Raw genomic sequence first — 70,070 nt, 5'->3', positions numbered from 1 at the left:
CACATGAAGAAAGCTAGATGCTTTTCTCTTTTTCCTTGGATATATTTTTCTTCTACAATCTCTTTAATAGATCATCACCACTTCCATGTTGCTGCACCTTCATGCTTTGCTTTCATTTCATCTTTTCTCTATCTTTTCCATATTTTACAAGTGAACTTAGATCTACTTTCATTATTTTTCTTCCACTCATCATTTCACTCTTCTTTTTCTTCCCTATATAAACACCTTCTCCTCTCATTCTAAAAAACACATTCACATTCAACAACAACATCTCTAAGATGATCTAAGTTCTCTCTAGAGCAACCTCTCTAAGAGCAACTCCTCTCCTTCTTTTTCTCTTACCGGTGATCACACTTCTAGTCCTAGTCTTCTCAGAAGCCGACTTTCAGTGCCACCAAACCCTCTGTCAACGTGCTTCGGTCCTAGTCTCCTCGGGAGCCGACGGTAGTGCCGCGACCACAACGGTTACAGAACCAGCCAAGCAAGGGTAACGCCCTAGCAACCCAGCCAAGCTAAAGTCACGCTTTAGCAAGTTCTCCTCACTTCCCAGTGGTTCTCGCTCTGCTCGATCTACAACATCGAGTATCGATTGTGATTTTCAAGAAGCTCAGCAAAAGTCCTCGCCACGAGGCACAAAGAATCCCGCGACGAGGTTGGTGCTCTCCTCGTCTACAATCGCTCAACAGAAGTCAGGTCAAGGGACACCCCCGACGACCGCACCCGAACGGTGCTGGCACGCCCCCGCAAGAAAAGAGACTGTTGACCAGCTGCAGCAAAATTGGAGCCAAACATTTTGGCACGCCCAGTGGGACAACATCAGAGTTTTTTCTCTTGAAGCACATTCAACCACCGGGCTTCAAAACAAACATTTTGGCACGCCCAGTGGGACAAGGTTAGAATTTTTTTTTTCTTGAAGACATTCAACCACCGGGCTTCAAAACAAACATTTTGGCACGAGCCCAGTGGGACAACACCATAGTCTTTTTATGTTCACCATCATTGGGATGCCAGAGGAAAATCTTTACCAAAAGAAATTCCTGAAGTCATGGCTACGATAGAAGGCTATGTGCTCATTCCCATTCCAGAGAATGCGAGCATAGAAGAGCGGCTTGATATCCTTCAAAAGAATTCTACCGCATACCATGAGAATCTGAGAAAAGCCCTCGCAGAGGACCGTCGACGGCTCGATGAGTTCACGATTTCGGTCACAAAGCTCGAGTTGGGGGCACAACAAACACAAGGCGAATTGGAAAGTCAAGAACCTGCTCGCGAAGAGGTCATTTCTGAGACTAACTTGCCTATAGGTGGCAATCAACCTAAGGATCTCACTGGTGAGTCACAGCCTTACACAGAGGCTGTGCATGGAAAAGGTCATCAATAAGATTGTTCTTCTGACAATACAATTGTCTCTGAACAAATATCTGATTTCTCCACTGATCAAGCCAAATATGTGGCTACTGATCAGATGCATGGGGGGCAAGATATGGCCCATGATCATCCCTTTGATCAAAAGAAGCAAGTTCATGATCATTTTAATTGTGACTCTGCTACTGGACGTCATGGGGAAGGTGATCAAAATCAGGACCAACTTAATTATCAATTAAGTTGTGGCCTACAGAAGCCAATCTGTGGCTTTATTAATCAATTCAACTTGAAGTTCTTCATATATTCTTCAAGGCCAAGCGGTGGCTTTGATATATGTGGAGGGCACATCTATAACCCACGTTGCATGAATGGCCAGAACAATTATTCTAGTGGCCAAGTTGTCCTTCGCAACTGTAAATTTGAGTATCATCAATACAAGTTAACTCTTGTTTATAATTATCCAACAAGTGAAGCTCTTGATGTGGAAAATTCAGACCAGCAAGTGGTCGTCTATAATGGCCAATCTGTGGCTAATCCTGAAGACACCATGTTCTATGATATGGTAGTTGGTAACAAAGCCGATCTATACTCATCTTCATCTCCTCAATTGCAATTGAAGATCATGCTTCACCAACCAACAAGGATACTTGGGGGGCAAGATTACCCCTCTCACGAGCCAAATTCCGCCAAATTCTTCAACGAGAAGTATCTTTGTTCTTTTCCTACAAGCTCTCACAGGAGGAATTTTTACCCTACAAATTTTGATACATCGGAGCTTGGAATGAAGTATAGATGGCCTCCCCCGTGGTCTTCTAGAGGTTAGCCAAACATAGTGTTGCTAGCTTCTTTCTTTCTTTGCTTTTAATTTTTTGTTAATTTTTCGTTTCTATTTTTCTTTTCATTAAAAAAAAAAAAAAAAAAAAAAAAGTTGAATTTGGTAAAGGGGTTGTGAATCATAACGGAATAGGTAAAGTCTCTTTTGTTAATATTGGCCTAAACTCCTTATTGGTGCCTAGTTCAGGTCCCTTAAGGTTAATGGCGGCTTTTATTAACACTTGTTGAACTGTCTTCACACTTATGACATTTCTCATCTTAGTAAGTATAGCCTATGTGAAATGGTGTCTAGAAAGGGGACAACGTTCATGACAGGTTCTTGAATCCAGAAGTGCGTGCAAATGGGCCTAAACCACTATGTGGGAGTAGCTCATGCCAAAATGGATTCTGCCTCTCTTGTTCGCCCTCCCCCACCTGGCCATTTCAGTAAGGTTGCCCAAAGGATTTGAAAGAAAATTTGTGTCTAGGCGACTATACTTGGGCCGCATGTCTAAACCTTGATTCACATTGTCTTATTGAATTCAACTACTTATAAAAAAAAAATAATAATAAATAAATAAATTAATTAAAAAAAAAAATTAGTGCAATCCATAATTACTGAGGAGTCAAAACACTGAGGGATTAATTTATTAGCCAGTCTCTTCGCATAAGCCTTCGTGGGAAATTCTAGTGTTCCTACACTCGCGAAGCCCATTCATGAAGGCCTGTTTTTGAGGCCCATAATCATTTCTTCGCTATGCCTAGCAACACTAGGGGGCAACACTATACAATACTAAGCCCATTTAGCCTAACCAAAAAAAAAAAAAAAAAAAAATCATTAATACAACTCTTAAGGGGCAATTCTAAGTGTTCCTACACTCGCAAAGCTACTAAGCCGAGTCAGCGGCTCCAGAAACTTTTTCCAGCTTTGCCCTCGCAGGAAAGGCTGAGCTCAAGGGAAATGTGAGAGCCACCACCGTGACCGCCACCTCCATCGGAAGTAGTCTTCATGTTACCAAAGATGTCCTCACCATGCATGGGGAACAGAGGAAGGGTTTCAATCTCCATGTTCATAGATCCATAACCACCATAGTTCCCCATCTGCCCGTTAAAAGCAATCACACCAGCTGAAGAAACAGAAGCAGATGCAGAAGATTCTAAGTTAATATACTGATCCTCAGGTTTCCAATTGGTACCATTGTCATCACCAACAAGCCCTGATCTTTGCATGGGCACATGAACATCCGAAGTGGACCTCTTCTTCCGCTTCTCCCGAGCCCTTTGGTTCACGAACCAAAAATAGACGTTCTTGAACTCGATCTTGCCGTACCATTTCAGCTGGAGACAGATCCTCTGAATCTGCTCTATAGTTGGGGACCTAACTCCCTTATTGTAGAAAAGCTCCTTGAGGATTCTTATCTGATCTGTAGTGGGATTCCACCTGTTCCGCCTACAAAGCATGTTAGCACTACTCCCGGCTGCTTTGTTGCTTCCTCCATCCTCGGTTGGTTCCTGGGTTTGTGGTTCCATTGGTGATGGATTGAGAGAATGCGAGAATTGAAGAGTGATGATGATGAGTAATTGCTGTTAGAAATATTCGAGTTGATGATATGATTTTGTGATTGGAAATTTGGGTTTATAATGTGGAGGAAGATATAGGCATGCAAATATCCACCCTTGGATGGAAGGTTGAAAAGAAGAGTCAGACTGTTGTTTTTCAACGAGTGATTAGTGCCTTAAATCTCGAAAAAGAAGGAATTATTGGCGCTAAGAGTTTTGAATTGGGAGCCAGCAAGTGGATCCAAAAGATACATATTTTCTCAAAACGTAACCCTCGTCGCAAGGCTCTTTTTGACGCTGAGCATATTTTAAAAGTTCATATTATTTTCGATATACAACTATGGGGGCCTATATTTGGGGCCTTGCGAGACACGTTGACACAGTTTCTCACGGATATTTGAATATCAGGATAAGAAAATATTATTGTATTCATAAAGTGGCTTTGCGGCCAAAAGCAGTACATTCATTACAAAGCCAAAAGTGGCTAGAATACAAAACAGGAATCTTCCGATATCTTCTGAATCTTTTCTCAAGTGGAAGCAGCTATGGAATCCAACGTCGGGTTGAGCCGCGCCATTATCCCAAGGAGGGGCAGACTTCAGGGAAGGAAAAAGAGGAGTAACGGAACCCCCGCGCCCCTTTTACATGGAAGCGGTAGAGGAATACAACATAGGCTTGGCCAACACCATTATTCATGAGAAGGGGAGACTCCAGTGAAAGAAAATGGAGCCTCCAAGCCCCCTCAATTGGAAGCAACTATGGAATCCAACGCCGGGTTGAGCCGCGCCATTATCTCCTGGAGGGGCAGAGAGTGAAGGAACCGAATATCAGCTTGAGTCTCTGCACCCCCTTTAGCCTTGGTAACCACCATTAGCTGGACGTGAAGTACAGGAACAGCCATTATGTAGCTTGAACCCATTCCTTCAAAGAGTCCATCCCTTCTCATCCCTCCAAGATTCTATCAAGAAGAGAAAGGGGGAAAAGGAGGTGAGAACCAAAGCCCCTTCCATCTGGAGGGCACAACACAGGCCGGGTCCAGAAGGAAGGAAACAGAGGAGGAAAGACAAACCTCAATTTGGCTTCCCTCCCTTCCCCGATTTGCTCCAAGTGGGGGATCCTAACAAAAAATGATCTTACATGACCGGAGATCCCACACTCGGAGCCCCCTCGCGTTTCTAAACCAATCTGAAGCCTGGCATTGTTGTTACAGACTCCCAGAAGGACGAAACAAGGGTTTGCCTAAGATTACGCCATGAGGCCTAACCCAGGCTTAAGATTACGCCATAAAGCCTAAAATTTAGAGGCTAAAGGTCATTTCATGAGGGGAAGATTTGTGAAGAAGGAGAAAAAGAAGCAAGGACTGAAAGGCCATTTCTTGAATATTTCAGAAAAATTGTTGTGAGTATTCCCTTCCCGAAATACAACTATTTATAGGGAATTCAGGCAAATCCCCACCCTTGAATGAAGCTCTATTTCAAAACCGATGTCAATAAATCGAGATTAGTGATTCCAAATCTCGAGAAAAAAGGGATTAGCAGCATGTGAGGAGCGGTTTTTGAGGAGTTAGCTATTATTAGAGGATTAATAGCATGTGGGGAAACCGAACGGTTTTCGAGGAGGTAACTGTTCTTTTCACAAGATTATTTTTTCACGACTGTTGTTTTTCAACGAGTGATTAATGCCTTAAATCTCGGAAAAGAAGGGATTAACAGTATGTGAGGAGACCGAACGGTTTTCGAGGGGGCCTACAGAGATTGGCCCGCAAAGCTCAATTTCAAGCAAAGTTCCTCCACACGGAGATTCGCCGCAATAGCACTAGCTTCGGCCTGAGTGGCCCGTTCTCTGAGATGGGCCAGGTTGCGGCCCATTTCTTCAGAAGCAGCCAGAGGTTCATCGAGTTGGGCTTCTTCTGTAGCAATCGCGTTTTCAACAAAGGCTAAACCGGTATGGAGGTCCTCGATCCGAAGTTTGAAGTCGGACCTTAGGATTTGTAGTTCCCGCAGGCGGTTGGTTCGCTCATTTAAAATACCGCGAGAGATGTCCATTTCTCGAGAGAGGCTATTCAAAGCCTCTCGAGTGTCGTGAGCCTGGGCGGTCGCGGCCGGTTGACGTTGGCGGGCCTCACCAAGTTCATTCAACAGATCGTCAATGGCACTAAATTGCTGCAGGGTCAATGCCTTCTCCTGGCAAAGATACCTTAGGGCTTCCAAGACTCGCGAGAAGATGTCAGTCTCCAATACCTGAGGACCAAGATGTTCGTGAAGCACCATCTTAGCCTCATCCACAGCAGAAGGAGGAGTTACCTCTAACACCCTCATCAATCTCTCGAATCTGGTAGGAGGCGGCGGAGGCGCCACAGGATCACGAACCACCAATGCAAAAGGGTGGACAGCTTCCTCAGTTTCTTCATCTTCAATAGGTTGGTCTGTCCCTTCAGCCGCGGGAGAATCTGGAAACTCAACTCGCGGCTCACCATGGGCAAGTGGAGCAGATTCAAGCACAGGGCCCTCGGCTTCGACGGTTGTCTCATTTATTCGCAAGACTTGGGGGGCACCACCACCGTCAGTATCATTTTTCATCTCTTGGGCGACTGTCCGACCGATAGGACCCTCAGCGTTTGTAGCCACCTCCTCGGTACAAACAGAATCCTGGTTAGATTCAGAAATGTCAGAGAGTGGGGTTGGATCAAAAGGGAAATGGAAAGCATTGGCCAACAGTGGCTTACCTCTCGAGTTGTCGGGTCAATATCTGGTACGTGGTCACCAAGAGGAAGAGGCCTCACTTCATTCACCTCTTGGACCTTTAGTGCCGCGAGAATCTCTGTCGTCATCAGTTCCTCATAAGCGGCAGAATCCTCAGAGTGGCTTTCCACACTTTCATGCTCCGAGGAGTCGTCATCGGTGATCGTTATTAGAATGGTAGGACCTTGCAGATGCTCTGTAGATGTGGGAGACGGAAGAGGCGCCACGGGGTTAGTTGATGCTTGAACTAGCGAGAGAGTTGGCTTTTCTGCAGTGGCTGAGGGTCCAGCCTCGCTCAGGCGAGAGGGATTAGTGGTCCTTTGACGGACCTGTCAAAAGATACATAGTGAAGATCCTGCCCAGATTCTAAAATTTAAAAAGGATAAGACAGGGTCGGAGTTTACCAATCGCATTCCCAGAGGTTCGTCATCTTCAAAACTCTCTTCGACGAATTGAGCTCGATCGCGTTTGCAAGCAAAGACAGCAGTGGCCTGTACGAGAAAAGAGTCATAACTCAAAAAGGGGGGAAGCACCAAATATACAAGTTTGGGATCATTCTTAACTAAATTACCTCAGCGGGATCTTCATCATGCAAAGACTCTCCCTTAGAAGTCTCCTCTGCTATTGCCTTTTGTTTCCCCGCCTGAACAGAGGCTATCCTGCTCCAGGTAGTTTGCTGCAAAACACACTCAGGAATAAGAGCGGGAAAATCAACACAAGGAAAAAGAATGGTGAAGAAAGACAAAAACTTACTGTTGCCCTAGGCTCGTGGATTTGTATCCCTGGACGCAATGAGCGAGAAGGTAGAATAGGTCGCGGGGGTTGTGCTGCAGGGTTGGAGAAGCGCTCAAGAATCTTGCGGTCCTCCGGACCAGGACTACTCATGCCACGAAAGATCAGGACGAAGAGTTCGTCATGTGGCAGGTCCCAACAGTTCACAGACACTTCTTTCCACCAATCAGCATAATCATCGTCGACATCGTTGAGGGGGTACAGCGCTCTGACCCAAGGGGGAATCACTATCAAAGTAAACTGACTCTGAAATGGGGCAGACCCAGGTGGGGCTAATCTCCGCCAAGAGGTGTAGTAATTGGCAGAATCAACCAGAGGCCAGGGTACCAACTGGGCCAACCCAAATTGGCGAGCAAAATGGTTAGGGGCATAGAGCTCATAACTTACGCGTTCAGTGGCAAGACGAATATCCAAGCAGGAGATGGCGCGACGAAAGGCCAGGAAGGCTCTTTCGCTATGATCCCGTCCACTGGGCAGAAACCCATCATCAAGGGGAGGAGGGAATCGCCTAGAAAGGACTATTTTTGGGTCCGGCATCTCTCCCAGCAAGTACAAGTAAATAAAACACTCGGAGTAGGGTGGAGCTCGATACCTTACGTTGCGGCAAAGCCAGTTCCCCAAAAGGGAATCAACTGGAGGTTCCTTTGGAATATCACCGCGACGGAAGAGAGGGAAATAAATCTGCAGCCAAAAGGCAAGGATCCAGAAGGGGCCACTAATTTCGGTATCAAATGGGCGCATTACGGCTCTATAAAGGGAGCGATATAACGCACCCAATACAGGTTGCCCAAGGCCAACGCAAATACCATTGTAGAGAGCAGTGGCCAGAGAATTCCAAGGTCCAGTAGGTTTGTTGGAAGAAGTGCAAAAGATAAATTTGCAAAGCCAGAATTCCAGGAATGTGATACCTCCTGTATGGTCACGCCGGGTGCAGTAATATTCGCGCCAGGATGGGTAGGATCTGCTGTGATGCCCTCGACCAGCCATATCCATTCTCAAAGAAAATTGAGTGCCATCAAACTGACCATGCACATAGGGGTCAAAGTCAATGGGCAACCCCGTGATGGTAAGAACATCCAGCAGAGTTATGCTCATCTGCCCAAACCGGAAATCGAATGTATTGCTGGAGGTGTTCCAGAAGCAAAGAGCGGCAGCTAGCGGTGCAGGGCTAGTATTATTGGGAAGACAGAAGCATAGATCGATGGTTTGGTTGATACCCACCGCATCCCATCGGGCCAAATCTCTCGCTCGGACCTCCTGATACCAAATATTTTCCTCGGGAGCGACGGTAGGCCAGTAGCCCACTTTCCTCCTTGGTCCCCAACTGCTAAAATCACCAGGCACCTGCCGAAGAGCCGCTATGGGACGGCGGATGGAAGCCCATAATAGGCCATATATAGCATCATCTGGCAAACGATCGCGAGGTGTGGGACCCAGACTCGCTTGACTATCACCGCCACCAAAGCCCATCAGTCGACTTCTCTCCTCTCCGTTCTGACTTCTACATCGAACACTCATGTTAGTTTGCCAGGCGAATGCGGCTTTCTCAGTGATTTCATCTGCCTGATCGATAACGAATGGTTTCTTGGATGCCATTTCTAGGTCGCAAGGAATACTTCTCCAATACGCTTTGATTTATAGCTCAAATATGTTTGGAGATTAATTTATTAGCTGGGCCAGTGAGTGACCCTAGTTGATAATTAATGAGTCATTATTCCATCTTGAGAATCGCATCTAAGGCGACAGTGAAGATACTTCTCCAATACGCTTTGATTTATAGCTCAAATATGTTTGGAGATTAATTTATTAGCTGGGCCAGTGAGTGGCCCTAGTTGATAATTAATGAGTCATTATTCCATCTTGAGAATCGCATCTAAGGCGACAGTGAAGATATTCCACCTTTTCCTACCACCGCAGGGCCAGCATAGTGGCCTGATGTTTTTTAAATAAAACATGATTAAAACCGATGCGGTTTTAGATGCTAAAGTTGCAGCAAAATATGGTGGTTTCAATTGGTCACACGTCATGATGACGATAGCCATGATCCAATCATCCTCTTTGGCATAAGACTCGCGAAGGATTAAATGAAAGCAAACAGTTTGCTATTTTGCATCTTATTTCGCCAAGTACTATAGGCCTTGATCTAGCCAGGAAAGCGGCTCCAACACCTACATTTGAGAAAATCAACAGAGAGCCAGCAAACAAGGCAGATACTTGTTGCTATACACATGGCGAAGCTACCACCAAGGAAGAGAAGGATCCTCATTCGCGATCAAAAGCAGTCTCCTTCACATGGAGGGCACGCTAAAGTTTTAATTGCCTACAACCTGCCCAAGTTTCGCTAGATGCATGGGGGGCAATAAAGTTGGCAAAGGAAGCGTCAGTTCATGCCAAAGGCAATTCAGTAGTGGCATTCAAGCTTTATGGCCTATTTAGAGGCCTATATGGAAACAGTCAAGCCAATACAAGTGGCTTTGGAACAACGACTTTGAAGCAACGACATTATAAGAGTAGTGTTGATTCAAGACCTCTTTAGTCAAGACGAGGACCTTTGACTTCGAGGTCTGGGGGGCAATGTTTGGACCCAAAATGAACATTTTGGCCTGACAAGGCATGTGTTGGAGAAATTGAGCCAATGTCAGTGGCTCAAGCTATATATTGTCGACAAGCTCGAAATATATATTTAGAGGCTAAATAAAGCCTACTATGAAAGCATGGAAACATGAAAAGTCAACTTTAGCACATTTTCCTACTTCGGCTAGGAGAAACCGAGCTAAACAATGAAGGAGGGGCGGCAGACTAACCAAATGAAATCTAAATGAGCTAAAAATATCCAGATTAATTCTAGAAAGCCCAAGGATCATTTCCTATGAAGAGTGCCAGAGCTTTTTTTGAGTGGAAGGCCTTCAAACAATCAGCCCAATTTTCTACAGAAGCAAAACTGGAAAACTGGACCTGTAAGAGGTCCAGCAGCATTTTCGGCCCAACCACATGGAATAAATATCTGAAAATTTGTCAGGATGATCTACACTCATAGTGGAACATTTCATATGAAGACGTCGAAGGCATATAATGAAGTCTTGTTGGAGAAATAATTGAAGGAATAAAGGGGCAGAAACTGACCTAAAACCAGCTCAATATTCACATGTTCATGTTTCCTACCCACATGAAGAAAGCTAGATGCTTTTCTCTTTTTCCTTGGATATATTTTTCTTCTACAATCTCTTTAATAGATCATCACCACTTCCATGTTGCTGCACCTTCATGCTTTGCTTTCATTTCATCTTTTCTCTATCTTTTCCATATTTTACAAGTGAACTTAGATCTACTTTCATTATTTTTCTTCCACTCATCATTTCACTCTTCTTTTTCTTCCCTATATAAACACCTTCTCCTCTCATTCTAAAAAACACATTCACATTCAACAACAACATCTCTAAGATGATCTAAGTTCTCTCTAGAGCAACCTCTCTAAGAGCAACTCCTCTCCTTCTTTTTCTCTTACCGGTGATCACACTCCTAGTCCTAGTCTTCTCAGAAGCCGACTTTCAGTGCCACCAAACCCTCTGTCAATGTGCTTCGGTCCTAGTCTCCTCGGGAGCCGACGGTAGTGCCGCGACCACAACGGTTACAGAACCAGCCAAGCAAGGGTAACGCCCTAGCAACCCAGCCAAGCTAAAGTCACGCTTTAGCAAGTTCTCCTCACTTCCCAGTGGTTCTCGCTCTGCTCGATCTACAACATCGAGTATCGATTGTGATTTTCAAGAAGCTCAGCAAAAGTCCTCGCCACGAGGCACAAAGAATCCCGCGACGAGGTTGGTGCTCTCCTCGTCTACAATCGCTCAACAGAAGTCAGGTCAAGGGACACCCCCGACGACCGCACCCGAACGGTGCTGGCACGCCCGCGCAAGAAAAGATACTGTTGACCAGCTGCAGCAAAATTGGAGCCAAACAAAAACAAGAAAAAATTGAGGTTTTGGGTAGTGTTGGAAAGAGGTAGAAGGGTAATGTATTGGAAATTTATAGTTTTTAAACTATATTTATAGGTGGTTATTATCAAAGCTTTATTATTTTGGGACCCATCTTTTTTAATTTTATTTTCACAATAATAAATTTTGAAATTGAATATATTTAATTAGTAGTTATTAAAGCATCTGTAGCGGTGATGTCAAATCCACGTGGAGACCTCCAACAACTAGAAAAGACAGATTCACATTTTAAAAATAAAGAAAAGAGCCCAGTATCATTTGGTTTAGTGGCATAGTCTCCACTTCGTAAGTGGAAGGTTGTGAGTTCGACTCACGAAATACTATTTATAGCATTTGAGTTGTTTATCTGATCACAAAAAAAAAAAGATATATACAATCACTTCAAACCATAGGCCTTATATGATGTGTAAATGACATTTTGATTTGGGTTGTCAAATTTGACAAAAGTAAAAGGAATTGTCTTTTATTTTTTATTGTTTTTTCCTCTTTCCTTTTCTTCTCTCTCTTTCTTCCTATTAGAGCAAGTTCACCCGTTGGGTCACCAGGTCACCTACTATTCACTGTTTTTAGTGTTTATTTCCACTCTCTGGGTCACGGGCACAGTTTCCAATAAGACCTGGGTCACCAGGTCAGCTTGTAGAACATGGCGACCCAGGGCATGAAATACACTGTGCCAGTGACCCAGAGAGTGAAAATACACATAAAAAGCAGTGAATAGTAGGTGACCTGATGACCCACGTGTTTGGACCCAAAATGATCATTTTGGCCTGACAAAGCGTGTCTTGGAGAAATTGAGCCAATGTCAGTGGCTCAAGCTATATATTGTCAACAAGTTCGAAATATATATTTAGAGGCTAAATAAAGCCTACTATGGAAGCATGGAAATGAAAAGTCAACTTTAGCACATTTTCCTACTTCGGCTAGGAGAAACCGAGCTAAACAAGGAAGGAGGGGCGGAAGACTAACCAAATGAAATCCAAATGAGCTAAAACTGCCCAGATTAAATCTCGACATCCCAAGGATCATTTCTTATGCAGAGTGCCAGAGCTAGTTTTGAGTGGAAAGCCTTCAAACAATCAGCCCAATTTTCTGCAGAAGCAAAACTGGAAAACTGGACGTGTAAGAGGTCCAGCAGCGTTTCCGGCCCAAGCACTATACCAAAAGCTCTGAAATTTTACCAGGATGATCTACACTCATAGTGGAACATTTGTTATGAAGAAGTCACGGTCAAAATCTGAATTCTTGATGGAGATATAATTGAAGGAATAAAGGAGCCGAAAGTGCTTCCTTATCTCCAAAATTCATCATTCCTTATCTCCAATTATGCTTCCTTATCTCCAAAACTCATCATTCCTTATCTCTACTATCATTTGTTTAAGAATAAACACTTTGGCATGGTAGCCTATAAATAGAGGTTACAATGAAACACTTCACCACACAATTCACAACAACAATCTCTAAGATTATCCAAGCCTCTCTAGAGCAACCCTTTCCTTCTCTTACCGGTAGTCACACTCCAGTCCTAGTCTCCTCAAGAGCCGACTGTTAGTGCCACCAAACCTTCCAGCCAAGCTAAAGTCACGCTTTAGCAAGTTCTCCTCACTTCCTAGTAGTTCTCGCTCTACTCGATCTACAACATCGAGTATCGATTGTGATTTTGAAGAAGCTCAGCAAAAGTCCTCGCCACGAGGCACAAAGAATCCCACGACGAGGTTGGTGCTCTCCTCGTCCACAATCGCTTGAAAAGAAGTCAGGTCAAGGGACACCCCCGACGACCGCACCCGAACGGTGCTGGCACGCCTGCGCAAGAAAAGAGACTGTTGACCAGCTCAAGGAAAACTGGAGCCAAACACCACGGGTGAACTTGCTCTAATAGAAAGAAAGAGAGAGAAGAAAAGGAAAGAGGAAAAAACAATAAAAAAATAAAAGACAATTCCTTTTAGTTTTGTCAAATTTGACAGCCCAAATCAAATTTGCACATCATATAAGGACTATGATTTGAAGTGCTTGTATATATCTTTTTTTTTTTTTTACAATAAATTTCCTTCGTAATACCAATGGAGGATCCCCGCTATCTCTACGTATTTAATTGTATAATGAGTGTGTCTATTTCTATGTACCACGGTATGTACTACCACTATCTTCTTGTCTGTCTATGCTCTTAAATGGCTGCGGAATGGTATATAAAGGCCAATTCTGGCTTGTGATGAATATATATGACAATCATTGATCAATTGATTCAAAAAAAATAAAAATGACAAATATAAACCCATATTTTTTTTTTTTTTGAAAGAAAAGTTCATTGAATTAGCGATTGAAATCGCTTAAGAGGGCATCCCAATGGGGAGCATACAAAGGCCAGAAACGCCTAGGTGTTAGAGCTAAGATGGAACAAACTAGAAGATGTACTACATCAACGGGTTGTTCTTGTACATTAAAACTCTGCTCTGAAACTTTTCTAGAAAAACTAGCAAATTCAGAAGGTACATCCTCATCATCCTCAAGATAATTACCAACAACGGAACCATTGTCATGACCTTGAAAATTGTAGACCCAACAATCAGAATTTGCGATCCGGGCATGCAGAAGATCAGCAGACCAATCAAACCTAAACTCGACCCAGCATAAGGGACATTGCTCGCCAATGCACGCAATTGTGGTACTCACAGCGTGACTATACCAAGATTTTTTTATAGAATCTAGGAAGGCTCGATCCACCTGAAAATAACTGCAGCACACTCAGAGAGATAATCCAACGTAACATAGAGTCAGGCAAAGGGTCACCTGGGTCCCAAATCCAAACCCATGGGAAAGTTTGGCCCAACATATTGGCCTGAGCCCAATACCAGCCTACTAGGAACACCTAGATTACTCTGGGCACCCAACTCAGGGCACCAAGAAGCTCTACCATCTCCGATCCCGGCAGTGATTGCAACCAAATTAAAGCCCAGCCATCACCGTGCAAGGAAGCAGAAGCCAGCCTTGCCCGATGTCGATGTCGCCGCCCGAACCAGATCCAAGTGAAACCCAGCAGCAACAATCCCCATCGTGCCTGCACCCAATCTCTCTTCCACCAATCGCCGACTAGGATTGGCAGTGCACCGATCAGAGTACAGCCGGGATCCCACAGCCTCAGACATCCCCAGACCTGAAGCCATAGCTCAAAGAAAACCCAGCCTATCAGATCTCTCACCGTTGGAAGAAAGTTCCGTCGAAAGATGAACGACTTGCAGCCATAGAGGGGAAGGCTCGTGCGCTTGAGCGGACGTTAGAGAGGAGGCACATGAAGCCTCCAGAAAAACCACCTATCAGCGGCGGCGCTAGGGTTTAGCACGAAAGAGAAGCTCTCGCTCTCTCCCATCTTTTTTTGAAACTATTTTTGATTAACTATTTTTTGAAAATATAAACCCGTATTTTTCATTACATTTCGTTTTAAACACGTACATATCGAATTTTATAATTTTCCATTTCCGTAATTTATGGCCGAATTTTTCAAAGTATTTTTCACTAAAATTTACCGAATTATTCAGCTACGTGGTTTTCACATTTAATTCTCATCCCGAATATTACTAACTATGATGCTAGCCATCTAAACGGGCTAGGCGTGGGCGGAATATTTGTTTTCATATTTTATCATCCAATTTTTGAGGTGGATCGATTTAATAATCTTTGATGTACCAAAAAATTGGATGACAGAATGCGAGCTATCCAATCTATAATGAATGTTATCAGCTATAGATTTCCACCCTGTTTGGCTGAGTAGGCAATACATTTCAACATTTGTTTGATGTACAAGAGTATAGTAAATATACTCGTTGCTTTTCTTCTTTTCGGGGGGGAAAAAAACAGAGTGAACTAATCGCCTCCTAGTATGCTCGGGAAGAATTTTAGCCATTGGTGAAATCCTCATAATTTTATTATATATCATGAAACCCCAATGAGCTATAAACTTCTGAATCACAATCAGTGCCATATGCAACCATTTATAGATTATGCTGCTTCACATTGTAAATGAGGGAAAAAAAGTTGTCCATAAATGGACGAGTGCAAGTAATTTACATACAATAGGTGGAGCATCTAACTACCAACAGAGAATCAAAGGACAAATCAGGTGTCAAAATCAGGCTGAGTTTGCACAAGTCCTGATTCATATCCTTAAGAGACCATCTCCTCTATGGCTCCTTCATAAAAACCTGGCATTAAACCAAAGTAAATTAGTAACATCCACCAAAAGACATGATCAACCAAAGGAAGTAACATAATTGATCATAAAAGTTTACCTAAATATAAGAGATTGCTTACAATGGAAATTTAATGGCATACTAATGTTTTAGTGAAATGGAGACAAAGTAGATGAGAAATAAGATAATGAGTGCAATGGCCACTTCTTTACTTGCTTTGACATGCCAAGGAAGAAAAAAAAAAGCATAATGACATAGTTTAGATCTGGAAACTCACAATGGGAAAGCTCAGTGGGAGCAACAGTGCATGATTAATCATATTCATCTCCGATGCTCCAAAGCAACCTAAATCACATTTACACGAAAGGAACATATAACTCACCACTTCAAAAGAGCCAACAACAATTTAAGGACATCAATGAAAACATTTATTATCACAATACCAGAATAGAGAGAGGATGAACAGGACCAACAGATAGCCAATCTTGAAGAACCGTTGTTTTTTCTCCCAGCTCAGCTGGTTGTAGATCTCAGTCACATCTACCAAGTGCCGCCCCTTCATGTACCTGATCATGGAATCACATACATATTAAATATGCGAGAGGCTCTAATATGGTCCCTAAGGAAGTGTTTTGATTCACATTATTGTTCTAATCATAGAGTAGTATAACCCATTCCTGAACTGTAAGAGCAAAAAGAACGGGTGATCTCTAAAACTCACAATTTAGTGAAGTTCCATGTTTAATTTTACATGTTTTGTTCAAATATAGAAGCACAACTTCGCTCTGCAATCAACATAAGTTGCAAACAAACTACACTTTGACAACCCGCCTTCCGGACACCCAAAAGGTAAGGAAGCTTAGTTAAAACTAGCATCTTGATATGCTGTAAATGGTAGAGGCTCTATTCACTTTATCAGATGCACACCTACGAGGGAGAGAAAGAGTGATTGACAAATAGCAGAGAGGGGATGGACAACATGGTGAGTCTTTTAAAGGTACACTCAGGTGAAACATGAAATCATTAACGCATATGACAAGCTTGCCAAAATGGCACTCGGTCAACTGACAGTGCATGATAAGGATCAATATTATCTTAGAAAAAGAAAATGCAGAAACAACTAAGTTCTCAAAATCCAGATAATTCTGGCATATTGAAACTTACATAGTCCAGAACGTATCAAGAAAGCATTTCAAGTTGATAACTTCTGAACAGAAAAAACCGAATTATAGTGTTGCATACCTTCTAAAATGAAAATTATAGTCTTAGGTATGCATTTCTTATCCCAACTTGTTCATCACATGTGAAGGAGGTTGCAGTGACAAACCAGTAAGCTAAAGTTGTTCAAATTCCCCAACCACTTGATAATTAAACCACACTTAATAATTATAACTTACAAATCATGCAGCATGCCTCACTTGGAAGTTCGAACAAAGGTATTCAAGTTTTCACTTTTGTCAAAATATTTTATGTATCTAGGGATGAACTTTTCTCATAATCTAACTGTGTTTTCAAGATAAAAGAGATCAAATAAAAGATACTTATGGCATAAGAAGCGTATTCACCTCAAAATAAGTTAATACTAGCTCTATTTAATTCTAGACACAACAATATTTGAGTAAGGGAGGGAAAGAAACTCACGAATTGACATTATAATATAGGTGCGGGAGAGCCAATAGAAGCATAAACCAATGTCTCATTATAAGAAGAATGACGCACAAAACTCCTTGAACGATAAACTCTGGCAAAACAGTATTGTTTATCCGAGATGATGAATCATATGGATTGATGTAATCAAATTCGAGGTCCACTAAGCACACAAGCTGCAATCAACATTTGCAATGGTCATATCTCTAAACAGTTCAAGAACTATGCAAAAGCGATCCAGGAAAAAGTCCAGACCATCTCTGTAACTCAGCTAACTATGGCTTGTAGGACAACTCTACCACATAAAATCGACAGAACGTAAAATTTAGAACACAAAATCATATGTAGCATACAAAGAGGTTCACCTTTCACTTGCCTAGAATCTCCCCATTATGTCTATACATTTTCATAAGTCATTATACTTCTTTTACCAACTCAGATTAGTCTGCATAAGAATGTATACTCAGAAATTGACATGCATAGTCTAAATATAAATTCATACACCCAGTTTCAGTTTCTAGAGAATGATATTTTACATATTTATATCCTTACATAGTACTTATCCCTATATAGATTTTTTAACATTTGAGGGGAAAAGATGAAAGACAAAGAAAAACACAGTATTTTCAAAGGAAAATTTCTAAAAATCCCGGAAAACATAAACAAATACATACTTGATTTCATATACCAAAAACAAAAACCCAATTAGATTACAAGCTAGATAGATGACTCAAATGGGTCCTATGCTGTGAATTTCACCACTTCTATATCATCCAAGATATTATTGAAAAAAAAAAAGGGGGGTTGCAAGTTGTGGTAGAAACCAAATACCTGATAACCCAGAAGGCATAAGAGAGTTAAGATGAAGAAGAAACTCAAGAGCCATGTCCATAGCATCTCCATCATAGATCACCTCTTTCTCTCTGTGTCGTCTTTCTCCAGTCGTGTTTATTTTTTTTTGTTTGGTCCTCGTCGTCTGTGTTCGTATTGGTCTGTCTGTGTTTTGGTCTCTCTCGGTAGAAATCGGCTTCTGCTTTTCGTTGGTGCAATCGGAAATCACAATCTCGTTGACGACGGAAATATTTTGTACTTTTCTACTTTTTTTTTTTTTTTTTTTTTTGAAAGGTTTGTACTTTTCTACTTATGCAAGTGGAGATTATATGCTGGGCGATTTGGTTTTTGTATTTATAATTTTGGATTAATAAACGTTATTCATTTAGTTTTATTAAATCTAAAAGTCAAACGTTGAAGTTTGAACTGTTCGAAGCAGTCGTACTTGTAGGCTTCTCTGCAATCATAGGAAGAACATCGGACAGCCCGAAGGTTCGATGATGGAAAAGTGACTTGAACATCCAAATGTACGACATGAATATTCTCATGTTTGCACTCTAACAACAAAAATTACAAATTAAACTAGAAAAATGGAGTGAAATTGATCTTTTATTTCTTTATTTAGTAACTTAAATCTTAAATAACTTTATTCAGCTCCGCTAGAACCACGTCACTTAGCCAGAACCACGTCGTTGCCGATCTTAGATGCCATCAACGGAGAATCTCCAACCATCCATGAGCTCCAAAACTGGAAACCAAGCAAACCCGACAAGAGTTCACCCGAAAAACCATATCGAAACATCCATGAGAAGTCGGCGACACTGCTTGGAAGTAAAGTAGATCGAGATCCAGCCGCCTCCCAATCCCAATTCGTCGCCCACATCACAGAAAATCGAACAATCAGCCACTATGTTTCAAAGAGAATGGCTCAGAAAACCACTGAACCGTCTGCCAAAGCTTTAGGTAGCCACGGTCCCAAGAAAGCTACCTCGAGCCTTAACATTCCTCATACTACTAGACAGTTTAACCGATTTATTTACTATCAATTTTTTGTATGGAAATTCTCCTTAAAGATTAATTAGTGTCTCAGTGACTATTACAGACAACCAACCAATTGAAATCTGAGAGGGTAACAAAATAAATTATTATAAAAATTATTTTTAATAACAAGGTTTAACTATTTTCTTTACTCTCATAAACGGAAAATAGTTGATGGCGGGTAGGTTGTGCTATGTGACATATCCGAATATCTGACCCATCAATTATTATTATTTTTATTTTTGAAAATAATGATTAGTGCTGCTACCCTTAAGGCTTAATTAATGAAACTGTCGAATACAAGAGAGGACATTGAGCCTAAACCTGTGATGACAATAAGCATCTAGAGATCGTCATGAAATGATATCAGAAGTCTCTATATAATATATGTATTTTAACAGGAACCAACTAGCAAAGAGTGCTTTGTGGCCACTCCATTTACTTTGACATAGTAGTAGTGACATAACATAAAGATAATTCGACTACAACGAAACATAATTACACATATCACAGCTTTCCTACTATGTTACCGCTAGAAAAACAAGTTCAACGACGATGAAACGTTTCATCTTGTCACTAAGAGGTTGCGACCTAAAATTTAACCAGAATGGATCATCGTCTCGCAATGCCAAACAAGACACTGAGAGAGCACACACATAAATTTAACCCGACTAGCCTTACAAATGCAGAGACTTATTACACGCCAAAGGCGCAACAAAACTAAACAACTAAAGTAAATAAAACTAAAAACACAAATAAAACAGGTAGCCCAAGCATGGCCCCAAAAAAGGACCTAAGCCCAAGCCTCAACCCAAGAAATAGAAAGACCAAAAGTTGCCAGCCAAGCTTGGCCTAACCCCACCAAGCTCATCGCCGACCAACCGCTGCCCCCTCCACTGTTGTCAGACCACCACCACAGTCATTCCGCCACCCCTATCTCGCCAAGGATAAGTACCGCATCTTCCAAACAAATTTTTCCCTACTTCTGATCCCTGAAATGCAACCTATATCCAAGCTGCGCCAATCCAATATGCTCCAAGTCGCGCCACCATGGACTTGACACCGCCATGCAGCCTTTGAACCCGCAATGCCAAACAATAAGTAATTTTGAGAATTGCTTTTATCAAATTTAAAAATCGCTTCACAATCTTTCAAATTGTAATTCCAAACATATAATTATTTTAGTGCGAGCACGTTCATCTGGTCAGTAACTGACCAAGAAAAGTATGCTCAATCACCCTTGGATGTAAATTTAATGTTAGAAAAGTTTATTTTTAAGTTGAGTTGTTTTATTTTTTAATTTACATTGAAGGGTGATTGAGCATATTTCTAATCTCTTCTCGGAAAACCAAAACGAACCTTACTTGGAACAAGTGAGGCCCGGCCAGTTACAGAAGCCCAATACAGTTACAGAATCAATCTCCAATACCAAAAACGACACCGTCTCCGCTATTTCTTTCGTGAAGCCAAAGACACCGAGGGATCTGAAACAAACAAATAGCCATCAGAGACTCTTCCCCAAGCTCACACCCTTTCACTTTTCTCCAAAGCCCTAATCTTGCAACAACCCAACTCCACCATGGTGATTTAATTTTAACTGTTGGATTTACATTAAATGGTGATTGAGATTATTTCTAATCTCTTTTGGGAAAACCAATACGAACCTTACTTGGAACATGTGAGGCCCGGCCAGTTACAGAAGCCCAATACAAATCCATATCAAACCAGGCTCCGGAGACCCAAAACGACACCGTCTCCACTATTTCTTTCGTGAAGCCAAAGACACCGAGGGATCTGAAACAAACAAATAAGCCATCAGAGAGTCTTCCCCAAGCTCACACCCTTTCACTTTTCTCCAAAGCCCTAATCTTGCAACAACCCAACTCCACCATGACGAAGCAGCACGCTAACTGGTCCCCCTACGACAACAATGGCGGGTACTCTCCTTTTCCATCTACTCTAAGCTCGTCTGCGCTTTTCAGCGATTAAATTTTTTTTTTTTTTTTTGGTGATTTTTATGGGTTGGGCGATTTTTGCAGATCCGTGGTGGCGATTGCCGGAGCTGATTACTGTGTGATTGCCGCCGATACTCGGATGTCGACCGGTTACAGTATTCTCACCCGCGGCTACTCCAAAATCAGCAAATTGTATGTGCTTCGATTCTTTTCTCTCGTAATTTAAGGAATTTTGATGCATACAGTGTTGAAATTAGAAGGTTCAGTCTTCAATTTACGGGCTTTCGGTATTTGTGTTGCCTGGAAATCTTTACTTTTGGTTTTAGGGTTTTTGTGATTTTTTTGGTCAGTAATTAGGCTAGTTGGGTTTGTGGGTAGGCACAGTTGAGTTAGTTTCTTCTGATGTTAGATTATTTTGTTCGTAAAGCTTGCAGCTTTATTGCTAATTGGTTCACCTACTGCCTAAGTAAGTAATTTGGAATGCTGGAAACTTCCAAAGGGAGTTTAAAGATAGGAACTAGAAGCAATTTGGAATGCTGGATGAATAATACAGCTTGAAGAAATAGTAGCCGGATACTTTCCAAAGGGGGAGCTTAAAGTTGCGAAACTAAGGTAGATTGTGACTTGGAGGGCATAAATAGTCTATTTCAGAGGGTTGTATGTTTAGCATATTGGAGTGAATTTTTGCATGAGCCTCAGCTTAGTTTTGATCAGACTCTTCTTTTAGTTGAAGTGATGGATAACGAATTAATGATCAGTTGCTGGACCAGGGTTTCCTCATAAACTAGTATAGTTTGTTATTGTTTTAGTTAAAGCATATGGACTGATGTGGATTGTTTCAAGTGGTAAGACATATAAGGATTGTTGTCTGCCTCTTTTATTTCTTACACGATACCTGCTCAATACATTTAAGCCTTGCTATGTGATTCAAAGTCCAGTTATTGCTGATAGAGATGCGGTGATAGTAGATGTTCTCACTGAATAACCAGTCATTTTTCTTTTGCTTGATACTTGATAGTGTAAACCAGGACTTAGTACTCATCATCTTCCTGATATAATGCTGATATAATTGGGATTCTTGAGACTCTTTTATGGAGATGAGAGGATGTCCATGTTAATCTATTTTCCCCAGAACTGATGTTGGGATATATGTTTTGTGTTGTCTTTTGAACTTGCAGAGCGGACAAAGCTTTTATGGCCTCTTCTGGTTTTCAAGCTGATGTGAAAGCTTTACAGAAGCATTTGACAGCTAAGCACTTGGTGAGGCTTTAAATTCTTATTCAAAATACTATTTTCTGTTTCATGGACTCTTTATACAGTGGTGGTTGGATGTTGGTGGCCATGAAGTGGCTATTGGTTTTGTTGACACCAAAAAATTGGAGTATGTTATGTTGCTGAATACTGATGATTTATCCTTTTACCATTTTCTCCCCAGATTTATCAGCATCAGCATAACAAACAAATGAGCTGCCCTGCAATGGCTCAACTACTTTCCAATACTCTTTACTACAAACGCTTCTTTCCCTATTACGCCTTTAATGTATTGGGTGGTCTAGACACTGAAGGTAAATATTAGAATTTTGATGCTTTGGTTGCCAGTTGAGACTTTTTCTGCCAACATATTTTAATTTTTCAATCTAAACTGTAGGGAAGGGTTGTGTCTTCACATATGATGCTGTTGGTTCCTATGAGAGGGTTGGATATAGTGCCCAAGGTTCTGGTTCCACACTCATCATGCCTTTCTTGGATAACCAACTGAAGTCTCCCAGTCCTCTCTTGTTGCCTGCCGTGGTATGTTATTATCTCTGATTACTATTTTTCCTAGTTGCTTCATCCTGTTGGCCTTTATATATTATATTTTCTTTTACTTACCTGATACAATTTATGACATGCAGGATGCTGTAACACCACTTTCAGAAGGAGAAGCAATTGATTTGGTCAAAACTGTTTTTGCATCTGCCACTGAGAGGGATATCTACACTGTAAGTTTTTGGTCCTTTCTGAATTTTCCATCTTTCATCCGAGGTTCATTTGCACCTCTTTTTTTTTTAATCCTTTATTGAATGTCTTGCAGGGAGACAGGCTTGAAATTTATGTCCTAAATGCTCGTGGCACTCATCATGAATACATGGAACTGAGGAAAGATTGAGTTCTACCCAGAACCATGCTGCTGGTTTTGACCAAACCAGAAAATTGGAGTTTCAAGCTGTACCCTTTGTTCGTAAATCAAGACAGTTCATTCAGTGATCTCATCACTGTTGCTTGTGGTTTAGCTTTTGATAAATCCTATTTGAAAAACTCCCATCTAGTTAAACGAAACGTTGCAGTTCTGCTGCTTGTATTAAACCTGATAATTTATGCAGCTCACTTTGAGTTATCCATTTGCGTTTGGTATCAGGCAAAACAGATTTCATGTGATTGTTAAATGACATCGATCTCTTTTGTTGGGTTATCTGAGTAAGAGATATTGGATATCTTTGTTATGCATGGTTGGTTCATCATCTTTTATTCTATTTGGTTCATCTTTGTTGTGCACTATACTGACAACAAATTGTCATTTTTTGCAAAATTGTCACTTGTTAGCAAGTTGAGAACTATGATTTTATTGATTGGAACCTTACAATCAATACAGAAACCATTACATGATTACAATTCTGAATTTTGGTAAAATTTGATTTATCTGCGTGAATGCTTGATAAACTTTGAAGGTACAATCCACCATCTTATTGTGTAGCAGCAACAAAGGTTTCTCAAAAGCTGTCCTTGGAAGCCCAACCTTTGTTCTCTAACTCTTGTCGCAATGCCTATCATGAAGTAAGAAATCAGTTAAATTGAATATGGTTATAATGCAAATGCAAAGCTGAGATTGGTTGTAGTGTTCACCTTGATTCTCTTCCTGTTGATGTCAAAATCGAAGTTGCCTAACCGGGATGCTGATCTGTACTCCACTATCGAGTCTCTGCCCGGTGGAAACCAAAACTCAACATCATCCACAAACTGTACAATAAGAGAAAATCCATGAGTAAAACGAGGGTGTATCCTATATTGTGATTACTCCTAGAATTGAGTTGTCCCTTTCTCCTTTTGGTTGTTATGGTTCACTTGACTTACCCCTAAGATTGAGGATTGGTATTCCACTCTCACATAATCATCTTTCTTCTCCATTATCCGCGGTGTGAACTTGTCCGGCTTTGTTGATTTTATCTGCAAAAAGGATGTTTTAGAACTGAGATTCACTCACTGACTCAAATTGTCACAAGGCATTTGATTTTACCACTTGGAGAAGTTCCTCCATAGCCACTTCTCTGCTGACCGGCTTTTTCCTATTACGTCCCCCATTATAGTTCCTGTAACAGGAAAAACACATGCAGCACATTTTACAAATGGGTCGGCGTGTATTGTGAGTGCGATACAAATGGGCAGCAAAGTAAAGTAAGCATATTTAACACAAAAAGTATTCGAACTAGGTCCCCCACATGGCTTCTTCTTCTTCATCTTCTTCATGTACAGCTTCCTTGTTTGACCCCCGATTTGGTCAAAGTTCAACACAGCCATCATCTTCATGGATTTTCAAACTACTCTAATATTCTCTTAGGGAGAAAAAAAAAAAATCCTAGCTCAAGTGGTCAAACAAGACTATGGCATTAAAGCTTGTGATTTCTGAATCCAAGCAGGGGAACCCAGAACTGAATATATCTAACAATCATGAAAAAAATGGAAGGAAAGAGATGAAGCATTGTATGTATATACATACCAGGGAGGGGCATAATGGACAATGTCAGTGACATTCTCCGCGGTTGAAATGCAATTCTTAGTAGCTGGACAAAGAGCCAAAGCCGGTTGGTTTTTCTGCACCCCAAGATAGTCTGGCTTTTTGCCGCTGCACCCATCAATCCACATTAGTTTGGTTCAGTCCAAAATCCAAATTGAAGATGGATGGCTAAGAAGAGTTGAAATGCTTACCTGAAGTTGAAGATGGCTCCCACCACTGCCAATTCGCTGCTCCTCAGTATAATCTCCCTTCATATTTAGAAATTCTGTGTTAGCAATTTTTATTCAAACAGAAAAAAGAAAAACACCATGTGGGTTTGTGTGTGTGTATGAAAGAGAGGAGAGGAGAGGAGAATCAAGCACCTTCGACCGACTGGGTCGGTGGGTTTGTGGTCGTTCTGATGAGGCTGCTGCTGCTGACAGAACGTAATATGTGGAATGGAGGGAATGATGTTGCGTTTGGTGTGATTCTTGTAACAACAGGAGTAGGAGGAGGAGGGGGTGGGGTATGCCATGGAAGCCATGTTTTGGTTTTGTTTTTGTTGCTTACGAGAGAGGGAGAGCTTTAGAAACTTGATTCTTTTGTGCTGTGCTCTCTGTATGTGTGTTGCGCCTGCAGTCTGGAATCGTCTGTTTATGCGTATTTCTCACATTTTTTTTTGTCTACTTTTATTCACACCCCCACGGTCCAACCTATGTGTTCCGTGTGGACCGTGAGATTTGAACTTTTAAAAGACTTTTGACCCCATTTTGTAATAGAAATCCTGAGACAGAGAAATGGTATTTTTTCACCAAATTTGTTAAAGAATTAAATTTAAAAGTAGTTTTTAGGAGCAACTCCAAGTACGCTTAATATCTTTCCTTTTGTAACATTTGAAGAGTGAGCCGTGGCCCGTTGGTTAACTAGTTTAATTAATACAGTAGAAAAAAAAAACATTTGAAGGAAAATTCAAATCTAGCTGAATCCTGATCTAATATTTTAGAGCCACTGTCGTCCAGAAAAAAAAAAAAAACATTTGAAGGAAAATTCATAAGCTAGCTGAATCCTAATCTAATATTTTAGAGCCACTGTCATCCAGAAAAAAAAAAAACATTTGAAGGAAAATTCATAAGGTAGCTGAATCCTAATCTAATATTTTAGAGCCATAAATATTAATTACCCTTAACAACAATATTAATTGATATTTAATACGTTATGAGTCCCTTTTTTTTTTTAACCAGGGAATCAATTCCATTCATCACAAGCCAGAATGGCACGGATACATATCTTCCCTTGCCAACTCTAGGGCAAGTTTAGGACGTGGTATGCTAGCACCACTCATTAGACAATCAGTGCTCACTTATTTTAAAGCGAGCCTAAGAACTATGAAAACAAAACATAGTAAATAGGCTAAGTTCAGAAAGTAAAAAACTAAACTTAAATTTTTCCTCCTTGCCCTAACATTTGGGCTAGGAGGTTTGGAAAGACTGTAAATGTGATTTTCTGAGTCCACCCTCCTAGATTCCAAAGATGAAACTCTGAAGAAACCGAGCCCATTAGTGAAATGACAGAATTCTCCGGAGTGCCAAATACGAAACCCTAAATGACCCAGGCTTATCAATTGGGGCCACACTTGGGTCCAAAACCAAACAACATGCCCAACTACGAAGGAAATAGCAGGCCTGTTTGATTTAGGCCACCCACATGAAATGGGCCACCTAAATGATTTGGACACCCCACCAGAAGTAGGGATCTTCTCACCGACGACCATTATATCCTCCGCCATCAATGACCTCGCCACCTTATGCTCTGATCGGAGAGCAGTGCCTGCTGTCGCCACTCCATGGGACCGGATGCCTTCGATCACAGTGACAGTACGGTGGAAGACTCTAACAGACCCTTTCAAAGCCGGCATTGATTCGCCTAGCCACTGCTGGCCTGCAAACCACTTCAGACCCAGCGCTAAGCAGGCCCTCCATTCTTTATCTCTTGATTCAGCTTGAATCCAAATCAAGCCTAGCCTCTGACCGCCAGACCGCGCACCCAAAAACCATCTAGATCGATCCCAAATCGCCCTCGCAATCATCATGTCAGCCCACACAATTTGATCGAATAATGGTTTGAGTCGTCCCCTCTGTGGTCGAATTCGAAAGCTAGACATCCACACACGCCAATCACCGATCTCAATCCGATCTATCCGGCGATCACTATCATCTTCAATTTTACACCAAGGAGATATGGTGGTGATACCCTGATCGCATCGCGTGGACAATGCTAAGAGGTCATCGGAAAAAGCCTGCATTGGAGAGTGGATACAAAAACCACAGAGTGTGGAGAACAAATCCCCACTTAGGATGGAGACCAGAATCGGTCGCCGGATTAGAGAACCATAGCCCCAGCGGCTAGGTTTTAGAGAGAGCCAGAACCCCATACTTTTGTTTGCTAAAGTTGTTCAGAAGTTTTTCTTGATGAATTTCTTCTTATTAGCATCTCTTAGTGATTTCTCCTTAAATTTTATCTAAAGAACTCAAATATGGAGTCCATCACGGGAGATGATTTAAAACACGAACATGCACTTACACCAATATGAATGGACGGCTGGATTACATTAAATACACTCTTTGGTTATTAAAAAAATTAATTATAAATATCAAGAGTTGAGATCATCTTATAAGTGTTTGATCACTTGCGCCATCGGTGCTTAGAAAAATTTCTAGTCCATTACAGATACTTTTATTACTCAATTAGAACACATTGGAATTGATAGTTCATAGTGTAGCGTTACATACACCTAAAAAAGTAATTAAGGACTTATGAAACTACATGATTAAATTATTTGGGATGTTTGTGCCTATAAGAAATCACGCTTTATTCAACAACAACAAAAATCAAACTTTATAAAAAATTTAAAAGAGTTCAACGTCACTTCAACCAAACCTTTAATTTTCACAGCAACCAAATTAGAGACCCAATCATCAAAACTCTTACTTGCGTCAGAGGATTCCCTCTAGATGTTCTTGATTTATACATTTTTTTTTATACTTTAATTTGGAGCTCGAGTATGAAAATAAGGCAACTATGTGTGTTTCGAGAATGCTGAAAGGTTTACTGCCTACTCGTTCCAATCTTCTTGTGGAGAAGAAGTTGAATCCATTAGCCATCTTTTCAGTGATTGTAGGGTTTCCTATATATTCTCTGTTGGGTCCTATGGTTAATCACCTCAATCTCTCCTTTCTAGCTTGTCGAGAAATTGTTCCGATTTGCTCTCCGAATCAAGTTGGACAGAGCTGTTGGTATTGTTATGGTTCACATGGAAAAGTAGAAATGACAAATTGTGGACTATGAAGGAATGCAAACCACAACAAATCATTCTATGGGATAGCTAACTCTTAACTACAGAGCTTCCGTGCAGCCAATCATACTTCTCCAAAAGCTGGTCGCACTCGAATCTAATGGCAAAAGCCTCTACCAGGTTGGGTAAGTATTTGTCTAGACGGTGCTTTTAATGCCATTACTTTGGAAGATGGTATCGGGGTGATTGCTAGGGATAGTAATGGTTCTAGGTTGAAGGGGGTTAAGTGTTTCTCAAGTTTGTACACCTGTGCATATTGAAGCTCTAGCTGGCTTTGAGGCTGTTTCTTTGGCACGCTCTTTGGATTTTTCATTTGTTCGAACGTTTGAGTCCGATTTTCTTGAATTGGTTCATGCCCTAGCACAACCTCAGGATATTTGACTAAACTTTGAGACTACTCAACAAATACTTAAACCTTGCTCTCCTCCAACTATCTAGTTGCTACTTCAAACATATTATAGAGAGAAGAATGAGATAACTCATCATCTAGCTAGCTGTGCTCTTAAAAATAAACCTTGTTATGATTCTTTCATTTTCCCACCAAGTTTTTTGGTTGATACTTTATTAAACGACTATAATTGAGTCCGAGAATAAAAGTGTTCTCGTTTCTTTCAAACAAACAAAAAAAGCTGTGATTTTGTGGGCAATTTAATAAACATGTCAGATGTTAGTTAAATTTAGTGAGTGAGGACGATGCAGAGTGCAGACAAAAGTTAGTTAGAAAACGGCATCGTAAGTGGTACACTATTTAGCGAGTGGGGCGCTCTTTCTCATTTAAGTTCGTCTTCTTCTTCAGTCTTCCTCTTTTCAATCTCTCTCAGTTCTTTTTTCTTGACGAACGTCTCTGTGATAAAAATCAACAACTGAAATCGAAATGGGTATGAATGCCCATCGATCCTCTCTCTCTCTCTCTCTTTTTCTGTTCGTCTCTACTATTTCGTTTCGTTTCTTGATGGAGCTTCCTGTTATAAATGCTGAAGCTGGAGGAGCACGAAGCAATAACCAGTACAATGCCAGAAGTCCCTTCCCGTTCTCACATCGTCGCACTGAGAGCGTTCTCTATCGACGAAGACCAATAAGAATCAATGACTTTATGATAGCAAGATTGTAGTTTTGATTTGCACACTAGGTGTTTGATGAAATGAGAGAGAGAGAGATAGAGTACAGTCGTTTTTTTTTTATGGAAAGTACCATCGAAACGTTTCTCTCTTTAATAAAAGACGGGTCGGATGACTCAGATCTCCTATTCTCCTTAATCCTCATCTTTTGTCAATGATTGAAATTTTTCCAAAATTTCTGTAATTTTAAAAGGGTGGTTCTATTCATACCTCCTAATTTACTCTTTGAACCTCCCATAATTTTTGTGAAATTTTAATTCCTATCTTACCCTCATAATAAAATTAAAAAGAAAAACAATTAAACCCACTAGATTAAAACCGAATAGGCACCGGCCACCAGATTTGGTTGAGCACTTGGGTGGCAGCTCACCAAGCCAACTGAGATTAAAGTTTCATTGTTGCCTGATTCATAGTGTATATATGGTTTATTGGGTGTGATTCAACCAAATTGAGTGCAAAGAAATTCTAGAATTAGGGACTCGTGGTGCAGCACCTCGCCAAGAATCTACCCAGATTAGAGTTTATTTGCTCCTTAATAATCTGTATTAGATGTTTTATTGAGTGCCATATTAGTATACAACGTCCGAGTTAATTGCAGTATCAAATGACGTGTAGTTATTAAGAATAACCACCGCCATGTACTTGGTAACCAGTTAAACCACAAGACTACATTATTTCTCTAGTATGGCAGTACATGAATCACTAAAGAAGATTATGAATGAAGGTAATCATGTTTATAGCAACGCCCTGAGAGGAAGGAGAAATAACTGTGCTATCTCTTCAATTTTGATCTTCTTCCGTATTTTTGTTCGAAATCTCCCAGAAATTTTGCTCGAAATTTCTGTGAACGGGAACGGGACTCCCCCAACGAAATTCAAAATCACATACACCATAAGGGAGAACGAGAGAATCAGAGAGGGGGAAAGCGAGAGAATTGGAGGGGGGGGGGTTTGTGAAAGGGGGAAAGGGTGAATGTCTCGCTCCAAAAAATGAGGGAATTGGAAAGTGGGAGTGCGCGCGCTTTGTGGTGGGTTTGTGAGAGAGGAAAAACCTAGGCACGGGCCAGTTTTTAGGTATACCCGATCTTGGGCCAGGAAATATGTTTCGGTACGGGCCGGGCCAAAAAATGAGGGAATTGGAAAGTGGGAGAGAGTGCGCGCTTCGTGGTGGGTTTGTGATGAGATCAATCCCATCGATCCTCTCTCTCTGTTTTTCTGTTCGTCTCTATTATTTCATTTTGTTTCTTGATGAAGCTTCCCGTTCTAAATGCTGAAGCTGGAGGAGTAAGAAGCAATAACCAGTACAATGCCAGAAGTCTTTTCATGTTCTCACACCGTCGCACTGAGAGCATTAATCTTTATCGACCAAGACCGATAGGACCCAAGATCTCTGGTAATAAATGACTTTATGATAGCAAGATTGTATTTTTGATTTGCACACTAGGTGTTTGATGAAATGAGAGAGAGAGAGAGAGTATAGTCCTTTTTTTTTTATGGAAAGTACCATCGAAACGTTTCTCTCTTAATAAAAGACGGGTCAGATGACTCGGATCTCCTTAATCCTCATCTTTTGCCAAGGATTGAAATTTCTCCAAAATTTCCGTAATTTTGAAATACTGAAATGATTCATATGCTATATCATTTTCGTCAGGAGTTTCCCGAAGTTTTCCAAAATTTTCCGTTCATTTATGCAAAATTCTTAATTTCCGCAATATCTACACACAAAAAATATATTTAAAAATTCACACCGAAATTTTGTTCAAATTTTCCCCGAAATTTTTGTGAAATTTTGTATGTCACCGACAATGAGTTCTTTTACTTCATACTTTCATAAAGAAAATATTAAATTTTGATTTTATTTGCAATCAAGTACGGGAGATACACAAGGAAGACGAGATAAGCATTTGTCTCTAAATGAGTTTGAATCACTTTCTTCGAGTCTTGACTCAATAGATTTAGGAACTCAATATAATGACTTGTTGGGTTACACTGTAGATAAGGGACCTTTTTTTTTATATAGCTTTTGTTAATTGCATAAATATGCTCTTTGTTATTAACCAAAAAGATGAGGTTACATTGAATTCCTATAATAAAATTAACCTCTGTTCTTTGCAATATGTTATTTGTTATATGTTAATGTAGGTTTATTAGAAGTTACATTGTAAATAGGTTTATCATAACTTACATTAACAAAGGTTCTTTTTAAATGTTCTCCGTTCTTCGAATATGTTCTTTCTTCTTCGAGTCTTGGCTCAACATATCACAATTTTATTATAAACGTACAATTTTAAAAGGGTTACATTGTAAATAGGTTTATTATAGGTTAGTTTTGTCTATGTAAAAATTTCATTCAAAAATATCATTTTATAAATGCAATTAATGTGATTTCTTTATTTTAAACCGAAATTTCCACCAAAATCGAAACTTTCTCCAAAATTTCCTTAAATTTGAAGTACCGAAATCGAAATTTGAATCCTTGTCTTTTGCATAATTAATCAATGGATTTCTATATTTATATGATCTATCGAGCTAAAGTCATTACATCCCGAACTTTAAAGACAAAATCGTTTCTGTTTTCGAATTTTTAATCAAATTAGAGAATACAATGACACATATATATGTGTCATTGTATTCTCTAATTTGATCAATCATAGCTGACTCTCATCTAATCCATTAATTTCTTCACAAAACTGTTGATCGACGTGGTGAGCCTACTCAAACTAACTTTTGGCCGTTTCACCCAAGAACACAACACTTGCATCATCAAGACTAAAATTAGCACATGTGGACTTGCAATATGAATAATTGATGGACATAATTGAAGAATTAGTTTATTGATGGTTATGATTGATCAAATTGAATTATTGAAGTGTATAGGGGTATACGTGATCAAATTAGAACTCTAGGAGTTGAAACAATTTTAGGCGTAAAGTCTTGAAATAAATTTAGCTATTTAAAATTTTTTTTATGTAATATTTCAAACTTGAATGAAGATTACTAAAATTCTAAAAAATTAATTATTAGATAAAAGAAAAAAAAAATAGAAAATTACATAGTAGCACCTGACCAAAGATATAAACACAGAAAACCCACATTCAATTTGTTTTGGGAAAAATTCACCAACGGTGTCTGGACACTTAGGGGACTTTCAGAATGATACCTGAACTTACAAAGTTATCAATGTGATACCTGGACTCATTTTTTCTTATCAACGTCGTACCTATGACCAATTTCCGTAACGGCTCCGTGACGGAAATTAGCCGTAGGTATCACATTGATACGAAAAAATGAGTCCAGGTATCACATTGATAACTTTGTAAGTTCAGGTATCATTTTGAAAGTCCCCTAAGTGTCCAGACACCGTTGGTGAATTTTTCCCAATTTTGCACGTGCGATGCACGTGAGCACTTAATGAAGACAAAAGGACCGATTTACCCTCAAATTCTTTCTTTCTTTTCTTTTCTTTTTTTCTTTATTCTTCTTTCTTTCTTTCTTTCTCGTCCGATTCCCACCGCCGAGCGCCGATCAAACACCGCCGCTGCGTCTGAATCCACCTTCATGCACCACAGATGTTTCTGGTTCCCCCAACTTCAAATCCTATGGCAAATTGAAATTGTGCATTGAGGCTTCACCGCTCACTCCAAGTTCATCCCCGCCGCTGTCGCCAATGACTTGACCACAACAACCTCCACCACCGCACAACAACATCGTCCTCCGCTGCTTTTCGATTGGGTTTGGGGATAAGGATTGCTTCTTCCTCCACCGCTAGCGAAATCGTGGAGGCTCAAGGCCACGTTCTAAGGGCCACCGGCCGGAAGGACCGCCACAACAAGGTTTGCACCACTAAAGGCCCCAGGGACCGCAGCATCAGGCTCGTCACCCACACCGCCATTCAATTCTACGACATGCAGGACCGGCTTGGATACGACCAGCCTAGCAAGGTCGTCGATTGGCTAATCAAGAAAGCCAAGGCCGCAATCAACGAGCTCGACTAGCTGCCACCGTGGAACCCAAACTAAATTTATGTTCATACAACATTTTCTCCGACGATGCCGATATCCGCCGCGCAGGACACGCAGAACGTGAGCCTCAATTTCTCGATGGTAGAGGCTCCGAGTTCTTTGTCTACTAATCGGCGAGGCACAATGGTGGGTAGTAGCGGAGTGGCGAAGTTGGTGAATAAGAACAGCTCAAATTTTCTGCAGGTGAGGATGGTGTGGAGGCCGAAGTTGTTAATCTTTGTCTGCCTAAAATTGCCTCTGATCGAAGTTGGGCTAGAGGCCGAAGTTGTCGGCTAAACCGATGAAGTTGCAGGTGAGGATGGTGTGGAGGTGGTGTTGCATGTCGGGAACGAAGGAGAGGATGGAGGGGTGGGATTGGAGCTGTGATTTGAGAGTGGAGGGCTGGCGGGGTCTGAGTTTCTGATCAATGGTGTATAAAAGGGGGTCGGAGGAGAGAACGAGAGTGGTAGTGGTCAAGTCATTGGCGGCGGCGGCGGGGATGAACTCGGAGTGAGCGGTGAAGCCTCAATGCACAATTTCAATTTGCTATAGGATTTGAAGTTGGGGGAACCAGAAACATCTGTGGTGCATGAAGGTGGATTGAGACGCAGCGACGGTGTTTGATCGGCGATCGGCGGTGGGAATCAGACGAGCAAGATTATTTGAATCTTGATGATTCAAATCAGGGGAAGAAGAAACCAGAAAAGAAGAAGAAGAAAGAAATAAAGAAAGAAAGAAAGAAGAATAAAGAAAAAAAAAAAAAAAAGAAAGAAATAATTTGAGGGTAAATCGGTCCTTTTGTCTTCATTAAGTGACTCACATGCATCGCACGTGCAAAATTGGGAAAAATTCACCAACGGTGTCTGGACACTTGGGGACTTTCAGAATGATACCTGAACTTACAAAGTTATCAATGTGATACCTGGACTCATTTTTTCGTATCAATGTGATACCTACGTCCAATTTCCATCACGGAGCCGTTACAGAAATTGGTCATAGGTACGATGTTGATACGAAAAAATGAGTCCAGGTATCACATTGATAACTTTGTAAGTTCAGGTATCATTCTGAAAGTCCCCTAAGTGTCCAGACACCGTTGGTGAATTTTTCCCATTTGTTTTATACAAATAAGGACACAAGCTCAAGCCCAAAATCAAATTAAACAGGCCTGACTTCTAATTTTGATAGAAAATGACTAAAATGTCCAATTTTCATTACAATTTATGCTCATGCCACTGGGCATAATCCCAAAACGCAAAACGTCGCTGTTCTCGCAGGCGTGTTCTCTCGTCTCGCCGCTGTTCGCCGAGATGGACTACGTAGCAATGGTACGAGCTTTTTATTGTTTTCAGATTTGTGTTTGATCGGAATCGGAAGAAATTGAAGGTGAATTTGATGGACTTGGGGATGATTATATATATAGGTGCATGATCTGGCCGAAGCGTCGAAATCAATCTCGACAACCAACCCAGATTGCACACCAATCACCATGTTTGGCACAGACACGGATTTTTCCTTCATTCTAATCATACTGGGAACCCAAAAGAATGCCCTTCTTTTTCACAAACCAACCCAGATTGCACACCAATCACCACGTTTGGCACAGACATGGATTTTGCCTTCATTCTAATCATATTAGGTTGGTGGACCGGGATATGGAGGCGGGCACTGTGAGAAAGGCGTGGTATCATGCGAGGAATTTGCTGAGAGTGAATCGTGGGATTGATATGGTGAAGGTGCTGTTTGAGCAGATTATAGTCACCAAGTATGTTATAGTGCTTCAACTGGTTCATAAAGTTTAAATCTTTTTTGAATCCTAATAGTTATATTGTAGCTTATAGTTAATTTGGATTGTATGTATGTCAGAAATTGGTTTTGTTTGGTAATGTATTGATTTTGTTGAATTTGGTTTCTCATTGTGGTGGTGTAGATATAGTACTATACTCATACTAGCTTTAGCCATAGGAGATAGGTTTGGAGCTTAGAAGAAGGATACCTTTGTTCAAGCATAATTTTGTTTTGGAATAGAAGTTAAGGATTGCTTTGCATGATTTGGATATTACAAATACAGAATTACGTTGATGAGAGAATGTAACATAAGCAGGGTTGTAGAATATAGTGGAGATATTTGATAAACAGAAGATTAGAATTGCGTGGCTCAAGGATGAGGTCATAAACTGAGAAATGTTTCAAATTTTTTGTCCAAATAGGGTTTTCATTACTTGATTATCCTACTCATAACCCGATATTCAACCGGAGGCTTCAATTTCATTTATGGATTGACATATATAATTGCTACTGCTGTTGCTCTTACTCTTGCTCCTGCTCTTGCTCCTGCTCTTGCTCCTACTACTGCTACTACTATGTAATTTTCTAAAATTATTGTGGCTTGCATTTGATGTTTAAATATGTCATTTTCTGGTGATTCAATTTATTGTGGCTTGCATTTGATGTTTAAATATGTCATTTTCTTTATCCAATATCGGTGTATGCTTTAAATCATCTCTAAACACGAGTACAAGTGCAGTAGCAGAACTGGACGAGTAGGAGTGCAGTAGCAGAACATGAGTACAAGTGCAGTAGCAGAACTGGACGAGTATGAGTACAGTAGCAGGATTGGACGAGTGCAGTAGCAGGATTAGGTAATGACGAGTGCAGTAGTAGAACTGGACGAGTATAAGTGCAGCGAGTGCAGTAGCAGGATTAGACGAGTACAGTAGCAGGATTAGACGAGTGCAGTAGCAGCGAGTGCAGTAGCAGGATTGGACGAGTGCAGTAGCAGGATTAGACGAGTGCAGTAGCAGGATTGGACGAGTACAGTAGCAGAATTGGGCGATGACGAGTACAGTAGCAGAACACTCGTCCAGTTCTGCTACTCATACTCGTCCAGTAGCAGGATTGGGCGATGACGAGTACAGTAGCAGAACACGAGTAGCAGAACTGGACGAGTGTGAATGCAATAACAAGATTGGACGAGTGCAGTAGCAGGATTAGGCGATCACAAGTGCAATAGTAGAACACGAGTACAAGTGCAGTAGCAGAACTGGACGAGTATGAGTGCAGTAGCAGGATTAGGCGATGAGATGAGAGTAGTAGGAGAGTGAGGTTTTGTAAAGTAACGTAAATTCTCAAGAAAAAAAAAAAAGAGTAACATAAATGGATTGTTCTCAAAAAAAGAAAAAAAGTAATAACATAAAGGGATTATTCTAAAAAAAAAAAGTAACATAAACGGATTGTTCTTAGAAGAAAAAAAAAAAGTAACATAAATGAATCACTCTCAGAAAAAAAAAAAAAAAAAAAAAAAAAAAGTAACATAACTTGATTATTCTCAGAAAAAGAAAAAGTTACATAAAGGGATTAAAAGTCAAAAGAAATAGTTAAAAATAAATTAAATCATGACATGTGGCAAGTGGAGAGTAGATTGTCCTTATTTGTAAAATTTAATCATTGTAAAGAGATTAGAAGTCAAAAGAAGTAGTTAAGGGTAAAAAAGTAAATTAACTCATGACATGTGGCAAGTGAAGAGCATATTGTCCTTATTTATAAGATTTAGTCCTTATATGTTTAATTCAATCTTTAATGGATGTATTTGTTAAGTCATCTTTTGTCAATAACTTATATGTAATTTGTTAAAAAAAAAACTCATATTTAGATGGTAATCATAAGGGTTTATGGGTCGCCTCTTATTGGTATAACTCGAATATTGAGAATGCTTAGCCTGACTGAGTGTGGAAGTCTACAAGGGGCAGTTCATAATCATAAGGGTTTATTTATAAAATCATTTTTTTAGAACATTTATATAAATGGTGAACAAGTAGGGTGTAATGAGTAAGTAGGGTGAACAAAGAAAATGATAGGGTGACAATAGCCGCACCCTTATATAAATTATTACTAACTCGACCACGCTTATTTGAAGGGAATTCTAATATAACACTCTAGAGTCATAACTATTATTTACTTCTAACAACAATACTTATTGTTTGGCTCCAAAACCAGTTGGCGTACAAACTATCTATTTTGAGCGTGTGCGCAGGCGTGCCAGCACCGTGGGGTGCAGTCGTCGGGCATCCCTTGACCTGACTTCTTGAATCAAGCGCTATGGACGAGGAGAGCACCAACCTCGTCACAAGGCTCTTTTCTCTGCCTTCCGGAAAAGGACTTCTTGCCTTACGGGTTAGGGCTTTGGTTGTGATCTCTTCGCGTCACCGAATCGATACTCAACGTTGTAGGTTGAGCAGAGCAATCACTGGGAAGTTTGGAGAAAGCACGGGTTTGCTAAAGCGTATCGTTAGCTTCGCTGGGTTGCGAGGGCGTTACCCTTGCTTCGCTGGTAGTATCAATGGCAGTAGCACTAACAGTCGGCTCTTAGGGAGACTAGGACTAAAAGTACGGTCGCTGGGTTTCAACTAGGTTGAAGGTTTGCTCCGGGGAGGCTTGATAATCTGTGCGATTAGTTGATTTGAGAGTTGTGTGTAATTCGTCCTTGAAACTTGGTATTTATACCTAGGGTTTCGACTGTTCATTGCCATAGAAGGATTATTGATTGAAGTTTCGTATTCAATCTCCGCTACTTGACTCCAATAAGGGCTCGTTTTCCTTATGGATAATCTTGGAATGGGTGAAGCTGTAACCCAAACCCAAGTAGGCTTATTTTTGGGCCGCAGGTATTGGCCCGCTACGCTAAATCCACTAAAGGATCTTGCCAAAATTACTTTTGGGCTCAAACACTTATTATGAAAAATTGGATATTTAATGTGTTATGAGCTGTTAGGAGTCACATTCTTTGTCAAACTAACGATTTCTCTACTCTAGGAACATGGTTGGAGCAGTTTTATTTTTCCTAAATTTTAACTAAAGAGCTCAAATAGGAAGTCATTACAGATACTCTTATGAATTAATTTGAAGAGATTAGAGTTGATAACTCATAGTGTAGCGATACTAGAATCTATAATTTTTTTTAAAACTTACGAAACTATCAGATTGAATCAGTTACATCCCGTGCCTATAAGAAATCAAGCTTTACTATAAAAAAAAAAAAAAAAATCTTTCTAAACCTATCGAGAAATAAATTCACAACAAAACCTTTCGAGAAATAAATTCACAAATTCTATAAAGATTGTTGGGTGGGTAAAACACTGCAACTACAGCCAATGCCACTAAAGCAGAAAACCCTAAGCCTTGGCGGCATCTAAAGGCCGACTCTTTTGATTCGGTGAGATTAACCTCGTCCGGTGGTGGCAGCCGTCTGGGCTGGCCTCTGGCTTCTCTGACGTGTGTGGTCGGCTGCCGGACGAGGACTATTTGCTCGGGGACTGTTCTTCTTGGGAGGTTTGGCTCCAAATCTTGGCAAGGTGGTGTGGTGGTGGATTCCTGTGTGTGATCTCTGATACGTTTGCGGTCGGGCTGCCTAGCTTTTTGCTTTCATGAATCCATGGCGGCATGGGTCGGGTCGTGTGATTCTGATGACGACGAAGGTCGTGGCGGTAGGAATCAAGGCGGCACGAGTCGTGGTGCGCGGCATGGAGGCGTGGCAGCGGTTGAGCTGCGGCTTCGTTTCAATTGCAGGGTAGAAGAGATGATGACTGGGCCTGGGTCAAGCCAGTTTTGTTGGGCTTGGAGTTGACCTTCCTTGAGGCTGCCCTCTTGGGCCTCATTTAAGTTTTTAAGTTTTTTTCTTTCTAAATTTTGCCTAATTGCTACAGATTTAGTTTTTTCTAAATAACTCCCTACATTTTGGGGAACCTAGTGGGTTTCGGCCCAATCAGGACACTTCGTGTGTTTCTAGTCTACAAGCTATGGGTTCTTTTTACACCTAGTTAATGAATCTTCCGGAGTACCACAATTGAGTGCATTGACGAAGGGAGATTCACAATAGTTTTCTTTGTGTTGATGGAATTGTCATAGTTTGTAGGCTTTCAAATAAGTGAACTTCATTGTACTAGTGGATGGTACCCGTATTCCTTTACCTGCTTGACCACTGATGTAGGGTACAAGCATATAGGGCTTATTTGTATGTGCCGTTCTGGCTTTGGGATTAAATGAAATCTCTATTACTTTGTCAAAAAAAAAAAAAAAGAGAAATAAATTCACAACAAAAAGAAAAGACTAAAACTCTGAGATTATAAATTGTTGTGGCCTTGTGGGCAGTTTATAACTTTATTAAACGTGCCATACGTCATGAAAAAGAAAAAAAAAAAGGAGGGCCGGAAATACAATTCTTAAAAAGTATAGGGGACGAATTAGGAATACAAGAAATCTGACGGGGCAATATTACATAAATTGCCGATTTCGTAGCCCAAAGCGGGAAGTGACACCACCAAAGAGCAAACCCCAACTTCTCCAACAAGCTTTACTCCAAATCCCTCTACCAATGTCTCGAGGCAAGGTAACCAAATCTCTCCAACCCTTAACTAGTTTCTAATATCTGTGTAAGGGTTTAGGGTTTTAAGCTGATGCTATTGACTTTCCCAGTTTCATGAAAACCCTGTGAGTTTGATTGAATTTGAGTCAGTTCTCTCAATTTTTCATGAAATGTGATTGCTTTGGTGAATATAAAATCTGGGTTCTCTGAAAGTTTGGCACTTGACTCACTTTTCGGGTTTTATTTTGAAGTTGATTTGTTGTTAATTTTTGGTGTATTTTGGGATTAGGATGGTACGGTTTTGTTGATTGATGTTGGCCCGTCGATGCATAAAGCTCTTCCGGAGATAGAGAAGCTTTGCTCTATGCTGGTGGAGAAGAAGGTGAAGCCGTTTTTTTTTTTTTTTTTTTCTCTCCAGTCAATGGTTGGTGGTTCAGAGCAATGCTGGTTTTTTACAATGTTGTCTAATTTGCTTGTTGCTTTTTGTGTTGCAGCTCATTTACAGCAAAAGTGATGAAGTAGGAGTTGTTTTGTTCGGCACAGAAGGTACTGTCTTTGTTTAGCTCTTAGCACAATGACAACATTGTACTTGATTTATCTGTGATATGTTCTTGCTATTTGTCTTTCAGTAATGCTATATGTATGTATGTACTGAATTCACTCCTTAGTAGCTGACTGAAAGACGCTCTGGTGTAACTATTTTGGGTAGCGTTAGTATAATGGTTTGATTTGATCTCAGGCACTGAAAATGAGCTAACAAGGGAAGTCGGTGGATATGATCATACAACGGTTTTACAAAATATCAAAGTTGTTGATGAACATCTTATTCAGGCTGTGGAACAACTCCCACGAGGAACTCATAATGGTGATTGTATCCTTTTATTCTCCAGTGGTTTCCGTGGTTCTACATCTGCGCTTAGCCTAGTGTTCAAAACTTGTAGTGGCAGTTTTTCTTGTACTGCACCTTCTACATGACGCTTTTCCATTCTTACGCCTCTTGACATTCAAAAATTACATTTTGAATGTGGTTCATGATTACTAAAGTTTATGTGCACGAAATTGTTTCTTGAGATGCACTTTGGCAAAATAGTATGAGAAATTGTTTCAGGAAGGAAAGCATCCTGTAAGTACAGATAAACTTACAAAGTTACAAGTGCTAGATTATGTTCTTATTTTCATGTCCTTGGCACCCTTGACTTTCTGGTAGTTCTTGATGCTGTAATTGTTGGGATAGATATGCTGATAAAGAAATATGGAGAAACAAACAAAGGAAAAAAACGTCTTTGTCTATTTACGAATGCACACTTCCCCACTAAAGCTCCACAAGATGGAACTAAAGAAGATCAAGTTATCACCATTGCCAGACATATGAATACACAAGGCATGAGATTGGAAAGTATAGTCATAAGAGGAGGGCTTACTGGGGAAGCAAAGAAAAGTATAATGGATGAGAATGATCATCTATTGGATATATTCTCAAAGAGAACATGTGCAAAGTTGGTACATGTTGAGACTCCAACCTCATTGCTAGGTGCTCTTAAAACTCGAAAAGTTTCTCCTGTTACAATATTCAGGGGTGATCTTGAGCTGAGCCCCAAAATGAAGATTAAGGTGAGATTTTTATTTTTTATTTTGCATAACATTGTTCGTTGCTACTATTAATGTTCTTGATGTCAGTCTTGAATCAATAATGTCTATTAATTGTAATTCTCCTCATCTAATCACTTGATGTTGATTCTTGCATGTCTTAAGTAGTCTATTTTGTTTCTCTTCTGTGCTGGTTTTCTGAATAAAATATTAAAAGTCTGGAAGATAGTGTATCAGAGATTCGAAATATGTTCCAAGTATTATGGTTTAAGAGTTTCTTTTGATGCATCTTCTTTATACCTCTAATGATTATTAGGTATGGGTTTACAAGAAAACATCCGAAGACAAGTTTCCCACTCTGAAGAAATATTCTGATAAAGCCGCTCCAACAGATAAATTTGCGACACATGAAGTCAAGGTGGATTTTGAGTATAAGAGTGCTGAAGATCTGAGTAAAGTTGTACCTCCAGAACAGAGGATTAAAGGTTATCGTTATGGACCTCAAGTAATTCCCATATCATCTGCTGAATGGGATGCTGTCAAGTTCAAACCAGAAAAAAGTGTGAAACTTCTGGGATTTTCTGATGCTCAAAATATAATGCGGTAAAGTTGTCTCCATTTTATTCGTATACATATAGCTAGTTTTTAAAATATCAGTTGAAGTGATAATATTGTGCTTCCTTTTTTTTTTTGGGGGGGATTCTTCCCTGTACATACACATACATCAAAGACACTATTACATGAAAGATGTCAACGTTTTCATTCCTGAACCGGGTAATACAAGGGCCATTCTTGCTGTTTCTGCCTTGGCACGAGCAATGAAAGATAAGAATAAGGTGGCAATTGTGCGCTGTGTTTGGAGACAAGGACAAGCAAGTGTTATTGTGGGGGCCTTGACACCTAATGTGTCTGACAATGATAATATTGTGAGTCTGAAGTTAAAGATGCAGTTTCACAGAATGCTTTCTTGAAGTATCTCTTCTTTCATGGTATCCATATTAATGCTGCATGCTTTGTTGTTATTGGTGGGCAGCCTGATTCGTTTTACTTCAACGTACTCCCTTTTTCTGAAGATGTTCGAGAATTTCAATTCCCATCTTTCAATAATTTCCCAGCAGCATGGCAACCAAGTGAACAGCAGCAAGAGGCTGCTGATGATTTTGTGAGGATGTTTGATCTTGCACCATCTGGGAAACAGGAGGTTCTGCCACCTGACCTAACACCAAATCCTGTTCTTGAGGTATTCAATCATGCAATTTCTGTGCCTTTTTTCTCTATGTCATTTTTAGATTCTAAAGGCCGTAAAGTAGGATGTTTTACAACTGTCTGAAAGGCAGATATGCAAAGCTCCACACACACACACACACACACACACATATATATATATTAATCTTCATGTTCTCTTTTTCCTCAATATTCCTTTATGGGGTTATAGTTGAATTCATAGCAGACTAATAACTTCTTCTTTCCAGCGGTTTTTTCGTCATCTTGAGTTAAAGTCAAGGGACCCAGATGCAGCTGTACCTCCAATTGATGAAACCCTCAGGAAGATTAGTGAACCAGATAAGGAGCTGATTGCTGAAAACAAGTCTGTTATTGATGCATTCCGTAGTCGTTTTGAACTCAAAGAGAACCCAAAGGTCATCACTCATTATCTGGTTTAGCTGTGCCTCTGCAAGCAGTTTATGTTCTTATTATACTTTCTCTTCCATTTTTCTAAATTGGAAGGCTGTGGTTGTTTGAGTTTTTGTGTTTTGACCTAGGGTTATCTCTTTCTTAGGTTAGCCCTGTTGTAGTCTTCTTGGGTTATGTTTGGTCTCCTGTAGCTAGTGTGAATTTCTTGTCCACGGCTTTTGTCTCTTCTCTCTCTCTCTCTCTCTGTTTCTTAATGCTATTTTTTCCTTAGAAGGTTGTTTCTATTCGAAAGATAAATAAATGAATTATGTTCCATATACTTTTTACATTTTTATAGGAACTCAAGTTTTAAATGTGACTCGTTTGCAGCTGAAGAAATCAAGTAGGCGACTGTTGAAAGAAAAACCATCTGTGTCCGATGAAAGAGAGGATCCTATGGACATTTCTGATCAAACCAACTCCAACGAACATACATCTGGAATTAAGGTTACAAAAATTGGGGATTCTGCTCCTGTCCAGGATTTTGAAGCTATGATGTCCCGTAGAGATAGCCCAGAATGGGTTGGGAAAGCCATCAAGGATATGAAGAACAAAATACACGACTTAGTAGAGGACTCTCACGAAGGGGATAATTATCCTAAAGCACTGGAATGTTTAGTTGCCCTCCGCAAGGGTTGTATCCTAGAGCAAGTATGTCTCTCTGTCTCTGTCTCTGTCTGTCTGTCTCTCTCAAAATATCAATTTCTTTTGCTTTTATAATAGCCTTTATATCGCCTTCATACATTAAAAAGTCGATGAAAATGTCCTAGAAATCATTGAATTAGACAATCAAATCAGCGGCTCAGCGCTGTCTATGGCCTGTATCAACCACATTTCTGTTTTCTGAGAATTATTAACATCAGTCTTTTTTTTTTTTTTTTAATCTTATGTTCAGTTTCTTATTGTTATTTATTTTGACTTTCCGACTTAAACTGAGAGTTTCTCCTCCGCAGGAACCAAACCAGTTCAATGATTTTCTGCGGTCTCTATGCAAATTCTGCCAGGAGAAGTACCTGAGCAGTTTCTGTGAATTTCTTGCAACCAAAAAACTCACCTTGATTCCCAAGACAGAAGCTATAGACAGGTTACACATTCTTATGCTCTTCCCTGCCATCAAGTGCTCAGTTTCAAGTCATAAGTCATAGATTAATCTTATATCTCTCATTTCCTTCAGTGGCTGCTAATTGGAATTTTTATTTTTTATGTTTTACCCTAAGCAGTGAAGTAACAGATGCTGAAGCTAGAAGTTTTCTGGTCAAATCAGAGCCAAAGTTGGAATGAATGTTTCAGTGCTGAAAATGGTACGGATCTGCTGGGATGTTGAATGAGAAATCAATCAACCAATGTACAGAACCCAAATTTTGTTATATGCGGCTTGATCTGTGAATATTTTGGAAGTATGTATAGATTTGTGGAAACATGATATGTACTTGTATCTTGTTACTCTATTGCTTTTCTAATCAGAAGCCCCACTCCTCTATCATTAGTAGTTGTGTTAGTCGTGGGCTCATGCCTTTCACAAAATTGCAGTGATATTCTTCCTGTTGATTTCAATTAGTGTCTGAAAATTCTGTAGCTAATGATTCTGTCAGAATGACATTTCATACCTAGTCCTGAGAGGTAAAACCTTTTATTTGCTGTTGCTGATGCTGATGCCTAGGAATTGGGTAGCCCAAAATGAACTGTTTTGGAGGGCTCGTGTATGTTTGATCTTATTATTTGCTAGACCTTTAAAAAACATCAGTAAATGAGAATCTAAATTGATCATTTTCTTCAACCCTCCCAATCCAAGCTGATCATTTTCCGATACATCCAACTTCTGATGGTGGTGATGAAATTAGAGGAACTGAAATAGCCATTGTTCTCAGGTTTATCACCAGTTCTTTGTATTATGATGCTAATCAAAAGAGAAACGACTTTCAGTTGAATTTTTTTTTTTTGCAAGAAAACCTGAAGTATTTCAACAACTAAATTGAAATCAACAAGTTTCCTCTTTCCAATTGAATAATTCTAAATGAGTTGGTTACTGTTCTTTTTTGGTCACAAGGGCTTGCATCCAAACCATACTGCTAACTGGCTGTTTTTTCTATAGCAATGGATCATTACAAATACCAACATTTTGGGAATTTGTTCTGTGGTTCAATGAAAAGACAGAAGGCCAAAAAGCTCTGCTCTGTAAGATCCCATGTCTATTACAAAAGTTGAGGCTGTTGCCACAAACTCTCATTTCAAAACTCTGCCGACTTTGATATCATTTTCTCTCGTATTGATGAGAACGGGGAAAAATCTCAAAACAATTTGCGCATGAAAATGCAAGGCTAGTACACAACAGCAGTGGGATTAATCAATCACTGAACTTTCACCAACTCAACATCGTATACCAGCCATGAGTCTGGTGGTATATCTTTATCATCTCCTTTGCTCCCATAACTGCAAAACATTAATAGCAAAGAAGTGAGATGAGAAAAAATGAAATGGAAGAAGAGTATTAAGCCAAAATTTCAATAACATACGCCATTGAAGGTGGGATAACAAGTCTTCGTTTGCCACCGACTCGCATACCTGATAATCATTAATGTGTATCATTCACAGATAACAAAAAACAGAATAAATACAATCATAAATGTAATAACAGACATCCAATTACAAACTTAAAAGCAAGTTCCATGTCATTACCATCAATACCAGCATCCAAACCCTCCATAACTTTTCCCCGACCTGCAAGAAGCAGTATATGCGTAAATAAAAAGTGGAAACAAAAACCTCAGTAACAGTGCTGTATCTCCATATGGTTATACCTAAGCGGAACTTAGAAGGAGGACCACCATCACAAGAGTCAACTACTTCTCCATTCTTTTTCAACTTGCCAACATAATGAACAGTGATCTGAAACCAAACAGACTAGTTTCATTATCTTTTCTGTAGCAGAAATGTTCTAAGTAAGGTTGACTACAATTCTGCGTTGATATGCTACGGCCACACAAACAACATTAAAAGTTAATGTCAATAAGAACAAATATGGAGCACATGCCTTTTTCCCAGAGGTTGCAACTTTGCCATTTGGTTCTCCTGCTTCTAACTCCTCAATGTGTAATCCACTGGGGACGGTTCTAACTTCAGATGATTTAGCATCGACATAATTGGCCTCATTCTCCACGGGAGATGTGACCTTCTCTTCTACTGACAAGAGAGCTATATCTGTGTTCACGGTTTCTCCATGTGATTGGGTTTTGCTTTTCTTCTTCTTCTTCTTTTTGACTTTCTTTTCATCAGGTTCATCAACAAGTTTATGGGAGTCATGGCCAAAACCCCTGAAAAAATGAACGGCCAAATGTTGTACTTAATCATATAACAAAATTGTTACAAAATCACACATGGGCAAGCAAGCACACATAGATATACAATCTATACTTCTAGCAGAGACAGCAGAGACAATGAAATTGTTTGCAAGAGGGAGATTCTCAACTGCCTATTTTACCCATGTAGGAGATGATATGGACAACAAATATTTGATGAAGACCTTGGTAGTAATTGCATCATTTCGAAAGATGAAATATCTAAGTGTGCATGCACGTGTTTACTATTGAGCGTCAAAGAATGCCCTCAGTGGCTCAGTGCATGTGTGCAGATGCAAATGGGCATAATGGATGTGCATATTACAACTCTTCTCATGCTATTTCCCAGACCATGTGGGGATCAGACTAATATACTTGTGACATTGAGACAAACCTGAAGTAAGAGATTATGTTCCTTGGAATATTTATATAAAAAATGCTTCAAAGAACACAACAGTACTCACTCATCCTTGGCTGACTTCTGATTTTGTTCACTTTTGAGTGGTGGATCCAAGCAGAAGTCACCCTTTGCCTCATCCTCTTTTATATCATTACCAGGGTTAGTACAGATAACCTCAGCTGTTTTCTCCTCCACCCGCTTCTTCCTTTTCTTCTTTGGTTTATCACTATTTCCAAGGCCAACCTCCGCGGAAGGCAAAGATAAGTTATCTGGCATTTCAGCTCCGCTGCTCGAGCACATATAACAAAAATTAAGACCAAAAAACATCATCTTCACTATATTCTTCAACCATAAAGTATAGCATCATGAGTGAGGATATACCAAATTTAAGGCAAAGAAAGGAAAAGGACTCACCTATGGTTTACTGCCATCAGTTGTCCATTCTGGTTCCTATTTTCAGCTTTTGCCTCATTTTTCTGGGCTTCATCCTCTTTATTAAGGACATCAGCTTCAACTGTTTTCTCCTCCTGCAGCCATTCTTTCCTTTTTCTTTTTGGCTTTCCCCCATTTTCAAGGTCTACTTTAGAAGACAGATCAACTGGCAGGTCCAATTGCCTGCAGTTAAAGTTGCCAACACATGGATCAATAATTCAATAGATTAATTGAATTTTATAAGAAGAAACTCCCCTAGGTGATAAGCATTGACATCTTAAAACAGGCTAATAACTTTATAAACTTATCAGCATGTCTTGAGGGAATTGTTTGAGAACCAGTTCCCACAAGTAACATTCCCTTGTGTATCAGTTAAACGGGAGAAATACCTCTTCAACTGACCATCTACAAGTACATCATCAGCATGTCTAATTGATTCAGTAGCAAAATCATCCACTGCCTTCTTGTTGCTGGTATCAACAGTTCCCTTGTCAACTTTTTCTTCCATTTCCTGTATTGCATTCTCAACAGTGGATGATTTTGTCTTAACCAAAGAGGAAATTGGGTGATTGTCGTCATCACCATTTTCACTTTCAACTTCTGAATCACTTATTACGTACGTCTTTCTAAGTTGTCTGTGCCGTGCCTTCTCTTTCTGAGGTTTCTTCTTAGCCAAAAACTCCTCTTCAGAACAAGAATCAGAATCTGCAAATACGAGTAAAGCAAACAGCTTAAAACAATCTTGCAAAGTTCCACCAATGAGGTAACCTCAAGCACACGTTGACTTAACAAAAACAAAGTGCGAGCCAGTGACTTGAAGAAATGTGACGCAGAGAACCCACAAGGCCACAATGGTTATATACATCACTAATTCCACGTTTGTTGAACAAGAACATATTATCTTCAACAGAGATCAGTAGAATGCTGTAGAGCTATTGTTATCAACTATAATTTGAACTCATGTAGTCAAATTTGTATGGAATTCAGGGAAGCACATATTTTATTATTCCTACCTGTAGCATCAGATGCAGGAGTAGATGGGAAGACTTCAAGATCATCATCATCAATAAAACTGTCATCATACTTTTCGTCTTCACTGTTAACAGATCTCTGTGTCTCTGAGTCAGCAATATCTTCTCCAAAGGATTCTCTAGACATCATTGTAAAGGAAAAATAAAGAGTCTCAATTATGATAATAGAAGTGTCCAAAACTAAAAAACCACCTATATGGCTGTAGGTAAACTGAGGATGGGAGGTAATTTTTTTTTTTTTTGCAGCAATGATCTCAAAAATTAAATCCTGACACTATCTACACAAAAGAAGACTACTAGCTCCTTGGGTCTCCATCTATTGGAAAGGAATACAACCAACCAAATCCTTACCAATTGTTCTCTTTAGTAAGCAACTAATTCGTTTTGAAACAGAAACTATGACCAAATGAGAAATGAAATTCAAGCTATAACAATAATTTAACAAAAGGATACGACTCATCTGGATTGTAAGGCCGACGACCACCTAGATAGTAACCAGCAAGGTGAACACTCCGAGGACCAAGAACTGAGAACATGACTTCATCAGCCTCGTCAAATTCCAAATGTAGTTGCAAACACTCGATCTTCTCAGGATACAACGCGCATAGATAAACCGGACTCTTGTTACCTACATTACACTGGAGTATGCTTCTTTTGGTTGCAGCCCCCAACCCCAATGTTGCCTGTGTATATCAGTATACCCATTATTGATCCATACAATAAAAACCAGATTCAGGATACCGCAAACTCGATCCAAATATCAAATAATAGACACAAAATTAGAATAAATGAATCCTAAACATGCAGTTAACTAAAACCCCAAATCACATGGCTCCTATTCCTAATCAGATTTCTCTTAGCTATGAGCTATAGAATTGGCCCAAAACCAATCTATGGATCAATAAAAACTTCAACTTTATATAAAAACAAAGCACAGGGACATCTGAACTAATAGAAACCATTACCATTGAAATGTGAAGCCGTCCATTGGAGTCATCAGGTTTATGAGTAAAAGGCTTTCCGGGTTTCACTTCAATTCCTGAAACAATCAACACCCACACATAAAGATTCAAAACCCATTAAAACCAACATGGTTGTTCAAAATTATGAGCCAAGAAAGACCAGATAGAGACTACTAAAACTTAAAACAGTTCAAGAAAGAACAAAAAAAGATTCAATCTTTTGAAACCTGAAAAACCAATTAGCTCCAATCACTTCAACCCAGTTCATAACTTTCATCTTTTCCTACTTTTCTCCAATCAATTTTACATTTTTAAATTTTTTTTGCTTTAAAAGGTAAACTAACTCACCCCAGAAAGCCATTTTTCGTTCGGCAGAGAAAAGAGATTGAGCTTGATCAGAAGTGGGTTGTGAAAACCCAGAGAGAAACCGATTGGTCTGAAGAATTTGAACCCTGTGGTTTGGAATTTAAACCCTGCAGAGTGGTGGCAGGAGAAACCTCTGTAAAGCCCTAGAGATGTTGCTATTGTCTTAAATAGGAGAAAGGTTGACGGTGATGTATTATTGTACTGTGAGAGACTTGTGGTGACGTGGCGGAGCCTGAGAGGAAAATTGAGTGACGGTCATGTGATGATAGCACAGCCCAGCGCGGGAGAGGTTTAACTTTTTTTATTTAGTTTAGCCTCAAATTAATGGCGAAATTCCTCTACTGTGCTTTGTCAATTTTTTGCTCGTAGAGTTGACAAAAAAAACATAAAAACAAAAAAAATTGCTCGTAGATCATTTTTGGACCATAGAGAACAATTTTTTTTCAAAATCTTCATTGATCGAGAATACGTTTCAATTTTTTTTAAAGAAAAATGCGTCATTGAACGAACTTTTTAAAAAAAAAAAGGGCAAACACAATCGTTTTAACCCGAGCTGTTATACCTTAAGCAAGTATAGTGTAGTGAGAAATAATGCAAGCTTTCTTATTGATAGTAAGTCTACAAACTTAAATACTCTATAAGAACAATATTGCAGCATTTCACTCACTTAACCTAAAATCTCATAATTTTAGTTCAGAGCAATTTAAGCTTGATATAGACGATAGGGTGCTTTGAACCTAAAAAGTATTATTAAACTCAGGACCTCAAAAATTGAAAGGTTCTAATTTTTGAAGTCGTACGAGAGACTAGAGCAAGCTCTTGTTATCGTTCAGTAGCCATCAGGCCGTCGTGGTTTCTACATCCCCTCACTCCACCCCGTCTCCTCTTCTCATCTCTTTCTTCTATTGCCATCACCATTATCGAGTGTTATTACCTCTCGGTCCACCATTCCTGATCGTATTCTCTCCCAATCATCCAAATTATGACTGCTGTAATTTCACTCATAGTGCTCCACGGCGAGGGAGACCTGACAACACCGGAACATGGCCTGTTGGCGGTAGCCTTGTCCCTTCAAGGCCTTCCCTATGGTGGTTTTTTCGGATCTAGATATGTCACATACCTTTTCGTGATTGCTCCTCCGTTTGGCTGATGACCCGAGCATTGGAGTTGTGGTTGACGGTGGAGAGGGAGGCAATTGTGGTGCTGCCAACGGCATGGTTGCTGAGGGTGAAGGGCCTTTAGTTGTTGGCTGCTTGATCCCATGGTAACTAGGATTTTCCATGGGCTATGGGATTTTGTTTTGGGCTATTGGGTTAGCTAGGGAGCCCAGTAGTTAGTTTTTATTTAGTTTGTTTTATTTTTCTAATACGTATACGATTCAATAGCGGGGGTTTCTTTATTTTGAGTATGGCCGTGTCTAACCCTACTTTTGGCTTGTACTCATTGACTCTAGAAGTTGGAGTGTTGGTTACTAGTTAGGACAATTCTTAGGTTCACCCTTTGGGTGAATAAACATATTCACTCCCTCTTTAAATTAACGCATAATAACTTTATAATTTTCTAATCCAACCATTCATGTTGTATAACGTAATACAAAGATTAGGTTTGTAAAAAATCAATCAAATTGAATATCTTTTAGTTATTCATTTCTATGAAATATATTGACGGTTCATCATAAGAGTAGTGAGTATTGTTAGAACCATCCATTTATTTGATTCAATTAGATAATTAAACAATTTCGGATTTGATTGATTTTTTACATAGATGATATTTAAAGGCTAATTTAAGATATGCACCGTTGGATTATAATTTTGTTAAGCAAAAGTATGTTAATCGACAATAGGGATGGATAAGCTCGTTCATCCTAGGGGTGAACCTAAGAATTGTCCCTAGTTAGGGGCTTATTTCCAGATCATGGTTGGCTGCTTCTTGTAACTTGCTTCTGCTTGTACACCTATCTTTGATGAATAAAAGTGTTTACGTTTCTCTTAAAAAAAAAACAAAAAACAAAAAAAACAACTCAAGACCTTAATACTGGTGTTGCTACTTCACTCATCAGAAACCTCCAAGTTCCTTCTTCCTTAAAGTGTGAAAATACTTGGATGAAACGTTTTCCTGGGTTTCGGGGATTGATAGACACGTTGCAATCCTTACTGGGCAGAAATCAAAAATTCACACAGAAAGCACAATTTTGGTTACGCAGTGAAAACCTCAATTTTGAGATTAAAAACACTGCGGGGCTCTTACTCTTGAGAACCCAAATAAAATCAATCAACTTATTGATGAAGGATATGGTTCTTTACAAACATATATAGCTCTCTACGCGGCTACAATCTCTAGACTCACTAGAGAGGTGCTTGTCTTGAATCTTGACCTTATTCTTCACTTGAACGATCTGCAAATATCACTCCACTTGCACCACCAATCTGCTCTACTAATCTCGAGAGAATCAATGCATGTATATGAATGTCATTGTTCACTTAGACACAGAACAAGTGTTTCATGGACTCCTATGGAACTCTTTCTAAGCAAGCAAGACACACAATAATTCTTGCATCAAAATCCCTACACAATCAACGCTACTTTTCTGAATATATTGAGGAGAAAATAAATTCTCAACAATTAAGACTTAACCCTAATTTGACTCCTACTAGGAAATATCTTTTAATAAAAGATATCCAATTAAAATAAACAAATCCTAAATCACCTAGGACTTCAAAAACACGATTTTATCAGTTGAAAAATACATTTGTAAAATAAAATCTAAAAACCAAAAGATACTTTCCAAAATTGGACTCCAAAAAACGTAGGATTGACTAGGACTGACCGGGCAGACTCCGGGATTGCAACACATGTTGCAATCCCGTGATTATGCATGATATGCAATTACCTGAAATTCTTCGAGATAAGTTTTGATGAACTTTGTAGGCTTCTTCAGTGCTTTGTATAGAGATGCCAACACATCAAGTATAAATCTTATACCTACAAAGTGACACCGTCGTGTTGCAATCCCGTGATTATGCATGATATGCAATTACCTGAAATTCTCCGAGATCAGTTTTGATGAACTTTGTAGGCTTCTTCAGTGCTTTGTATAGAGATGCTAACACATCAAGTATAAATCTTATACCTACAAAATGACACCGTCCTTGAAATCTAATTTTGCCCGTCCAACTTTCTTCTCATTCGGTGGCCTGTCATGACACATTTCACTCGAGGAAACATTTTTAGAAGAACTTATGCTGGTGAGTCCAAATGCAGGGTACATACCCTCCTACGGTATGGATTGATAGTGGTAGCTTGATGCTAAATGTACAAGATTCGATATAGATGCCGTGTCAAGGAATCTCACTCTTGTTTGATGATTATAATTGGAATTAAAATTAAAGTTACGTGTGTTGCTAAGCAAGAGAGGTGGTTAGGTTTTTAAGGCAACTCTTACCCAGCAATTGTTATTTAATTTGATATGATGATTGAAATATTAACTCTTGCAAGTTTTGTTCTAGGTCTTGCTTGTTAAAAAGTAAAAACAGTGGTTAGAAGTGTTCCTTTAGTTTTTCTCAACTTATAAGATATGGTGAGGCGGCGAGATCTCTCTTCTCTATTTTATTTTTTATTTTTTATGTTTTGTTTTATTTGTCCGGTATTGTAATTACAATTATATTCATCTACATTACTCAGTTGTACTCAATTACGGTAAGATTTAAATTCTAACGGTGATAAATAAATTCAACCCCCAGGTCTAGCGTTCGAATCCCAGCTCCATCCCGTGGCCAGCAGATTTGAGGGACCCTTTAGGTTCGTGCGTCTGCGGTGCAGTGGATTAGTCTGGCTTTGCCAGGCTTTCGCCGCAATGTCGGTGCAGGTGTCCTGGCGCTGGGATACCACTGCATGGGTGTGTGAGTTACTAACAACTAACCCGATCAAAAAAAAAAAAAAAAAAAAAAAAAACTTAATTATTTGTATTTTTTTTGAGAATAAATGAATAGATGAATAGTTGAATATTATTAGCTGCCGTAAGATTATGTTTCCATCCGTTTATATCTAACAGTGATATTTCGTCGTCTTCCTAGTATCACTGTCATATTGTCAATCAGTTCAGAAACTATTCAACCCTGTACAAGGTGCGACCAAAATCCACGTCGCTGTCTGGAAATAGAAAGAAGAAAAAAATGAAATTCTACCACAATCCCAGCCATCTTCACTCCTTAGTCTCCTCCATCATCAAAAGCTCCAAGAGAACCCAGTTGAACAACTTCACCAGGTGCTTCACTACTCGTGTTGGGTATGAGAGTCCACGCACAAGTCGACCCATGGATTCCAGCAAGCTCCAGGTACCAACATTCCTTCCATTCAATGTCTAGGTTCTCTTTCACTTGAATATGAATCAATTTGTTGGTTTTTATTTTGGTGAAGAAAAATACAGAAGCTTCGTATTCATCTTCTTCAAAGCTGGTGCTCTATTCCTACTGGCAGAGCTCATGCTCTTGGCGAGTTCGCTTCGCTCTAAACCTTAAAGGTTCTCTCCTTTTCATTTCCAATTAATAAAGTTCATTTTTTTCCTTCTCATTTTTTTTTTTGTTATTATCAAGAGTTCAAAATTTATGAACCAGAGCATTGACCAAGTTAGAAAGCTATGATGAATGTCACCGAATTTCAACGTTCTCCCTTTATTTGTTACTGATGTAACAGTGTTGTTTTTTGGAGTGATTCGTAGATAAATTGGTAAATGTTACTGCAGTTCAGGTTGATTTGGATCTTAATTGTGTTTAGTTTTGTTGTTGATTCAAACTGTCAGGGCTTTCGTACGAGTACAAACCGGTGAACCTAGCGAACAGAGAGCAGTTTAATCCAGGTGAACTTGAGGATGTGTTATGTTTTGAATCCGAAGTCAATGAAATTACTCTCTTTGCAGATAGTTTAGCATGCTGTGTTACTATTCGGTGAAGCCTTGAACAGTGCTTCTTATTGTTTCATGATTTATTAAGTGAAACCTTATTTTTATCCTTGGGTTGCAGACTTTGAGCGTCTGAATCCTCTGCATTATGTTCCGGTGTTGGTTGATGGTGACACCGTGATTTCAGACTCCTATGCAATATTTCTGGTTAGTGTAATTTCTCAGGAAGTGAATCATTTTTCTTTTTTCTGTGATATGCAACCAATGAGTCGAGGACCTGAAAGCCTTTATTAGGTTTCATTTTACATTTGGCCAGCAATGTATAATCTCTCATTTGTCCTGTTATGTGTTCTTATGATGTTTGAATAGTATCTGGAGGAGAAGTACCCTCAGAGACCGTTATTACCTGCTGACCCTCGGCTAAAAGCTCTTAACCTCCAGGTAAATTGCTTCTCAATGCCATTGGTGATAATCTTGTTATAAGACTTTTCAGAAAGCTCATTTACTTCAATTTTTTCTCTGCATTTTCTTTCTCCCCTTACTAATTATCTTGTTTCTGTTCACTCTTCAATTAAAGCATGTTGTGGATTGATATGCTATGTCGCTTATCTTATATGATAATGAGAGCAGTGAGTCTCTTTAATTAATATTCATCATAAACTTATTTTTCTATGGCGAGTGTTGACGGCTAATCGGTGAATATTACAACAGGTTGCAAGCATTATCAGCTCTAGTATACAGCCTCTTCACATGCTATCAATGCTGGTATTTTCTGTTTGTTTGTGTATTTGAAAATGATTTTGTATTGATACGTACAAGTGATATTATCATTTGTTTCTGTAGAAGTACATTGAGGAAAAGATTGGTCCTGAAGAGAGCCTGTCATGGGCTCAATTGCATATAGAAAAAGGTTTCTGTGGTGAGTAATTCAGTGCATATTCATGTCCAGGGAGGTATTTTTCTGCATGTCATTCCCATTCACTTGTTTTCGTTAAGAAAATTTTCCTCTCATTATAGTATTACATTTGTAGTAGAAGCTTAAAGAGGAGTTTTCACCAGCCAGGTGGGGTGTGGTTGCAATGACTTAGCCATGCTATTGTAGCATGCTCTTAAATGGTTGTTCTCTAATGGCTTTGCATCAGAAGGCATATAACGTTATATACTTAAAATTCTCTTGCATATGCTTAATAAAAACGAGAAATGATATGGAAGTGAGACAAGAGAAAATCAAATTATCCTTTTTATGGCTTCCATACCATACATGCTTTGAGGTAAAGTCACCTGTCAATGATACTTACCTTAATGATTTCTTGATAATGATTCCCTGAGAATTAGAGTAAGGTAAGGTATATTTGGAAAATATACCAGTGCTCATCTTATATATGTACATATATCAGACCGTGCAGTTTTTAGAGGTAGATAAATGAGAAGTTTTGTTTTAGCAGTCTATACATTCAGTTAATAATGGTTTAGCACAACCTATGAAATGAGCGTCATACAAAGTTGTGTCCTTATGCATCTCTTAAATTCTGTAATTTCTAGGACTGCTATAATAGCAGCTGGTACGAATTACCACTTGCATATTGACAGCTCTCCTAGTAGTCTGTTTTCAATCTCATGTGTGAGCTGCAAATTATTGGCCAAAGAGAGATCAGAGAAAAGGTGTATTATCACAACATTTAAACTACCTAGGGTGCATCCAGGGAGGCAAACATATTAGTTGCTTAGGCGACTGTATCTGTGTGAGAACAGGCCAGGCTGCTATTATGTCTGGTACTGTTCTTTTTCTATTTTAGTTGTGTTAATGATTTTATAGCAAATTACGTAGAAGTACACATACATTAGTTCATGCAAAACTATTATAGGTTGTTGCTCGTTGATGCTTGCATAATTTATTTGTTCATACATTTCTCTTATTTGTAGCACTTGAGAAGTTGCTGAAGGATTTTGCTAGCAGATTTGCCACAGGAAATGAAGTGTATATGGTCTCTCCTGAATTCTCTATTATTTACATCCCTTTAGCTTCACTCGTACCTTAAGTCTTTGATTAAACCAAATATACGAAACTTGTTTTAACCTAAGAAATTGTGAGATGACATCAATTAGTTGCAATAGTTGGATGTCTATGTAGATGAGCCTTTTGAAATTGGTGTTTCTGAAGCAACAGGAGAGACTTGATTGTTGTTTTTTCTTTTTCCCGAACCATTTGAGCTCTTTAAAGCAAACCTGACCAATTAAATGTTTCTAATCGCAGACTGATGTGTTCTTAGCACCACAGATTGCTATAGCTACAGCAAGGTTCAATATAAACATGGTAAACTCTCTTATGACTTTAGAGCACCAATAGCTTCCTCAGTTTCACTTCAATTGTTGGTTGTTAATTTGCTTTCTGACTTTAGAGTACCAATAGTTTCCTCCTGATTGTTTTGTCTTGAGAATTGAAGCTCTGCATTCTCTGTAAATTCTATGAAATAAACTTTAGAGTTAAACTGAACTAGTAAATTTTGGAGAAAATTGTGAGAAGATAACCAAGTGCTAACCAAGCAAAGAAAGGAGTTCATAGGATCACCTTATAGCAGTTGGGGTCCCTTGTAATACACACAAAGCATGCACATAAAATCAGACATAATTGGCTCTAGCGGAAAGTAAATTGCTTTGCTGAATATGTATGTTTTAATGGCTTGTGCAGTCCACATTCCCCAGTTTAAGTAGGGTGAATGAATCATACAAGGGTTTACCAGAATTCCAAGCTTCATCACCGGAAAGGCAACCTGATGCTGTGCATGGGCAGTGATGCCAGAAGGCAAGGAGTCTTACAAGGATCCCGCTGTCTCTGTAGTTGGGTTCTGCTGGAGCATTACAAATTGAACCTTGGACCCGGCTGTGGAGCCCTGTTCTAGAATTAAGCTGTAGATAAGTTGAATTAAACTGTCGATCGCCAGTGAAGAAATCCAGTTATGTAGTTTATTTTTCACTTCAATCTATCAATCATGAAAAGAAAGACAAGTCTTGGAACCTAATATAGGTAGCTATCCTGGGTACTATGTTTACAACTTCACTTCCATAATCTAAACATGTTAAATCCTCCAATGCATCTTATCTTGCTAAGTGGGTTTTGCTTGGCCAAATCCTCCCTTCCAGCTTATTTAAGTCCACACTGCACAAGTGGTTTACCAGTACCCATGCTGTCCACAAAACACGCCACCACAGCGCGGAAAATCCCTGCACTACCAGGTCCTAGCTATCCTTATGTTGCAGCAAGGGGCACCCGGTTCTTGTAGTCCACCCACTAATTGAAATCATCATCAAGAGACGAGTTTGGTTTCCAGTGCCATGGCCGACTGGGCAATCAATTCTTGTTGATGATCACCATAGCATTTTTAACACAGGTTCTTATTTTCCACAGCCAGAAAGTGGAGGATCCATGTTGTTTTGAGGCCACATATAATCTTCTTTCTCGATACTTTCCAGAGCCTATTTGTTACTGAGACTGCATAAAGACCTCAAGATGCCCTCTCAGATGACCTTGTAGTGCATCAAGCACTGAACTCTCTACCCAATAGCTTCAGTCAGTTGAAGACCTAATATCTTACACAGAAGGAATATGTAGTTGAGATGAGGACAGAATGATCAAAGAAAAAATAAGAAAGAGCCTTCTATGAACTAGTTGGCAAGCCAAAATGGATGGCAAACCTAAGAAGACAAATGGTGCTGTTGTTGTCAAACCCTCATTCAACTATAGGAGCAACAAACCCTTGTGGTTAAAGTGCTGTCTCTGCAAGAAGGGAGGGGACACATGAAGAGACACTGCAATAATTACAAGAGCTGAGCAGCCAAGACAGGTAAACTGATCCAGAAACCTAAATCTCTTTTTTTAATTTTTCATTGATTTAATAGGAGGGTGCCAAAAAGTGATGAGGTGCAGCTACTCTCATTCCATTTCCAATACAGATCTGCATCTCACTCATTGAGGCCCTACTCCCTAAAAAAACCCTTGTAAGAATTAGTATTCGTGATATGCAAGTATGATATCGACAAGATTAACTTCTATGGAATAACAAGCTTTATGGATCAGTTCTATGCCACTCTCGTAACTATTACAGTCTCTCATCATATGTCGCAGATATAAGACCTAGAACTTTCGCAGCAATGGCATCAAGAAAGTCTTTCTTTCTGTCCTTCACTAAGGAAAGGATCCTCTCCGTAACTCTATCAAGCAGAGACCTCAACCTTTATATAAAGGTGTTGCTTTCGCGCTCGTGCCTCAGCGGCAACCCTTGAGCTTTCGCGCTCGTGCTTCAGCGGCACCGCCAGGCTTTCGCGCTCGTGACTTCCCGCCACCACGAGCTTCCGCTCACGAGCCTACCGCTCACGCCTTCGCGGCACCCTCGAGCTCCCGCTCACGAGCTTACCGCTCACGCCTTCGCGGCACCCCCGAGCTTCCGCTCACACCTTCGCGGCACCTCTGAGCTTCCGCTCACGCCTTCACGGCACCCCCGAGCTTACCGCTCACGCCTTCGCGGCACCCCCGAGCTTACCGCTCACGCCTTCGCGGCACTCCCGAGCTTCTTCCGCACACGAGCTTACCGCTCACGCCTTCGCGGCACCCCCGAGCTTCCGCTCATGCCTTCCCGGCAACCCACGAGCTTCCGCTCATGCCTTCCCGGCAACCCACGAGCTTCCGCTCTTGCCTTCCCGGCAACCCACGAGCTTCCGCTCATGCCTTCCCGGCAACCATTGATCTTCCCGGCAACCCACGAGCTTCCGCTCATGCCTTCCCGGGAACGCTGGAGCTTCCGCTCATGCCTTCCCGGCAACCCACGAGCTTCCGCTCATGCCTTCCCGGCAACGCTGGAGCTTCCGCTCATGCCTTCCCGGCAACCCACGAGCTTCCGCTCATGCCTTCCCGGCAACCCACGAGCTTCCCGCTCATGCCTTCCCGGCAACCCCGAGTTTTCCGCTCACGCCGAACCCGACATTCCCAAGCTTCACACTCATGTCTACTCGACACACCACACGTTAATGGAACATGGAATTTTTCTACCATTTGTCGTTTACCGATTGCGACAAATCGAATTCTTTTCGCGTTCCATTAATACGAGCGACAACCAAACAAACACAAACGTTCACGTATTCAGCATTCACGAATTACAAACGCTTACCTTCGCAGCGCTCATACAACTTACATTTATCATATGCAATCCATATGCTCACACGACCATACGCGCTCTCGAGTTTGTACGTCATAATCGATCGTACTCGGCGCCATTCGCGTGTATACATCAACATGTATCACGCACCCCATACGTTCATATATGCCAACGCATATCAGTGCAACTCACATTTGTTGCCCAATGCAACGAGCATTCTACATATGCCTGTTTTTTGTCTTTGTTGTGCAGGTTAACGAGTCGCTTCTTGCTTACGGAGTTCGGGGACTTGTAGGGGCTCCGTACCGCCCGGTTACTTATGCTTGGTGACATCACGTGTATAACTCCCCAACCAAGAAGCTCCTCTTACTTGGGGACTTCGGGGACTTGTAGATACCTCTACTAGCAAGGCTAGTTTGCTATCTCACCAAGCATAATTAACACCCTCTTTGGGACACCCACAAGCCATGGGGAGGCCCAACCACTACTTGCATATTGTAGCCCTATGTTCAGGCCTTGCCAAGTTGCCTCCACAATATGCTTTTCTAGACTAGAATAGTGACTTTGAGTCCCACATCTAAGAAAATGTAAATGAGGGAGCCTCCTTCCACTATAAAAGGAGACTCCTTCCCACTTACTCAACATCCCATTACATCTTTTGTAATCCCCTTGGGCCGCAAGGCTCAACACACTAGTGTAACATTCAAGTGGACGTAGTTTCCCGCTAAGGCGGGCGACGAACCACTATACATCTTGTGTCACTCTCTCTCTCTCTCTAAAGCTAACTAGAGACCCCCGCGGACTCTAATGTTAACAGAAAATATTATCATTCTACCTAAAATAGAAATACTCTAAAGAATATGAGATATATTTTCGAATTAATTAATAATACCTCCCATTTATTTGTAGGAATGAATCGAGGAGAACTTGAGTGCTTAGTTGATAGTAGGACTACCCACACCATATTAAGGAATAGACAATTATTCATTGAATTAATTTCCTATAATTCCTCTGTGACTATGATGATTGGATCATCACAAGTAATGAAAGGGCGAGAAACCACCAAATTTTTGTTGCCTAACGGCGCAATGTTTAAAGTCACAGACGCTCTGTATGCACCAAGAGCTAATCGAACCTTGTTAAGTTTCAAAGATATTCGTGCCAACGGTTATCATGTAGAAACACACTGTGAGAATGGAACTGAATGAATGTGGAATGAAACGCATTTAGGGACTGTACCTAAACCCTGAACTGAATACCTTTATATTACCTCTAATGAATGTGGAATGAAACGCATTTTAGAGAAATTAATGAGTCAATCTAGTGGACTGTACCTCACTACTATTCGGATCATTGAATCCTATGCTGTCACCAACAATGAAATGTGGGACACTGACTCATACAGGCTTTGGCATGACCGCCTAGGGCACCCCGGTCGTGACATGATGATCCGTATTTTAAAGAACTCACACGGACATCCTTTCTTCTGAGTGAAAAATAAAATGGGATAAAAATCCGCCACACTGCAAGGTGTCGGTTCTAGTACTGCTCAAATGCAGCCATTGCCTTATGAAGTACCAGAAGCACTACCTCCATCTCATTATGCCTCATTGACTATTTCAAAGGCACATAACTTGTTTTGCAAAGCCTGCTCTTTAGCAAAAACAGGATCAAGACCTTCCTATGCTAAAGACACAAAACAAACATTCCATTCTTACAAAGGATATAAGGAGACATCTATGGACCTATCCATCCAGAACGCGGACCATTCAAGTACTTTATGGTTCTGGTGGATGCTTCGACACGCTGGTCACATGTCGCATTATTATCCACAAGAAATGCTGCATTTGCAAAACTCTTAGCACATATTATACATTTAAGGGTTCACCACCCTAATCACCCTATTAAGTCTATAAGGCTTGATAACGCTGGAGAGTTTACATCAAAAGCATTTGATGATTATTGCATGTCTATTGGGATCGACGTAGAGCATCCTGTACCCCATGTGCATACACAAAATGGTCTCGCAGAAGCCACCATCAAAAGGCTACAGATGGTGGCTAGGGCACTGGTTATGCGCACTAACCTGCCTATATCTGCATGAGGTTATGCAATATTGCACGCAGCTTTACTTATTGGTTTCAGACCCACTGCTAGCCAACCATTTTCTGCGTACCAGTTGGTAACTAGATATGAGCCTGACATTTCACACTGACGCATATTTGGTTGCGCAGTATATGTGCCTATTGCGCCCTCACAGCGCACTAAAATGGGTCCTCAGAGACGATTAGGTATTTATGTTGGATACGAATATCCAACCATTATCCGCTATTTGGAACCCTTGACAGGCGATCTCTTTACCGCTAGATTTGCGGATTGTCACTTTGATGAGACAGTCTTCCAGTCGTTAGGGGGAGATAGGAAAAAGGACTTTCCAAGAGAACGACATGAATTGTTGTGGTTTGTCCCCACTCTGTCTCATTTTGGTCTCCGCACTTCACAATGTGAAAGTGAAATGAAAAGAATAATCGATCTTCATAACATAGCAGATTCGATGCCTGATGCGTTTACTGATATCGCAAAAGTGATGAGATCACATATACCAGCTGCAAATGTGGCTACAAGGTTAGAAGTCCCCAACAAGGGGCACGACGCCGCAGATAGAGGCGCTGCAACCACACTTAGTGGAGGTGTGGTTGAGGCCATGGCTCCCCAAAGGAAGAGGGGGAGGTCACTTGGTTTGATTGACACTCACCCAAGGAAGAAGAGGGTGAGTAAGGCACAAACCGATCCATTAATCATTAATGTAGAGAATCCCTCTCATAATATTGTCTCTGATTATAGTTATGTCCATGAATCAATACTGGAGGACACTCTGATGTTTGAAATGATTCCAGAGAACAAAAAAATCTCAATGGATTATGAGAGTGCGTATGAGTTGATGGAAAGATCTTCCATACACATTGATGATGTATTTGCATACACTGTTGCTCAAGAAATCATAGAGCATGATGATATCGAACCACGATCTGTTGTAGAATTTCAACAAAGAGCAGATTGGCCTAAATGGAAAGAAGCAATCCAAGCAAAATTAGATTCTTTGGCAAAGAGACAGGTATTTGGTCCGGTAGTGCTAACCCCACTAAGTGTAAAGCCTGTAGGACATAAATGGGTCTTTGTCAGAAAACGTAATGAGAAGAATGAAGTCCTGAGGTACAAGGGATGGCCTTGTGGCGCAAGATTTCTCACAACGCCCTGGAATTGAATACGAGGAGACATACTCTCCCGTAATGGACGTTATAACGTTCCGCTACTTAGTTAGCTTGGTAGTTTCCGAAGGATTGGAAATGCTGCTCATGGATGTGGTTACTGCATATCTCTATGGGGATCTTGATTCAGAGATATAAATGAAAGTGCCTAATGGCCTTACAATACCCAAATCAAGTGACTCTAAACCACAGAGTGCGTTTGCAATTAGGTTGAAACGCTCACTTTATGGATTGAAACAATTCGAGCGGATGTGGTATACCCCTCTGAGTGACTACTTGATTGGGAAGGGATATAAGAACGATGAATTATGCCCCTGCATATTCATAAAGAAAACAAGTTCTGGATTTGCAATTGTAGCTGTATATGTCGATGATATGAACGTAATAGGTACTCTTGATGAAATAAGAGAAACCGCGAGCTACTTGAAATCCGAATTTGAGATGAAAGATCTTGGGAAAACTCAATTATGTCTAGGCCTTGAACTAGAACACCGAGTTTGTGGAATACTAATCCACCAGTCTATGTATGTCCAAAAGATGCTTAGGCAATTTAACATGGACAAAGCGCACCCTGGTAGCACTCCCATGATCGATCGAAGTTTGGATGCAAAGAAAGATTCATTTCGTCCAAAGGAAGATGACGAAGAGGTGTTGGGAGCTAAAATTCCCTATCTAAGTGCAATAGGCGCATTATTGTACTTTGTCTAATGTACTCGACCAGACATTGCATTCTCAGTGAACTTGTTAGCTAGATTTAGCTCAACGCCAACACAGCGTGACTGAAATTGTATTAAGAACATTTTTCGATACCTAAAAGGAACCATTGACCTAGGATTGTTCTTTCCCTACATAGAGACAAGAGGGACCGCAGATGGAATTGCAATTCCTAAAGGAAATGTTGATGGCGAAAGCACCACTCACTACACCGAAACCCCAAATGATGTTTTGGTTGGTTTTGCTGAGGCTGGGTACCTCTCTGACCCACATAAAGGTCGTTCCCAAACTGGTTATGTATTTACCATTGGGAACACGGCGATATCTTGGAGATCAACCAAGCAAACCCTTGTGGCTACCTCCTCGAACCACTCAGAGATCATTGCTCTACATGAGGTGGTTCGTGAGTGTATATGGTTAAGAGCTATCATTACACATATTTGAGGGACCAGTGGTTTGAATTCTACCACTGAAGAGCCTACTTGCATTTATGAAGATAATGCAGCTTGCATCAAACAGATGAAGCTAGGATATATCAAGGGTGATAATTCAAAACACATATCGCCAAAGTTTTTCTACAATCAGCAACAACAGGCTCTCCTCAAGATTCAAGTGAATCAAGTAAAGTCTGAGGAGAATGTGGCAGATTTGTTCACCAAATCATTGCCTAAGGCCACATTTGAGAAACATGTGAAAAACATAGGAATGCGAAGACTATCTAAGCTCCCTTGATTAATGTAAGTATCAGGGGGAGGTGTAGACGACAGGGGGAGTCTAACACACACATGTCATCCTCAAATGTAAAAGGTGCGTTGTGCTCTTTTCCTTCGACCAAGGTGTATTTTTTATCCCACAGGGTTTTTATTGTTACTTGGCAAGGTTTTTAGTGAGGTAACAACTCGTGCACCATTTCGTCTTTGACTTGGCACAAGGGGGAGTGTTAAAGGAAAATCACATTATGTGGCTTCGTCAGTTCGTCAAAGTGACTGACGAAGAGGGAATCAAGGAATTGCAATCACATCACAATCAGTATTTACTATCATTATTGTAATTGATGTTAATTGATGTTTCCGTTGTAATTCTATCCCTATATAAAGGGACTATGAAATGAAATGAGTAGACCAATTCGATTTTACTTTTATACTAAACAATATTCTAATTGTTTAAGCAGTTTGTGAATGCCCAATCAATAATTTACTTTATTCAAGTATTAGAACCATCATCTGAGTGCCCCTATTATACTATTGTTCCCAATAAATATTGGAAGTTAGGTCTAAAATATGTTTCTCAACAAAATATGTTACTCAACATACATCTTGAACAAAGTTTTGGTATTATGTTCATTTAATTTGATCATGAGTACTTGACACTGGACATAGGATTATAGTCCCGTTAAAAGTCTAACATGTAATTGTTACCATGATTATCATTCACATTATCCAATTAAGCTCTTAATTAGATTGGCAAGTCATGATTATACCAATTCTAGTATAAGACAACAGTGATAAAAATCCTGCCAACCAACTATTCCTCTAAGTTCTAGAACAATACTTACACGTGCTGCAATGTAGCTTGGTGTAATATGCTTCCAATGGCAAGTATCATATTAGATATGTGGAGAATACTGAATCTCTAAAACAAATGAATGCCAAGAGAATGCTAGGAATTTTCCACATGGTGTTGTAAAATTCCGCAATATAAGAAGAGTAGGTATAGTTATTCTCACAACATTCAATTGTAGATGTGACAGGACCCTAGAAGCTTGATATTCCATTAGCCATTCCTCTTTATATGGTCTAAATGTACTCAAGCAATTTTATGTTCTACATATATATATAGAAAGTTGAAGAGTTCATAAAACCTGCAAATCATGTACCTACAGAAAACTACTATTCAGATGGAGGCTTACATTCGAATTACGCACATTTAGACAAAGAAAATTATCATCCCTACGCTAACTCTAACAACATCAGTGCTTTAACCAATGTGATCATGCATTAACCATATGAAGACACATGCCATGAAGAAGGAAAGATCGTCAGGATTTCTTCATTTGTTCTCATGCGGCACTTGATCCATGCATATCTTCGTTCAATCTTATCCAACTTAGCTAGTTCTACAAGTACTCATAATAGGATGTCAAGGATAGTTAATGTGAAGTTTGTTATAAAGAAAGCATAAGTGCTAAGAGACACAACAACTTTTTCAAAGATCTGCTCGTAAGAAGTAAGCTCCCTGCTGCAAAAGTTATTGATCAATTCTTCCCTCACAGATTCCTCCAACAACTAAGCAAGCCTCAGATAGCTGTTAGAGTAAATTAGTTTCATTCGACTCATTTCTAGTGCCTAAGCTGAGAATAAAACGCAAAAGATGAAAAACTTAGGGATAGAGAGTAAAAATGGCAATCCAGTAAAACATAGCAAATGACAGGGGTAAAAACGTCTTGTCACTATTCATAAGGAAAACCTTCCTTTAATATATATAGAATTTAATGCATATGTGGATTTATTTTTGATATTTTCTCATCGTGATAGAAATATTTTATTACAAATTATCATAATAGCATTTGGACCTCCTCACAAATGTTTTGCGCTCAAACGTACAATTTACCCTCTCTATTTCATCCTATTCCTATTCCTCTTGCTATCTTCTGCACTCTCCGTCTACAAGCATCCACATGTAAAATAATTGCACGCATATGATAATTGGAATACCTCCAAGCATGCAATATATTATCATCTTGTATGAGCTGTATCATATAAGATAGAATCAATTTTTGCTAAAGTCTACATAGAAAACAGGGTTTTGCAATCCCATTATGCTCTTTGGTGCTGCATATTTCCGTGTGAGCGTTCCAATATGCATATTTCCGTGTGAGCGTTCCAATCATATTGTAGTGTGTATTTCTTGCAGCATTGTTCACACCTCTACTTGTCGCTGTGCTATTTGCAGAACTTGCTTTATGATTAATGATTCCCGTGACATCATACACGCAAGCTTAGTAGCCATAAGAGTTTTCAACGATAGAATGATGACTTCAATGTTAATTAATTAGATTAACCTGGAATTATTTTCTGATTAGCATATAATAAAGAGCTTATGGTGCCAACGCCAGTAAGGTTTAGATGGCTAATTTGTTGGGTACTTTGAAACTTGGAAGGGGATGGTTGTCGTTTGTTTTGTTTTGTCTTGTTTTGTTTGGTGTGAGGGTAAAGGAAGAGTAAACAAAATTTAAAATTTTCGTTAAAGTCTACATAGAAAACAGGGTTTTGCAATCCCATTATGCTCTTTGGTGCTGCATATTTCCGTGTGAGCGTTTCAATCATATTGTAGTGTGTATTTCTTGGAGCATTGTTCACACCTCCATTTGTTGCTGTGCTATTTGCAGAACTTGCTTTATGATTAATGATTCCCGTGACATCATACACGCAGGCTTAGTAGCCATAAGAGTTTTCAACGATAGAACGATTAACTTGGAATTATTTTTCTGATTAGCATATAATAAAGAGCTTTTGGTGCCAACGCCAGTAAGGTTTAGATGGCTAATTTGTTGGGTACTTTGAAACTTGGAAGGGGATGGTTGTCGTTTGTTTTGTTTTGTCTTGTTTTGTTTGGTGTGAGGGTAAAGGAAGAGTAAATAAAATTTAAAAAATATTGCGAGCTAAGTCTAAATACTAATAATAGAGGTATGAATAGAAGCACTTATTAATTACGTTTTTATCTTCTGTTGAGTATGTTGAATAAGATACTGTCTTGTTTTGTTTGGTGTGAGAGTAAAGGAAGAGTAAACAAAATTTTAAAAATATTGCGAGCTAAGTCCAAATACTAATACTAGAGATATAAATAAGAGCACTTATTAATTACGTTTTTATCTTCTGTTGAGTATGTTGAGTAAGATACTAAGATTTGATGGAGGGGAAAACAGTGACACTCTTCGTTATAATGAAAGTGTTTTCGAGTTCAAAGCGCATCAAATCTAATTTACCGGTTTGTTTTTTCCATTTTATTTTTCACCATCCCTCACCAATCACGAAGATAGCTCTTGATAATAAATCCAGCTACGTAATGTGATCTTTAGATTCCCGGCAGACGCATCTTTTGTCTTTCCTTTAAAAAAAAAATGTGATCTTTAGATTTGAAAGTATATCCTCAAAGTATATCCTCTTTAACTTTGATATAAACTCGGTCGCATCACCTACCACTCCACCGCCATCATCACTCTCTGCATCTCAACTCTATCTCAACTCCCTCATTTTCTCTCCAATGGCAGACCCAGGACTCCACCCAGAGACTCCCACTCACCACAGAACCCAACCCCTCAAGCAAATCGCCATAGACTACAACCCAGACGCCTGCACACACTGTGCCGACTCCAACACCATCACTGTCACCTTCGACCACCGCGGCGGAGCAAGGTGGCGCACCCCCACCCGGTTCCTCTACGGCACCTTCAGCTCCCTCATCCAGTGCGCGAGTGGCAACACCAGCGGCCTCAACTTCAACCTCTACCTCTCCTCCCTAGAAGGTGACAAGTCCCAGGACGAGATCGACTTCGAGTTTCTAGGTAAGGACATGACCATTGTCCAGACCAACTACTACACCGAAGGCACTGGAAACAAAGAGGAGATCCATGACCTAGGTTTCAACTGTTCCGAAGGGTTTCATGAGTACGTGATCAAGTGGAGTAAGGATGAGATCGAGTGGTTCATAGATGGGAAAATGGTGAGGAGGGTTGAGAGAAAAGAGGGTAAGGGTTTTCCGAGTAAGCCTATGTATTTGTATTCTTCGGTGTGGGATGCTAGCTATATTGACAAGGGGAGGTGGACTGGGAAGTACGTAGGGTGTGATGTGCCTTATGTTTGTGTGTATAAGGATATTCGTGTCCCTGCTGAGAGTGCCATAGACTACAGAACCCAACTCCTCAAGCAAATCGCCATAGACTACACCCCAGACGCCTGCACACACTGCGCCGACTCCAACACCATCACTGTCACCTTCGACCACCGCGGCGGAGCAAGGTGGCGCACCCCCACCCGGTTCCTCTACGGCACCTTCAGCTCCCTCATCCGGTGCGCGCGTGGCAACACCAGCGGCCTCAACTTCAACCTCTACCTCTCCTCCCTAGAAGGTGACAAGTCCCAGGACGAGATCGACTTCGAGTTTCTAGGTAAGGACATGACCATTGTCCAGACCAACTACTACACCGAAGGCACTGGAAACAAAGAGGAGATCCATGACCTAGGTTTCAACTGTTCCGAAGGGTTTCATGAGTACGTGATCAAGTGGAGTAAGGATGAGATCGAGTGGTTCATAGATGGGAAAATGGTGAGGAGGGTTGAGAGAAAAGAGGGTAAGGGTTTTCCGAGTAAGCCTATGTATTTGTATTCTTCGGTGTGGGATGCTAGCTATATTGACAAGGGGAGGTGGACTGGGAAGTACGTAGGGTGTGATGTGCCTTATGTTTGTGTGTATAAGGATATTCGTGTCCCTGCTGAGAGTGCCATAGACTACAGAACCCAACTCCTCAAGCAAATCGCCATAGACTACACCCCAGACGCCTGCACACACTGCGCCGACTCCAACACCATCACTGTCACCTTCGACCACCGCGGCGGAGCAAGGTGGCGCACCCCCACTCGGTTCCTCTACGGCACCTTCAGCTCCCTCATCCGGTGCGCGCGTGGCAACACCAGCGGCCTCAACTTCAACCTCTACCTCTCCTCCCTAGAAGGTGACAAGTCCCAGGACGAGATCGACTTCGAGTTTCTAGGTAAGGACATGACCATTGTCCAGACCAACTACTACACCGAAGGCACTGGAAACAAAGAAGAGATCCATGACCTAGGTTTCAACTGTTCCGAAGGGTTTCATGAGTACGTGATCAAGTGGAGTAAGGATGAGATCGAGTGGTTCATAGATGGGAAAATGGTGAGGAGGGTTGAGAGAAAAGAGGGTAAGGGTTTTCCGAGTAAGCCTATGTATTTGTATTCTTCGGTGTGGGATGCTAGCTATATTGACAAGGGGAGGTGGACTGGGAAGTACGTAGGGTGCGATGTACCTTATGTTTGTGTGTATAAGGATATTCGTGTCCCTGCTGAGAGTGCTGTGGAGGGTTAAGATATCTGAGGTTTTGTTTGAGTTTTTGATGCTTAGGATCTGAATAAATGGGTGGTGTTTGTGTGATTGGCATTGGTTTTGATGGTGTACGTACGTGGAACTCTAAATTTGAATCTATGCATGTTTGTTTGCCAAATTGGGAATATACAGTTTTTTCTACCCTTGATTTGTGCAATACTGTTTTGGATTTGCTCACTCACTCCTAGAATTTTCCTCATTGACCACTGCTTTGACAATGGTCTTTTATGGTTAGACAAGATAGTGATGGCGATGTCACTTATGCCACTGAATTCAAAAGTAGCTTCTTTTCTATGCCCCTTTTCTCTTTGATCTTGTAACTATAAATGTTTCATTGTGATCTATTCATGGGAACATATCAATTTGATTTGCCTGACAAGGATGTATGAGATCATTGACTTCTTTTTTTCTGTATTGATTCTGGAACCTGATGGTGGTACTTTTACCAATTTTAGATGTTTGTTTGATATGGCCGGGGGAGTAATCTCTTTCTTTGTCCAACAACACCCAGCGTGCCCTTACACACAAAAAAAAAAACAAAAGAGAGAGACAGAGAAAGGGGAGAGAGAGGGGAGAAGGCTCCAATATTTCCTCTGAAAAGGACTCCAAAGTAGTTGAATGGGG

The 70,070-nt window shown here is 40.2% G+C and overlaps 6 protein-coding genes across 7 annotated transcripts; 3 read left to right on the top strand and 3 right to left on the bottom strand.

Moving 5' to 3' along the window:
* Nucleotides 1-15,210: 15,210 nt before the first annotated feature.
* Nucleotides 15,211-18,238, bottom strand: LOC133715437 (protein cornichon homolog 4-like). Its single transcript, XM_062141927.1, has 5 exons — nt 17,920-18,238; nt 17,083-17,264; nt 15,885-16,007; nt 15,719-15,786; nt 15,211-15,453 (listed from the first exon to the last, which is right to left on the bottom strand). Exons 1-4 carry the CDS (start codon nt 17,992-17,994, stop codon nt 15,753-15,755), a joined length of 414 nt encoding a protein of 137 aa, XP_061997911.1. The 5' UTR covers nt 17,995-18,238; the 3' UTR covers nt 15,211-15,453; nt 15,719-15,752.
* Nucleotides 18,239-20,720: 2,482 nt separating this feature from the next.
* On the top strand, nt 20,721-23,399 carry LOC133717263 (proteasome subunit beta type-1). The gene is made up of 7 exons (XM_062143947.1): nt 20,721-20,894; nt 20,997-21,104; nt 22,091-22,172; nt 22,348-22,477; nt 22,561-22,703; nt 22,808-22,894; nt 22,987-23,399. The coding sequence occupies exons 1-7, from the start codon at nt 20,848-20,850 to the stop codon at nt 23,059-23,061; spliced, it is 672 nt and encodes a 223-aa protein (XP_061999931.1). The 5' UTR covers nt 20,721-20,847; the 3' UTR covers nt 23,062-23,399.
* An 89-nt stretch (nt 23,400-23,488) lies between these two features.
* On the bottom strand, nt 23,489-25,364 carry LOC133717262 (uncharacterized). Its single transcript, XM_062143946.1, has 7 exons — nt 25,047-25,364; nt 24,876-24,932; nt 24,667-24,792; nt 24,187-24,259; nt 24,024-24,116; nt 23,796-23,909; nt 23,489-23,716 (listed from the first exon to the last, which is right to left on the bottom strand). The coding sequence occupies exons 1-7, from the start codon at nt 25,205-25,207 to the stop codon at nt 23,663-23,665; spliced, it is 678 nt and encodes a 225-aa protein (XP_061999930.1). The 5' UTR covers nt 25,208-25,364; the 3' UTR covers nt 23,489-23,662.
* A 14,064-nt stretch (nt 25,365-39,428) lies between these two features.
* Nucleotides 39,429-44,393, top strand: LOC133714984 (ATP-dependent DNA helicase 2 subunit KU80). The gene is made up of 12 exons (XM_062141278.1): nt 39,429-39,518; nt 39,784-39,876; nt 39,989-40,040; nt 40,234-40,365; nt 40,702-41,105; nt 41,398-41,684; nt 41,812-42,007; nt 42,115-42,321; nt 42,554-42,721; nt 43,086-43,406; nt 43,709-43,839; nt 43,976-44,393. Exons 1-12 carry the CDS (start codon nt 39,504-39,506, stop codon nt 44,034-44,036), a joined length of 2,067 nt encoding a protein of 688 aa, XP_061997262.1. The 5' UTR covers nt 39,429-39,503; the 3' UTR covers nt 44,037-44,393.
* Nucleotides 44,394-44,819: 426 nt separating this feature from the next.
* LOC133715348 (peptidyl-prolyl cis-trans isomerase FKBP43-like) lies at nt 44,820-49,406 on the bottom strand. Its single transcript, XM_062141820.1, has 12 exons — nt 49,264-49,406; nt 48,919-48,992; nt 48,407-48,636; nt 47,936-48,072; nt 47,312-47,627; nt 46,905-47,105; nt 46,555-46,776; nt 45,787-46,066; nt 45,554-45,641; nt 45,432-45,473; nt 45,269-45,317; nt 44,820-45,185 (listed from the first exon to the last, which is right to left on the bottom strand). The coding sequence occupies exons 1-12, from the start codon at nt 49,274-49,276 to the stop codon at nt 45,104-45,106; spliced, it is 1,734 nt and encodes a 577-aa protein (XP_061997804.1). The 5' UTR covers nt 49,277-49,406; the 3' UTR covers nt 44,820-45,103.
* Nucleotides 49,407-53,372: 3,966 nt separating this feature from the next.
* LOC133718543 (glutathione S-transferase zeta class-like) lies at nt 53,373-57,306 on the top strand. 2 transcript variants are annotated; one of them, XM_062145406.1, is made up of 10 exons: nt 53,373-53,615; nt 53,698-53,800; nt 54,080-54,136; nt 54,300-54,385; nt 54,548-54,619; nt 54,890-54,943; nt 55,022-55,097; nt 56,102-56,156; nt 56,433-56,492; nt 56,868-57,306. In XM_062145406.1, the coding sequence occupies exons 1-9, from the start codon at nt 53,454-53,456 to the stop codon at nt 56,446-56,448; spliced, it is 681 nt and encodes a 226-aa protein (XP_062001390.1). In that variant the 5' UTR covers nt 53,373-53,453; the 3' UTR covers nt 56,449-56,492; nt 56,868-57,306. The 2 variants fall into 2 exon arrangements, with proteins under 2 accessions (XP_062001390.1, XP_062001389.1); XM_062145405.1 differs by having other exon boundaries at nt 53,375-53,615; nt 56,102-56,163.
* Nucleotides 57,307-70,070: the final 12,764 nt, after the last annotated feature.

The sequence above is a fragment of the Rosa rugosa genome, chromosome 6 (assembly GCF_958449725.1).
Source record: "Rosa rugosa chromosome 6, drRosRugo1.1, whole genome shotgun sequence".
In the NCBI taxonomy this organism is placed as follows: Eukaryota; Viridiplantae; Streptophyta; class Magnoliopsida; order Rosales; family Rosaceae; genus Rosa; species Rosa rugosa.
This window is presented reverse-complemented; position numbering and strand designations above follow the sequence as displayed.

Coding starts and splice junctions, on each gene's coding strand:
- LOC133715348 (XM_062141820.1), bottom strand. Junction 48,637..48,918: donor GACGGCTTCACATTTCAATG/GTAATGGTTTCT, acceptor TGATATACACAG/GCAACATTGGGGTTGGGGGC. Junction 46,067..46,554: donor CAGAAGTCAGCCAAGGATGA/GTGAGTACTGTT, acceptor TCATTTTTTCAG/GGGTTTTGGCCATGACTCCC.
- LOC133718543 (XM_062145405.1), top strand. CDS start 53,454: ATGAAATTCTACCACAATCCCAGCCATCTTCACTCCTTAGTCTCCTCC. Junction 54,944..55,021: donor TTCACATGCTATCAATGCTG/GTATTTTCTGTT, acceptor TTGTTTCTGTAG/AAGTACATTGAGGAAAAGAT. Junction 55,098..56,101: donor TATAGAAAAAGGTTTCTGTG/GTGAGTAATTCA, acceptor TCTTATTTGTAG/CACTTGAGAAGTTGCTGAAG.
- LOC133714984 (XM_062141278.1), top strand. Junction 40,041..40,233: donor TGTTTTGTTCGGCACAGAAG/GTACTGTCTTTG, acceptor ATTTGATCTCAG/GCACTGAAAATGAGCTAACA. Junction 42,322..42,553: donor CACCAAATCCTGTTCTTGAG/GTATTCAATCAT, acceptor TCTTCTTTCCAG/CGGTTTTTTCGTCATCTTGA.
- LOC133717262 (XM_062143946.1), bottom strand. CDS start 25,207: ATGGCTTCCATGGCATACCCCACCCCCTCCTCCTCCTACTCCTGTTGT. Junction 24,260..24,666: donor GTCCATTATGCCCCTCCCTG/GTATGTATATAC, acceptor TTCCTGTTACAG/GAACTATAATGGGGGACGTA. Junction 24,117..24,186: donor TGGAGGAACTTCTCCAAGTG/GTAAAATCAAAT, acceptor TCCTTTTTGCAG/ATAAAATCAACAAAGCCGGA.
- LOC133717263 (XM_062143947.1), top strand. CDS start 20,848: ATGACGAAGCAGCACGCTAACTGGTCCCCCTACGACAACAATGGCGG. Junction 22,478..22,560: donor GGGTGGTCTAGACACTGAAG/GTAAATATTAGA, acceptor TCTAAACTGTAG/GGAAGGGTTGTGTCTTCACA. Junction 22,895..22,986: donor CTGAGAGGGATATCTACACT/GTAAGTTTTTGG, acceptor AATGTCTTGCAG/GGAGACAGGCTTGAAATTTA.
- LOC133715437 (XM_062141927.1), bottom strand. CDS start 17,994: ATGATGGAGATGCTATGGACATGGCTCTTGAGTTTCTTCTTCATCTTA. Junction 16,008..17,082: donor CTATATTATAATGTCAATTC/GTGAGTTTCTTT, acceptor TTCCATGATCAG/GTACATGAAGGGGCGGCACT. Junction 15,787..15,884: donor TTCATCCTCTCTCTATTCTG/GTATTGTGATAA, acceptor AATGTGATTTAG/GTTGCTTTGGAGCATCGGAG.